This window comes from Argiope bruennichi, chromosome 3, assembly GCF_947563725.1.
Source record: "Argiope bruennichi chromosome 3, qqArgBrue1.1, whole genome shotgun sequence".
Lineage (NCBI taxonomy): Eukaryota > Metazoa > Arthropoda > Arachnida > Araneae > Araneidae > Argiope > Argiope bruennichi.
The window spans coordinates 71,844,976-71,905,923 of record NC_079153.1 but is presented as its reverse complement, the minus strand read 5'-3'; the positions used below and the strand labels follow the sequence as shown (position 1 = coordinate 71,905,923).

Below are 60,948 nucleotides of genomic sequence, written 5' to 3'. Positions count from 1 at the left end.
TTTTATAAAGGCTGTAGCTATTTAATCAAAATACACCTAGATTTCTCTACAAAACATAGATTTTTTTCAAAGTAACCAATGAAATTGAGTGTTTAGTTTGCCAATAAATTAATATCTTGGTATGAATAGGATTCCTCGATAGGATCTTTCGTTACATTGCTTGCTGTTTCGCGTTAATTTCCGTTTTCTTCTTTGTGATTCTTTGAGCGATAATTACTTTCGATACATACCCTTTATTTTCTGCCTGTGCATTTCGATTCTTCAAAAAAACTCAAAACCAAAGCGACATCATGTTCTCACATGATAAAAGTCCATACAATGACGCCCATTGATGATGGGGCGCATTATGCTGTTTAATTTGTCGTTTTGGGAAAAATATAATTTTTATTTGAAACAGTAATAAAAATTTCCGTTTATACTACAGATTTTTATAGCACTATGCTCGCTAGCAACAATTCGTGGATTTCTTTTATTCTTTTAAAAAAAATCCGCTCTTTTCATTACGTCATCTACAATCCTGACCTTCTTCGTAAGCAAGGTTATGGATGTAGGACATTTCGAACATCAAAATTTCAAATACAATCATTCTTTACTTTTGCAAATTAAAGCATTTCAATTATTATTTGTTCAACTTTTCTGCGTCCTTTCGAATATAAATCTGTTGAATTCCATGAAATTTTGTAAAAGTTATAAATTTTAAATTATGTCAACCCATTACATCCCCGATGATTACGTCATCTACAATCCTGACCTTCTTCGTAAGCAAGGTTATGGATGTAGGACATTTCGAACATCAAAATTTCAAATACAATCATTCTTTACTTTTGCAAATTAAAGCATTTCAATTATTATTTGTTCAACTTTTCTGCGTCCTTTCGAATATAAATCTGTTGAATTCCATGAAATTTTGTAAAAGTTATAAATTTTAAATTATGTCAACCCATTACATCCCCGATGATCTGAGGCAGCCATAAAAATATACTCTCTGTTTTGGTGCATAAAAGCATTTCAGATTTATGATGAAACTCAGTCTTGCTGTTCCATTTAAGGCCGTTTACGCAATATGGCAAGATGCATTTTGAATATTCTGTTTCCAACAGACAGCCTAGAATGCACTTGAGGAAAATTTACTCTGAGAAATTTGTGATTTATCTCATGAATAATGGAAACCGAAATGGTTTTTAGGAGGTAATGCTTTCTTGGACTGGGAAGAATTCAGAATGTATGTGTTTACTTATCATTTGGGCTTTTATATGAAATGGAAACTGTTTCTGGCAATTTCAGTAGCGCAGATTTCTAGTTAGGGAAATATTAAATCATAAGCCTGATGTCTTTATTGCTGGGGAAGATGACGATCTTCTGTTAAGATCTGTACTCCAGATTATAAAATGAAATGCTAGTGAATAAATGCAAATTATAAGCTTAAAAATAGGTATAGTTTCGCATGTCAAAGATCGTAAATTTCTTTTAAATTAAAAAAACTTATAAATTTTTCGAGAATACCCAGCACATGTCAGAACGAAACATATATTTTATCATCTTTGCTTAACAGAAAACAATTAAGGGGAATTTAGTAAAATAATCGAATAGAACAGAGAAATGTGTTTTTTTTTTCCATGAAAGTAAGAAACTGAAACTTTTGAGTGCATAACAGAGAAACAGAGTGTAAATTCGCTCCTTCAGAGCTCTTGTATACTTTCAGGAATACAGTGTGAAGAATAAATTATACATTTAAGATCTCTTCCAAATAGTGGTGGATGGAAAGATTAGCTGACCAAACATGATTAAAGAGAAAGATTAGCTGTCAAACATCAATCAAATGTGCAAGCCTGACTTCAGAATTAAATCTTTGATCATTTTTTGCAACAGTTAAAGTATGTGGCTGCGTTAGGAGTGAATCTTTTGAACATCGCTCAAAATTAGTTACATTTTTTTTTTTTTTTTGCATAAAAATAAATTGAAAAAAAATATCCATGAAACCAAAATATACTAGTTAAATGCCAAGACATTTTTAAAAATTGAGAAAAATAATTTTTTTATTAAGAAAAGTATTAAACAAAAATCTTCTAGTTTAAATGTTTATCAAATGATTTGCTTAAAATATCGCAGATAAAATTTTGAAGATAAAAAATATATTGCCTACTTTTTGAACTAAAAATTAGCTTATCTCAATCGACTCTTTAAATATTGAGTTGCGACTGCTAAATAACTTGAAATTTTCTATTTATTCGTTTCATGAAGAGTTAAAACAACTATAGAATATTTCTAAATAAATCGATTGCCTATTCACCAGTTCAGAAGCTCTAAAATATACTGAGAAATTATTATACCAAATTTGAACAAAAAATATGCGTTAGATTTTAATTTATGAGGCCTTCCGTAAGAAAATTTTTTCAAAGATAAGAATTTGAGAAAATGGCATTTCAAAATGTAAAAAAGGATTAAAACTTATATAAATGCAATTATACAAATTAATGTCATTTCCAAAAAGATAAGCTTAGAAACAAAATTCAAACGTTTGCATGAAGAAAATCGAGTTTTTAATACAGTCATATAATTTATTTTAGATATTCTAATTCATTTCCAATCAAAACAAAATACAAATTTTTAATTCAAATAAAAATGGTCCGATACTTACTCAGCTAGTATGAATCCCAGTTGAATAACCGCTGGACCATCTGAGCTTGTAGGTAAGATGAAATTTCCGGTTTGGAGAAAATTAAAATCCAATAAAATTATAATTAGGCTGAATAAAGTTTTTTTATTGCCAAATACTTCGTTATTCTTTAGTGATAATAGAAATGTCCAGTCAATAAAAATATTCAATTTCGAAACAGTCATAATTCTTTTACAGCTATTTCAGATAATTGCATACTTGAATCCATTTCCTCTTCATATATTAGTTAATCAATTATTGGCCCAATTACACACATATATATCACAGTATTGTATGATATTAAAAAATGTCTGAAATACTTTATAATATTGTTGAATGTTGATTAATATAATAGCCCACATTATTCTACCATATTATGCAACGTACTGTGCACAACGTACTGCGCACACATCCCAACACATGTCATTAGTGACAACGTAGTCTGTAATGCTAAATAATCGGAGAGAAGTTGGATAATGCAGGCATTAATTTCCCAATTATCAACTGTACATTCTTTTCCTTCTACCTTCCGTTAGGTTGCCGAATTTAATTACGATGGCTGCTGAGGACACTTAAGGTAATATATATAATCTACGGTATATATATATGACACGTATATATTACCTTACTGGAATTGGTATAATTTCATAACAAACGTATATTCTGTAGTTATTAGACAGACGTAGCGAAATACGATTCTGATTAGAAAACTGTATAATTAGATGTCAAGTCAAGATTACCCCAAATAAAGACGTAATACAGAAGTGAATATGTTTACTTGAACTATCATACTGAGAACAGAATGTTTTTCAGACATATGGAACGCACGCAACAACATATGGTAAAGTATTAGAAATAATGCAAATTATAAAATGAATTTCTTAAAATTGAAGCGTGTGTTACCCATTTAATAAATATATGTGAGAAAAGGTAATATATCATTATTTGAACAAAACAATTTTAGATGGGAAGTATTTTGTCAATTTTTATAATGCTTTCGTGGGAGGAGGACAAATTCTTTAGATAAATAAATTTGTTTGTCTGAAAAAAAAGGATGTTGTTTTAATCACTAATTAGAATTTTATTTTATGGTATAATTTTTATGTTACTTTATATTTCATAATACGGCACCCTGATTTAATAAGTTTATTGAGCAGTAAGAAAAATATAAAATAATTTGTACGTTATCAAATATCAATACTTCCAGATACCCAAATGGGGCGAAAATTAAATATAATGAAGACTATGAAGCTCTATTTTTGTATTTTGTAGAATTTTAATCTCACTATATTCATTTAAATTGAACAAATAATTTTAAAATATTAAAAATTTATTTTTTAATTTCAAATCCTATTGCAAAATGCAAAATAAAAAAAAGAGCACAAGTTTTTTGCAAAGATTATGAATTTTTGATATTAAATTATATCCACTGATTTAATTCGATAAGAAGAAAGTGTTCCAGAGGTAAGGTGAACCTCTATGCACACCAATTAATATACTCAAAATATGTTAAGTAACAAACATCAATTTATAAGTTATAAAAGACTGTATGTATTTTAAGGATGATTTATATTGAAATAAATTTTATTTCAAATATATGCTTTACAATGAGTTTTCTCTATTTATTAAATCTTCGAGTTTTCATTATTGGCGCGGAAAACACTTAAATTACTTTTTTTTTATTATGACAGCAATAACAAAAATTGGAGTCTTTAAATGTCCGAAGATAAATAGCTTAATAGAATTGAACATAATAAGAAAAACTTAAAGGAAATTGATGATAAGAATCTGTTAATTATATATTTGTCTTCTTTTGAATGAAAAGTAAGAATAAATTATATTGATTCGAATAATATTGCCACAAGTTTGCATTCATGTTTTATAAATATTGTAATCTAAATCCTTCACTTAACTCACTTATGAACTCACTTATGTCCAGTTACAAGTTACGAAGAAAATAGTAATTGCTAGTTGTGTTGCTTTGGAATTAATTTGTATTTCCTGGATTATAATTAGTTTGGTACAATTTTTATTGATTATATTGTTGGATGTTCATAATTTTCCCTCAAGATATATTTTAAACAAATTTTTCCAACATTCGAAAACAGTTTCACAGGAACTAAATTGGTGTCATAAAAAATATGTTTTTAAATTGAATTTTAAAAATAAAATCAGTCACAAATCATAATTGTATTTTTGGAAGTCAGCCAAATTTCGCTCAGTTTTAATAAATTCAAATTTAGAATATTACTTTGAATGTCACATTGTTCACCAAAATGAACAGTTGTGTAAAATGTGATAATACTTGGTAAAACGGCATTTCCTATAGAGCCCCAACACATGCAGACGTTTACCTTTACTATTATTCTATATTTACTCATTACTAATATCCATAGTAATTTTGCTAAAAAGATTTATTAAGATTTCTATTATATAATAAGTAAAGAGGTTCCTTTGATAATTCATATATTATAATGAAATAATTATATCATTTCAAAGCATCTATTAATTATCAAAAAATATACAAACAGACTTTAATAAGATATCGATGTTATATGATAAATAATTTTAAAACATAATTAATAGTTCTATTAACTTGAGAGAGTTTATTGGATTAAACGAACAAACAGCTATAATTTGCAAAAGAAAATCTGTTGCTACATTAAGTATCATTCATCTGCGTGTTTAAATAGTGACACATCAAAATGTACGCTTTATGTTTATGCTTTATATATGATATGATATGCTTTATGTTTTTAGGAGATCTCCCAATTATTTATCAACAGTTGCTCTCATTAAATGCACATTCTTCTTCGCTTTCATTAATATAATAATACAAAAACTATTAAAACAACAAAACTTTTACAGATAATTAACTTTTTTAAAAAACTTTTCCTTCATTGCTTTGTCGAGCGTAATTGTACACAGTAGAATAAAATACTATCGCAATCAATATCTAATGTGATGTTCAGTTCCATTTTAACAAAACTTTCGCTTTAATTTCATCACAAAATGTCATTTTTCTATGTGAAATTAAAGAAATGCCTTCCAGAGAATAAGAAAGAATTATGTAAGATTCCTTGCGATCTACTACGAAAATATGTTTGCTTTTGATTTTATATATTATCCGAATTACACGCTGATAGAACATGGAAGCAAATATTATTCTTAAAATATGCTGAACTTTTGCTGCTGAAATAATATGATGAAAATAATATCCGTAATAATTTCCTGCTGAATAACATGCTTAAAATATGCTGAACTTGTTGTAATCCGATCCACATGTAATGTGAAAAAGTTTAATCTCTTAATCCGCAACAATATCCATAAACCATGCATTGTATTTCACTATTCTCTTTCGACCAAATACCGTCAAACGTTAAGATAACGGTGAATGTTATGCAAGATGCTGCATCTTGAGATTAGTGCGTTTATCTGTTATTTAATCATAATTCTTTTAGTCAGTGTAGCAGTGAAGATTTGTATTGTTTTCGTTAAGTATGTCAATTGGAGCTGGAAAATTTTCCATACTCTACCAGGCACTCATGTTCCTTTTTTTAATATCCTTTCTTGCTTGCCACGCACTAAAAATTCTGAAAATGGATCGTCTCTTCTCGTCCGTAAGTTATCTGTTTATTAATACCTAAAATAGAGGTTCTTGTATATAATGTCTATTGATGCCAATACTAAACCTGAAAATGTATTAATCTTTAAGATATAAATATATTGTTATACCCTGTGCTTGTTTCCGTATTAATAGATTGTAAGTTATATTAGTTAAATGAGAGAATATAGTTTCAATTAAGTTAAATAAAAAGCATGGAAAGCTTAATTATTTTTATGATATGCATCTACTTTATGAATTCTCAATTTCAATTTTATTATATCTCACGACGACTATTTTAAATTGATATCAAACTCTAATTTTCGATTTTTTTTTTACTTTGTTTTTACATATTTTCCGCCAAAATCGTGTGTTTCTGTATTTCCATTATTTCAGTTTGAATGTTATTTAAAAACAATAGACATTATTTTCTGGAAATATACGCAGTTATTTAGCTTAGGCGGATACTATACATATTTTTTAAGCATAGGCAGATATCAAGATGATGAAGGCCCTAGATTTAGGTAGATATACACAGTTATCAAGTTGAGGCAGATACTATACCAAGTTATCAAGTATAGGCAGATATCAAGTTGATGAAGGTCCTGTGTAAGTAGGTATAGGTAGATATCCAGCTGAGTCAGATACCAAATTGAGTATTATTATTTTTTTTTTGTGTGAAATTGGAGATTGAGACCCCATGTGAAGCAATTCCATATATCCGGTGTAGGACAAGATGAATATGCAAGATGATGTATATCGGCCTTGATATTTTCAAGGTTATTTCGGAAATTTGACCCACTTCCTTTCGAAAAATTAATTATATTGTTCGTTGAAACTATTTAATGTGTTTTAGAGCATTATAAACTATTTGAACCCTTACATATATCTTTGAAATCATGAGATAAAATTTGTCATTTTAACAAAATATGTCAAAAAAATTTTATTTTACCTTGGTATCGTTTTATTCATTTCTTTAAAAGGATTTTAAACAATTTTACTTTTCCTCTACCTAATAGCATTGTACATATTTTAAGACAAAGTTTAAGATTTTTTCCCCTTTTATTCAGTATTCAGTAAATGATTTTCTTAAAAGTTTTTGGAAAAAATTATTAAATTAATAAAAATAGTTGATATAAATTGGCTTAAAGAGCTAAATATTCTCTAATATGATATTTAGTAGACAATATTATCTATAAATTAATTATATATAAATTATGTTATAAATATTATCTATTAAATTGAATTATTATTTATCTGGAGTATAAATAATAAATAATTGTAATAGATAATATTTATAATAAATGGCATTTATTCACATCTGTAAAAAAGAACTTTGTTTCTTCTTATTGAAGAAAATTGACAAATGTGTTTTTCCTGAGAATTCTTTTTTCTCAATTTTTACATTTTTACCTCTCTCTTATCCTGTGATATCTACTTATATTTTCTGTAATGCACTGTGATTACAATAATGACTTCTGGTCTGAAGTTTATTGAAAAAAAGTTGGATTGAAAAAAAAAACATTTTAAGCCATTCTCCCTCCGCAAAATAAAAACCATTATTAATAAAATATTTGTCATTTTTCAAAGTACGAGAAATATGGAGTTTTCATTTAAAATTTGGTTTTGAGATCAATGGCATTTGTTTGCAAATTAATGATTGATTTCTCTAAAAAATCAATTTTTAAACATTTAATATGTCTCTCTGTTACATGTTATAAAACTAGTCGCTTTTAGCAATCCTCTCGCACACCAGGGATATTGGTTATATTTAATTTCAGCTCAAACATTTATAAATAACTCCATGGACACATTTCAGTGAAATTGGCAAACATTAAAGCCATATCATTTTAATTATCTTACATATATTCTGTTTATTAAGTACATGAGCCTTTCAAATGCAGTTGATTGCTCTATTAGAAATGTATTCTAAATTTCACGGTGTTGTAACTTCACTTTATTTTTCGTCTTCTAAACTATACACGTACTAAACTTAGTTCTCCTTCTTAAGCTTTAAAGAATAGAAAAAAATTACTCAGTCAATTATTTTCTGAAGCAATGAAAAAAAATTTTAATTTCAGGGCAATTTTAAATTTAAATGAAATTAAAATAATTAATGAAATTTTAATCGACTAATTAATTAATTAATTAATACAAATTTATTCAAACATTAAATTTATGCCATCAAAAAAAGACAACTTTTTGAATTTCAAAATGGGGCAAAATTCAAAATTGTGTCAAAATATTTCCGAAAGTTCTGGCTCCAGTTTAGTTTTTAATTAATTAAAATTCTAGTTAAAATATCACAAAAACTCGTTCTGAAGTGCATATTCCTACTCTCCAAAATATATACCGGGTGCGGCATAAATTCGTGCAAACTTCAAAAAATCATAATAAAAAAAGTGATGCTCGAAAAAAATTGCAGTTTGCGGGAATATGTTCAGAAAGCTTTTGGATTTCGTTATTTCCATTAAAAAATGCATTTAAAAATGTCCGATAATGGCACGGTCATACCGAAACGGTTTATGTAAATCAAGAAATCAGAGCACAGTAACATTATAGAACATTTTATTTTAAAGTAAAAGATGCTCAACATGACCGCCACCACAAGGTATTAAGCAAGTCAGGCGCATAACTACGTCTATTACAGCTGAGTGTAACATGTCGGCATCGATACCACTAACGTCCAATTGAATGGCATCTTTCAGTTCCATCAAAGTGGCAGGAGAGCCCCGGTAGACATGAGACTGCAGGTATCCCCACAACCAAAAGTCCGCTGGAGAAAGATCTGGCGATCGTGAGGGCCACTCATTCTTACATCCTCTGCTTATCACTCTGTCCTCATTGAATGCGTCTAGGAGGAACGTCTTAACGGAACTAGCAACGTGGGGCGGGGCACCATCCTGCATGAAGGTAACGGAAGATATGCAAAACAGGTATAAGGTGATCTCTCAAAAGCATAAGATAGCATTCTGCAGTGACGGAACAGTTTTTTCAACCGGATACAGGACAACGCTCTTCCAAAAAGAAAGGTCCTAGATTGAAGGACGCAGTGAAACAGTCACATGTGGAGAATGTAGTGGTTTGGTCGTGTACGCACGAGAGTTTGATGCTGCCCAGATACGACTGTTTTGCGTATTGACGTCACCATGCAATGAAAAGTGGGCTTCATCTGTCCACTTGATGTTCAGTAACCATTGTGGGTCACGTTCCATTTGTACGAGCACCCATGTTGCAAAGGCTTGCTTTTCTCGCAATCTGCTGGCAACAACTGGTGAAATGTCTCTATCTTGTACGGATGCAGTATCAAGATTTCGTGCAGAATGCGTCGCATAGGCCTTTCCGGAATTCCTGTTATTTTACCTGCTTCACGTGCACTGAAACTCCCCGTTAAAGTCTCGGCTGCCGCATTTCTCATGAACCTTTGGACAACAGGGACGTTTTCAACGCTGATGGATGGTCTGCCATCCATGGCAGATCCCCTAATCTTCCCGTTTCCTCAAAACGGCGAACTAAATTCAATATCTCATTCAATGAAATTGGGTTTTTCTTCGCCTTAATTCTTTTCACCGTCCGCAACTGTCGCAATGTTTTAGTCGCGGATTCACCTTTCTTATAGAACAGTTTAACCACTAATGCTCGATACGGTAGCGATACCATGCTACTGGTGTCGAATGACAGATCCATTTCCAGCCTTCTGTTTTATGGCTATGCTGATTTGCATAAACAGTCTCGATATGACGTGTGAGCGCCATCTATCGGTCATTTTTTAAATACATTTTTTAATGGAAGTAACAAAATCCAAAGGCTCTCTGAACATATTCCCGCAAACTGCAATTTATTTTCAAGCATTACTTTTTTTACTATGTTTTTTTGAAGTTTGTACGAATTTATGCCACACCCGGTATGTGTCTAATTTTGCGCTTGTAAGTCAAATGGTCGAAACTGTTGAGCACCAACACACACGTACATATTGATCTTTATTATGAATAAAAATCAATGATCTGAAGGTCCAAGCAGTGCCAGCCATCTAGGGGGTGCGGTGGAGGCGATGCACCGGGGCCCGCTGTGATCAAGATTAAAATAGTGTCCTGAACAATAATAGCGTTTGCACATACTGAAAGTATGCATTTATTTCCACGTGACTGGCTGAGCTTCGACTTACGCTGTTATTGGGCAATGATGGTAGTGATACCTATAAAAGAGGGAGGGGTTCATTTATGAATAAGGAGATTCCATTCAGACATGTTAGGACAGAGTGGCGCCACTTCTGGGTGCATGTGGCTCTCAGAAGTCAAGGATGAGGCTGGGTTCAAATGGACTTGTAAATCATCAACTATCTACTTTATCCTGCATCTAATGTAATATATTTTATGTGTGCATCTGCGCATATTTGTTTATATTAAGTTGTTGGAACAAAAAGTAAAACGAAGATAAATTAAACGGTCAACTCTTAGCAATGCACACAGCATTACTTCTTCGCCGGCCACAACCGGAATAAGAATAATTAAGGAAAAAATTTAATGGAGCAGTTGGCGGATTTGGAAATATACGAAGTTTACAGTATTTATTATAATCTAGTGCAAGTGTGCAAATATTTTTAATATAAGGTAAGTGGATTTGTAGGATTTACAGTCACTTATCTCATGTACTAGGAAATAACGTATATTATAGCATATATTAATTTGATAATTCATTCTATAAACTGTTTAATACTGTTAGATATAACCACGTCCATACCAGTGAAATATCGCTCTGGATGTCAAAATAGAAAATTATTAGAAAAGAAAAAAGAAGAAAAGCTGAACTTCACAAGAAGTCACAAGCAGATCACGTTTCCTGGCTTCGAAGTAATTCTGGAAAAGAAATTGCTTCGACTTCAGAAATTACAATTCAAACCCCAACTGGGGAAGAAATTTCTACTTCAACTACACAGTCTTGCAATGAAAATGTTGAAGAACCGTGAGTTTATACAAATATGACCGAATCAGAAAATAATGACGGAAATAACAATAGCAAATACGATCAGGAGAGAATAAATGATCCTGGTTTATGACCAAGTATTACAACCGATAAATTTAGAATGCTTTGTGTTAAAGCAGATCTGTACAATACGAGGGATTTTTTGCTAAAAATGCAGGTAGATCATTTTCCACTACGTACTACTTTAAAAAATGCCAAATGGTGACACTCAACTTCTCAGATCGTTAGTTTATTCAAAAATGCAAAACTCCGTGTTTTGTTTTTGTTGCATACTGTTTTCCAAAAGAGAAAGAGATGACCAAACTACACAATTTATAGGTAGCTATAATAACTGGAGAAAGCTGTCAATTGTAATCCATGATCAGGAGGGTTCTAGTTGTCATTTTAATTCGTTTATTACTTGGGAAGAATTACTAAAACGAATAAATTTATCTTCAACTACTGGTAAAACAAATCAAGTTAAATGATTCTATTTGTCTAATCTTCCACTTCGTGTAAATCGCGAAATAAAAGGATAGCCTAAGAATGGGATTTTTTTATGTTTGATTGAATTATTAACTAAATACAATCCTATGCTAATTAATCATATAAACAAAATAATAAATTCGGAAATAGAATTGGGCATCATTTATCACATATTTCAAAAGAACAAATGATTTCTGCATTAGGAAATGAAGTTCTTAACAAAATTAAGCATGATATAAAAGCAGCCATGTATTATAGTATTGAAAGGGATTGTACTCTTGATATTTCCCATAAGGAACAAACTTCAATCCTTATTAGATATGTAAAATTTGAAAAGGAAAGGTTAACTATAAACGAGTCATTTATAGAGTTTATTGAAGTAACTGAAGTGACTGCAGAAGGACTAAAAAAACTAATGAAAAGATTTACTGAACTTGATTTAGATATTATGAATTGTAAAGGACAAGCATATGACAACGGTAGTAACATGAAAGGTAAATATAAAGGAGAGCAATCTAGAACATTTTCTCTAATTCCGCATGAAATTTACGTTTCTTGCCTATCACATTCCTTTAATTTATTAATTTGTGATGCCGCTTTCAACAGCATATATAGTAAAAAAAACTTTTTTCGGATATTACAACTTTTATATTGCTTATTTTCTGCAATGGAAAAAATATGGGAAATTCTTAAAAGCATTTAAACGTTACTTTTAAACCATAAATGACACTCGCTGGGAAGCCAAAATGGATTAGATGAAAACAGTCTATACGCAACAAACATTAACAGAGAATTTATTGATGTTTAAATGATGTAAGTAACGATAATTCAGCGGTATCCGAAGCTAAAAGTTTATTAGGTGTAAGAAATGTCATTTATTTTATGTTTATTAGTATTGTTTGCAATATTTTCCAATTAATACTATCAATTAATTATTTCAAGCAGAAACAATTGTTTTTTAACTCGGCTTTCAGTTTAGTCAATTCAGTTTAGTTTTTTTTTTTTACATTGTAATTTATAATGTTATTGTACAAATAGAAGATTGGTTTAAAAGTATTCAAAATAGCATTTCTGATTTCAAATTAATCACTGATATAACAACTTTAGAAAAATATGAATTAGGGAAATGTTCCAAAAACTTTGTAAAGTTTTATAACAGAGATGTAGATGAAAATCTAATCCAAGAAATTTGTTTTTTACGGGATTTGATTTTGAATGAAAGAGATGTAAATAACGCACAAGACATATTGCAATACATGCTAATAATAATTATAATGAGTTATTTCTACATGTATTAACTGTATTAAAACTTTTCTTTACGTTGCCAGTTACTACAACAAATGCTGAGCGCTCTTTCAGCAAATTAAAATTAATAAAGAATTATCTTCGGTCAAGCATGTGTTCAGAACGTTTAAATGCATTTGCAGTATTATGCATCAAAAACGAAATTGCAAAAAATTGTAATTTTTCTGAAGTAATTGATGTATTAGCTAAAAAAAGAAAAAAAAATCATGCATTAATAATACGAGATATATCCCGTATATGTTCAGATTTTAATTAATTTATTTTTTGGTTTACAAAAAATTAGGGTGACATTTCACTTTTTTCACTCAGGCCCCTTGAAAGAGAAGGTCGTCTCTGACCATAAGGTCTTTAATCAACTTTGTAATAAGCTATCAATATATAGCGACGAATTATGTTATGAATTTGTAAACTTTTGTCTCTATAATTTTTCAAATTCAAGTCATTATAAAATTCCTCCATCACATTTTTATGATTGTCAATGCTACTGATTTTCTGTATGGGTGAGTTCGACAACCATTCGTTGTCAAATACATATTTTAAGTTCTTTTTTATTTTTTGTGATAAAAAATTTATAGTTCTTACATATATCAAAACATTGCAGTTGTTGTTACCATAAATACACGTTCTGCATGTTCTGAGCTTAATACTTGTAATGAAATTGTGTGGCATTAAAACTCAAAATCAAAAATCAGGTGTTCAGTTTTGTCAAAATAAATAATTAGGTGTTTATTTATTTGTTTTCACTCTTAAGTAGCCTCTTAGCCGATGCAATTCCTGAGAACTGCACCGTTTCTCAGGGAACAACACCACGTGGAGGTAGGCTACTTTCGTTCTCCGACCACCCACCCTCCATCACTGCATCCGATGACAGTTCTGATCTAAAAACTGCATCGGGCAGCTGACGGCAGTTTTGATGTTAAACTGCGTCCTTCTGCCACCGGTATCTCACTGGAATATCTAAGGCTAAGCAGAACTGGTAGATCGCATAGGATTCTACCACTGGCACACCGACAGGAGCCATCCATGCAGGCAAACCCAGAGCAGAACACAGCTTGTAGACCATATAGGATTCTACAACTGGGATATCAGTCTTCTGAATTGCAAATGGAGCCAGTTTAGCTGGAAGTTCTAAAGCCTGGTAAATCCTAAATACCGTGTAGGAGTGAACCACTGGAACGGATTCCACTCTAGTCGCAGGTGGATCAGATGGTGTATAAACATCGTGATCCAAATTGGGATCGAAAAACCGATCTCCAGTTGATGGTAAGTGAGGGAACATGTAATGTTTCAACAGTTCCCAGATCGTCCAAAAAACGATCCATCCAATGATGGCCGTAGCCTCATTGAAATGTTTAAAAAACGTACTAAGCATGGATTCATTATTTCATTTATTATATTGTTTGTATTTTGCGCGTTTGTTTAACATTAAACAGTAATATTTTTGTTAACAACAATAATAAGAGTGATTCTTGAAACCTTCTACATCCAATAACAATTGAATTTTTACCAATGATTAATATTAAATTAACAACGGAATAAATCTAATAATCAAGAATAGATTACTAGAGAGGGTCAATGAAGGGAGTTAATATTTAATCAAATTATGTGGGTTTAATTTACATATTTTTTGAATATTAACTAGTTTTTTTCCTGAGAGATTTAAAACGAATACTGTCGATCGAGATTGAAATTGATTAAAATTTGTAAAAAATGTGTTGAGTAAAATTTGAGAACAAATTTCCTTTTTACTTAATATGCTAAGAAATAAGTTTCTGTCCTGTGTTGTATTTGTGGTAAATTATCATCTCATATTAGTGTAGTATTAGTTAAACAAGGAAAGTGGAAGGTAAAAGGAAAGTAGAAGAAAAGCGTAAAAATACGCTGGAAGATAAAATTCACGCGAAACTAATGCAGAAAAAAACATCAATTCAAGAAGCACCAATTTTCAAAATCCCTTACGTGAACTTTTAGTTCTTCGTAGAATAATGAAGAAAACTAAATATGCATTTAGGACGCTCACTTGTCAACCAAATGAAACTCAAAACTCCATGCCAAACTATTTTAATGATAAGATAAATTATCAGATTAAGTTGCTGTTGCTACGTTTACACGCTTGTGAACGAGCAGATCGACAGACGGTCAATCCAAATTTGAAATACATTAGATGCTAAATTGTCGGCGTCCAGGTTTAGGGGTAGCGCGTCTTCCCCGTGATCTAAACTCCCGTGTTCGGGCATGGTTGTCCTTTTCCTTGTGTTCTGTCTGTTAGGTGTGTGAAAAAGCACCCCTGTAAAAAGGGGCTGTGCAAGCAAGTGTATGAGTGTCATCTTCATATGAGCTGGAAGTCAGACTACTGCCCTCGGGTGTTCAGAGGTCTTTACCCTCAGAAGCTACCGGACCTTTCTTTCTGTTGTAATGCTGACACGACATCGTCAGATGTTAAATCTGTATATCAAATATTACTCATTTTGCGTTCTTCGTATTGTTGCGATAGTGTTAAATTACTTTCGGACCATCGAAAAATGATTATATAAATAATTTATATACCTTCTTCCTACCTTTATCCTTTAAGCTTTATACATGATTTTAGTCTTAAACTCTTAGAAACCGCAAAGACGCCAAAAAAATTAAAATATATTCTAAGTGAGAGATTAAGAGCTATTGAAAGTGTTTGCGTAGCTGTCGTCTGGCTTTGTCACAAGACAGAAAATATGAATTAGAGAAATGTTCCAAAAACTTTCTAAAGCTTTATAACACAGATGTAGATGAAAACCTAATTCAAGAAATTTGTTTGTTACTAAATAATAATTATAATGACTTATTTCTAAATGTATTAACTGTGTTAAAACTATTCTTTATGTTGCCAGTTACTACAGCAAGTGCTGAGCGCTCTTTCAGCAAATTCAAATTAATAAAGAGTTATTTTCAGTCAAGCATTTGTTCAGAGCGCTTAAACGCACTTGCTGTATTAAGCATCGAAAAAGAAATGGCAAAAAAATGCAATTTTTCTGAAGTAACTGATATATTAGCCAAAAAAGAAAAAGAAAAAATGACGCATTAAATAAATATGCATTAATAATATATGTTCAAATTATTATTAATATTATTATTATTATTTTTTTTGCTTTACAAAAAATTGGAGCCAGAAAGGACTACTTGTACCCAGGCTCCTTTGAAGAGAAGGCCGGCTCTGGTTCCAAGTGAATTGAACCCCGGTGATAATTGAATTTGTGTTGGAATTTATTACAACTCTCTATTTTTTTTTATTTAGAAAGAACAAAAACAAAGTGTTATAGTAAATAAAATTGAAAAATCATAGTATTTACATCTGATCTCGAAGCAAATAAAGTAATTATATCTGGAAACTATATGGATTATAATTAATATGAAGATAGATATTAATGTGAAGCTATATTGATTATAATTAATGTGAATCTATATGGATTGTAATTAATGTGAAGCTATATAGATTGTAATTAATATGAATCGTTTTATTCCATTTGACTGTATATGCTTATTTCATGAATAATTGTAAAGAAAGCTTGCTTTTTAATATAATCTTAAATTTTTTTGTTCAACTAGATATAAATCAAGCCGTATTAGGATTGTCTAAGTTATTTAATCAAGAAAAATTGTACCACCTTCAGATATTTATTTATCCAGTAGTTGTTCTAGGAAAAGCTGAGGCTCTCGAGGTAAAATCATTCTTTTCTCTCATACATATTTTAGTTTAAAATTCCTTCAATTCATATACATTTGATTTGTTAGTTTTCTTTGATTGAAATTTAGCTTTAAGTCAAATAAGAATGTAAATACATTTTTACACGAAAAGAAGCCCGTTGATAAATTAAATAGTTAAAATTATATCCATTTATACGAAATATTATGCATTTGATATTTTCTGACATTTAAAGAGATAAGGAAAACTGTAAATTAGCATAAATATTCTTTTATTTTCATGAATCCAAGTCTCAGAAATTTATTTATTAATTTAAGTATGATGAAGTTCAAAATGTCAATATAAATGTTAAACCCAAATAACATTTTGACTGAAATAAAAACTTCAGCTCTTAAAAGTAATTATTGCTTTTTTTTGTATTTTAGGCAGTTTTCAACAATTCTAGATTAATCGAAAAACCTTGGTTTGTTAAATGGCTTCAAATAATTTTTGGAACCAGTCTTATAAACAGGTAAACCCTTCTTAAATAAAGGATATGTTCATTTTCAAAGAATACAGTTAAATATAAAAAAATAATGTAAGTCTAAAGAACATAATCTTGTTGCTTTTTCCTTTTTTATAATTTTTTTTTTTATGAAGCGTTCCATTTAAAGAATGTAGACTTTATGTACTCCATAGTAGGAAAAATGCTTACATTTCCAGCGCGCTTGTTTTGAGAAATAGTACTCCGATTCAATGCAGGAAACAATTTTTATATCTTGAATTAAACAATCGGTTTTTAATTCTTTAACCACAAAACCACTTTTTCTCGAAATGAGATCATAAAATAAAAGATAAAGTTATAGATTTACTAAGCTGCAATAAAAATGAAACAATATAAAGATCCCACGTATTGAAGCAATTTACCATTAATATCCATTTTGTAATTTTTCATGCTTTTGAAATATTGTTATGTGAAATATAGTTCACTGTGCATAAAAAACATTTTTGGAACACTTTAGAATTTAAAAAAAAATTATCCTTAATAGATTCTTATACTTTTCTTATATCCTTATACATTTTTAAGTATTTTCGAGTGTAATTTACATTATGCTTGTTATAGATTTAGTTACAATTGTTTTACATACTCGCGATATATATCGATATTGAATATGATGTTTCCATTTCTTCGTTCTTTTTAATATATTTAAAAATAATTATTTAAAATAGCAAACCGCCTTCCGCGACAAGCTTTTCCCCACCATATTAATAATAAAAATCTTTATATATCAACCAATATTAATGAACTATATCTTATCATAACAAAATAATTTTAAATTATACTTTGACAATTACCATAACGTATTTTGAAAATTTAACCTTACTTGCAACATATTTAAATTAATTGATGAAACCGAGTCAGTTGTGTGACTTCAAATAAAGTTTTATTTTGTGATATAACTTGGATATGATGGTTTTAATTGTTAGACTATGATTAATGATGTATTTAAAGATCACAAGATTTCATCTGCTATAAAAAGTGATATTGGTACAGTGACTGTTGTTGGAGTGGGGCATTTCAAAGCTTTCACCATAGGAGATATAAGACTTCATTATTTTAAATCGCAATGCACTATGGGATGCGTATCTAATCAGGCATTGCCATCTATTATCCAAAAGAGAAGATAGAGTAAGGCAACTGCTACAAATTAATTTTAATTACTTTTTGAAGAATTTTTCTTTTTTCTTCCAGTGGTGGAGACTTGTGGAGATGCCGACGAAGATTTCTGAAAGCATGTTTTCGCAAAGATATTCTGAATGAATTCATGCCCATCATGAATGAACAATCTCGCATTCTGGTCGAGAGTTTGAAAACCGAAACGCGCGAAGACTTTACAAAGATTAGTAGACCCATGTCAGAATGCACTTTAAATATAACAAAAGGTAATATTACAAAACTAATTAAAATCGTTCGAACATTTAAATATAAAATAAAACCTCTAATTTCCGTTGAAATAATTACTTTCTTACTAATTGAATTTACTATTCTTGTTTGAATGAAATTCTAAACGCTCCGAGTTCTAAGTTCAAAAGTTTAATGATGCTGAATCAAGTTTAAAGGCTCCGAGATATCAGCCTAGGCAATGCAAGTCTGGGCCTTTAACCTAGAAAAATCATTTCCTTTTAAATTAATTATGCTGCAATGAGCGCTCCGCTTTTTTATTATGATTCAATACCTTAAATATGTATTCAAAGACGCTTAAAGGTAACTATTTTAATTTTAAGCTTATCCAGTTTCTGACTGAGCATTGAAACTTTAAAGCATATTTAAAACGCTTCAATTTGTCGCCGACTGATAGGTGTTCGTTCTACAATGGTGCAGCCCAAGATGCCAAGCATTTGATATTTCAAAGCACCAAATTTATTCTCGAAAGACATAAACTCAAGAACTGCTTTCTAAAGAACAATATAACTCATTTATCTGCCTTCTCATTCATCTGCCTTTGTACAGTGTAAATCCTCTTTCACTTCCTTTTGTACACATATTAATAATATTTTCCCCCGTATTATTTAGACTTTATTTCTGTGTTTACCTACATATATTTGCATATAAACTTTCATGCTTTTGTATCTGTATTTTGAATATTTTATTTTTATTTAATCATGTTTCTTCAATTCTATTATATCATTTACTGTATGTTTCCATTAGTATATGAGCAATTTTGCTTTATTTTTTGCTTGTACTTTTCTTGTTTCCCCCCATTTTTCTTTGCATTTATGTCTTTATATTTGAAATTTATTCTACTGTCAGTTATGTACTTACCTACGTTCGCAAGCTTTGTGGTATACTTGTTGGCACACAAGGAATTTATACATCGTATATATATGTATGTATATATATATATATATATATATATATATATATATATATATATATATATATATATATATATATATATATATATATATATATATATATATATATGCCGATATATATACAATGCCGATAAAATGCTGTCACTATAACTTTAAAATTCATTATTTCTTTCGATTTGATGATAATAAAGAATACAATTCAAAATCGTACATGGTGTTAAAAAAATGTTAAAAAAATATTGAATGGAATTTTCCATAATATACAATTCATCTGTTCTTTGAACGAGAAAAGCATCCTTTGAATGCGAACCGAATAGAATTAAAACGCAGAAAATTGCTATATCGTTAAATAAACATTCTGGTATAAACTAATAGGTAATTTGGAATAGATTAATTTAGTCAAATGGCACTGCAGCGGATGAAATTCGGTGTATTTAGTGCTGGAATTGACTCATCGAAATGCAATTCACAAAAAGGAAAAAAAAATTCCATAACCGTTACCAATTAATCTTTAATGAAATGAGTAATTCTGAAATGCTTTAATGAAATAATTTTTGTTTCATTATTCCATTGTGTTTTTAGAAATTGTTTGCGGAATACGTGGAGCCGAGAATTCATATAAATTAAGAGGATTTTACCATGCCGTTAAATGGTAAGAATTATCTGTTTTATACAAACTTAAATACATTTCAATGAAATAATTATTGTTATTTAGGTTAAGCGCATTCATTAAATATATATAAAAATAAAGGATGTTTCTGTTTTAAATATTTTTTGTTACAATATATATTCATATTTTATTTCTGTTTATTTATTAATTTAATTTACTTCACAAAATAAAATGCTGAAATTTATGAATATTTTAAAATAGATGGATTGTATCATTTCGGTTTGTCAGCCTAAAGCATTTTTCCCAAGAAGTTATTTGAGTTAATTAACTATTCAGTCACTCGCTTGCTTTCTTTCCTCCTCTGCTAAAAATAATAACTTAGCAAAGTATTTCTGAGCTGTCTAAAGAAACATTTCATTTATCGGATAACTGAGATTTGCTGGAATTTGAACTCGAAGTAATATTTAAATACAGCAAAAGCATATTTTCTCAATAGTATTTCCATATTTGTTTTATAATTAGGCTTTATAGTTCTAAAGGATACAGATATCCAGAAATAAACAGAAAAAAATCAATTCATTCCCTAAATCAAAGCAAATTCAGGATGTATTTTAGTCAATTTATTCCTTTTTATCATCATTTTTGCGGGAATTATAAAATCTTTTAGCACCATTTTAATATCTTTATTGAGCAACAGTAGTGTTCAAATGATTATTGATTAATTATGAATATTGGATATTTAATGCAAATTTTAAAGACGTGCCAAATTAATAAAAAAGTAGAATTGTAAATCCCAGACATCTAGTTAAAATTTAAATTTCAAATTTTAGTTATATCTCAACATATTTAAAACAGTAAAATACCACTTACTTTTTTCTATATATTACCATATATCCTTAATTTTATAATAAAAATAATTACTTTATTCAAAAATACTCTCACTACTGAGTTGCATAAATTTTCTATACATGCCGAATTGTAGTAACTATAAGGTTAAAGCAGTTAAAGCTGCCTTTAACTTGTGCCTAATCTTTATGTTTCGTCAAGATTTTTGTGTTAAAGCCATGATAGGCACCGTGCATAAAATCCCTAGGATGGCTGAAAACGGGAAAATGATAGACCTTGAGAAAAGCTTTTGAACTTATACAATTTCGGAAAGGAATTTATCTTCACAGAGTTTTAGTCCTGAGACAAAATCAAAGTTCACGAAATTTAGAATAAAAGTTATTCTGAAGCCGTATTTCGAGTGATTAGGAAATTATTTTCAGAATGTAGATAATTTAGGCTGATTGCAGCATATACGCGCTCGAGAGCTTGCAGACACGTACATATAAAAATTTAAAAATAGCTTATTTTTTATATCTCTTTATCCTAAAAAGTATAGCTTCGAATGATCAGATACTCTTCATTTAAAGGAGAAGGGAGCGGCTGCGTTGCTAAGCAATAAATGTGATTTGTAACTTGTATTAAATACAGAGTTCCTTTTTCATTATTCTGAAGTTCCCGAATTACATCAATTTAAAATGTTAACGTATAAATATATTTTGCAGGGGAATGAGATTTTTTGTGGAAAGGTTGATGAACGTCTTCCTTTGGTTAGATTTTATTTATTTTTCAACCAAGAAAGGAAAGGAATTTCAGAAGCATGTTAAAACTGTAAAAGATGTCACAGGATCGGTGAGAGTTTAGCTTTTTCTTAATTTCTGAAAGGTATTTATCTTTTACTCAGTATATGGCAGAAATTACAAAAAAAAAAAAAAAAAAAAAAAAAAAAAAAAAAAAAAAATGACTTCAGATAAGTTTCAGGAAACAATTATAATTTATTAAAATATTTTTTTAAAAATTAAAATGTAAAATTCTAGAGATGCATGCGAAATTCGAGAGATGGTCTTATAAGATTTTAATTTTTCTTCCAAAAAACTTATTAAAATATAAATTTCGATCAATTTTCACAAAGAAAAATCCATTAATCTTAGAGAGCAGTTGTTTTAATTGTGTATGTTATCTTATAATTTATTCGGCGTTTTCACTTTACACTCTTTGTTGGGGCATTACAGTTTTTTGTTGTTTCCTTTAACTTATGCCAGCTATACTTTGAAGTTACACTCTTTTGAATTTCCGTCCAATAATTAACTATTTAATAGTTAATCGGCTGACAATATTATAAATTATTAATAATAAGTGATCAGTGCATTTGATCGATTAATTATTTTTATCCGTTATCATCGATAACTATTCAATCAGATTAATTGTAATACATATGTTTAGAATGCAGTATGCATTGTAATATCTTGGCCAAGACGGACCAAGTAAGAGAGTAGCTTAACAAAATAATTCTTTTATTTACAGCCCGATATATTTACAAAGAACATCTTGTTCTCATGTAGGTTAATATTATTTACAAAAATCAAAAGTTTAATCAAAAAATAGTTCCTCAATCAAATCGGAGATTAAGTCACAAAAAAAATCTTCTAGCTGTTCACCTAACCGGCTACTTCAAAGCAGCTCCAGAAATCCATCTTTATCAGGTGAGCCTTAACACAGAAACCCGAATCATACGGAGCTTTTCAAAAAACCAGAAACAATTTTCAGCATTCCCAAGTCTCTCCGAACTCCCCTTCGACCCTTTCTCTTCTTTATCTCTGGAAAAAAACTGCTGTTTATTTTCATCAGATACCCGCCTCCGGTATTTTTATTGGTGAATCTAAGCTCCCTATCGTCCAATAGTTGCTCCGCAACGCTTCCTCAATGGCCAAAACCCGACCGAGGGAGTTTCAATTAAGTAGCCATCTTTGTGGCCGACAACCTCTTGAGCACATGCCAACTACAATCAATTCGCTGATAACGTCAGCTGAAATGCATTTGGGCTCGACGCTTAATGATAATGGTTGCTGGTGATTCATAGGTTCTTCATGTCTTGGGAAATCTCTTCATAAAGGGAAAAAAAGTTTAGCATTTTGATGTTTCGACGTTTCTATTTCTTAAAATCATGATGTATCTATTTGAAACGACCGGATACACATCTGTTTTCTCACACCAAGGTATAATAACAATTGACCAAATAAAATGACTCTCCTAGTGAAAAGGATCTACCTCTAGAGGTCCGTATGCACTTAACTATGTGTGAGAAAACGGGAGACGTTACATCTTGTCTGAATGCTCTTAACCATGTGAGGGAAAAGTGGAAACGTTACAATACGTATATAATTACTTTTATGAACTTGGTAAACACTAATACTCAACTTTTTTAACATTAATAAATTATTTATATTCAAATTTATAGAAAAGATTTTTTTTTCTTTTGAGATTGTGGATTAAGTTAAATAAAGTTTACTGAATTGTTATTATTTATAAGAATGTGCACTTTCTAAAAATATATTGTGAAATTTTTCACAATCTTTTAGCCACTTTGAAAATTGTCCTTTTCCATAACAAAACAAGGATTTTCATTTGAATTATAGATCAAATTTAATTATTTCCTATATTCTTGCATATATACTTTAGGGAACGGAATTTTTTTTAATACTCCCTTTGTGACTCAATCATATAGTTTGATTGTTTATCTTTAATTTAACTTTTCAAAAAATATAACATTAAGATTTTTCTTTTATTTCTAAAACAACACTTAAGATTGATATTTATCCTATTGCATAATATTCCAAAATTTCTAGTATATACTCTAATAAATGTACTTGTCTATTAGAAATTAGCGCTGCTGTCTCATTCGTGTAGTCAACGTATTCGTGTGTGTGCATCACTTTTTTATACTCAATAAACTTGATAATAGCATTTAATAACATGTCTTTACACACTTTTTTTCCCGACAAATTTCCATTATATGTAATAATTAACTTGGTGTACTGCATTTGGCTATTATTGCGTTATAGTTTTTTAGAGTATCTGACACATATATTATTCATAACTCTTCTAACGAAATACGACAAATAACTAAAGATGAAAAATTTCCAAAAAAATTAATTCGTAGAATTGCTGCTGATTCAAAACAAACAATAATCGGTACCTCTTAATAAATAAGAAATATCTAACCGAACATCGAACAGTTTTTGATTGCTTAAAAAAGTTTCATAATGGATCCTTGTCCCAAACCATTCCACTTTTTTCTTTCCTCCACAATAAGTAATACTTTATCTCTCGAATGTTATCCCATCTAAAGGAATGTATCAATCCTGTTATCGAAAGAAAGCCATCACATTTGATTTAGAGTTCCGACCTTAGGAAGATGGTGCGTTTCTGGAAACAACTTTTCTATTAGTCAGATGTTCTACAGTAAGACGTACATAGGATGAGTGCAAATGACGGACTTGATTTAAAAAAATAATATTTTCGAAACTACTGCACATATTACAATAAGCGATGCATGAAATTAAAGAGAAAAATATCAAGTATTTTTCCATCACTGATCATGAGATGGCAGCACATTCATTGACAGTTTGGATTTGAATCCAAAAATGGCGTTAATGACAGAGAAGAATTCTTGAGGCTGAAAGAGATCCCCAGACCTAACACCATATGATTTCTTTTTGTGGGGTTACGTCAAAGACATTATTAATGTACCACCAATGCCGAAAACACTACCAGAAATTAAACAACTCATTTGTGCAACATTCAGAACCATTCACAGAGTGTTGCTACAAAATGTTTGGAGCGAACAGGATCATAGATTGGACGTATGCCGTGTAACAGGAGGGTCACCCATTTGTAACTGAGAAAAAAACTTTCTAATATTTCTCTTTAAATTCATGTATCACTTATATATGTGAAGTAGTTTCGAAAATATTATTTTTTTAAAATCGGGTCCATAATTTGCACTCATTCTGTGTTTTAAGTTTTAATTTCTTTTCTTAATTTAGATAATAAAGGAACGAAAGCAAAAATATTTGCAAAAAGAAGGCAGCATAAAAGAAGCAAAGCGAAAGCCTCTACTGGATTTATTAATCGATTATCATCTTGAAAGAAACGACTTCTCAGAAAATGATGTCTCAGATGAACTTGTGTCTTTCATGACAGCGGTAAGAAACATCTAGAATTTTATGACATATATATATATATATATATATATATATATATATATATATATATATATATATATATATATATATATATATATATATATATATATATATATATATATATTTATATATATATATATAACCAATGGTGGTTTCATCGGAATTTTCTTCCAAATTTGCATATAATCTAATAAATGTACTTGTGTATGTTAAATGCATACCTTGGCGAACAATAGCTATGACGGCTCCCTAAATTTGAAAAATTTCTACAAAGAGGTCGAATCTATATAACAAGTCTTATCTATTTAGTTCTCTTCGTTTGGTTGTCAGCGTTAGCTTATTTTCGGACAGCCGAATGGATTTTGTTTCAAATTTGATATAAATCTACAAATTCTGAGTAAATAATATGTATTAAGTTTCATTCGTCTAACTCAGAAAGTTTTTGAGTTAGTTTATCGTTTTCAGATACGGACATAAAAAAGTATTTTCAAAAATTTAGATATTCATCCCGTCCAATTAAAAAAAGCATTCAACAAGAAAAAAAACTGGATTGAATTTTAAAAAATTATTAAATAAAATTTGTTTAAATAATAAAGGCTTTTCCTCTTTTTTTAATATTTTTTTTTTCAAAAATAATGATGTAAAATATTTTATTGCTATTGCACCTAGAGTCATGGAACTAAAATCAAGCAATTTCATACAAACTGTGTTCTACTAAGAAACCCATGATAAACAAGGATTTAAAATTTCAATTACTACATAATGTTATAAGTAAAATTATGTACTTTATTTCAAAGAAAAATTATTTGGCTTTCTGAAACATTAGGAGAAATGAGTTGTAGAATTTTTCTTCGTGCCATCGTGCCATCTAAGACCCGTGTTCACTTATAACTTGGTCACAATTTTCTCCTTCAAGATTTCTAAATGGTTGGCAAAGTAGCAATTAGTGTTTCCAGCAATACAATTCAATACTAAAACTAAAAACTAAATATTATTCTTTTAAAAACTGGTAACCCTAGGAACATAGATTCCCTTATTTATTAATAACTGAAAAATGAATTTAACAGTTTTCCATATTCGATAAGGATTCGACAATTAACTGGAAGTTTTCACTGAATTTGATACTTGATCCGCTTCACAGGCTTGTAAAATTCAAGCAGTTTATTGGGTACTTATTGCATTGAAAGGATTCATGTAAACAGCAGAATATATTCATATTATACAAGTCGTCAAGTAAGAATACTATGAAGGGAATATACAGGGTGTTATAATTAAACTTTCCCTATATACAACATCCTACAACGGATGTCCACCGGAGGGCACCTTTTTCGAAAAAAAACATTAAATTTAACACAACGACCAAAAGGCAATACATAAACAATATTAATATTTATTGACTAGCGTCTGATAACATAGTCATCGAACCACATTAAGTAATGGTAAGGAAAAAAAATAATAGTGGGCTGCCTAAGAAGAAAAAAAAGATATGTTTATTTAAAAGTATGGTTTATCGTGGAGTTGTTGCGATGTTGAATGACTTTAAGAACTGTATAACGCTTCATGTGCGAAGCATCACAACTGATCAGTTACGATCTGCTGTTGTACACACTGTCCATCGATTTGAAATTTTGCAGGCGAATGAGGGTGGTCACATGGAGCACAATTCTCTACATCGTCCGAGACAACTGTAGCAACTGCTCCTCTTATCAAATTTCGTTCTAATCTGTTCTTTTTTCCGCAAAGTGACATGTTTTTTTTTCTTCAAATATCGTACTGTTATTTTTTGTTATTCGATGACAAGGTGATCGAATTGTGTTAAATTTAACGAGTATCCGAAAAAGGCACCCTCTGGTGAACATTTTGTAACTAATTTTTTTTTTTCGAAATTCCGTGAGCGCATTTTATGTATAGTCTATATACCAAATTTCGTTACAATCCGTTCATCCGTTTGCGTTGTAGGATGCTGTTTATACGGGAAGTTTAATCATAACCACCCTGTACATAATTTTTATTATGATAAATTATTCAAAAATTGATTAAAATTAAAGGAAATGCCTCAAGATTTTATTGAGGGGAGATGGTATCTAATATTGCATATACGTAAAAAGAAATTCATTTATAGATAAGCGACGCGATGGTACTAAAATAAAATAATGTTCGTTCAAGAATAATGGTTTTCTTAGTACCTTAATAATTTATTAATTCGAGAAATAGAAAAATAAGCCTCTATAAAATTTACTTCATTTACAAGCAACTTTGTAATTTACTTTTGTTTCGTGAGATATATTTTGGTGCAGAATATTCGTAGTAACGAAAGAAAAGGCATTTTTAATTTATTAAAATTAATTACTTATTAAACATTTTTGCTGTAGCTGTCATCATCTGCTTTTTCTCAGAATTACATTTCTCGTGTACCTTTGAGAGTTGTCAGAAAATGTGGTATTATTAACGAAAATGTAAGATGATGAAGGCTGTATTTGTAAGTATTGTCAGAATATAAAGAGTTAAATTCGAATTTGAAACTATCCAAGTGAAGTTTTGTGTCAAAACAAACAAAGTGAAAGCCTATTTTTTGCTTTGTCATATAAGCAGTTTAGAGAAAAAAATATATAAGATGATGAATCTCCACGTTTCAGATCTTTTTGAATGCGAAAAACATAATTTTTGAAAATATCTGCCTGTGGTAAAAACGATTTGAGATAGACGGTTGAAATTTGGTATGCAGTCTTTATACCTAGTTTGCGGATTTTTGTCAAATTTTGAGTAAAAGCCGATCAAGGGAAGTACATATTTCCGGTTGTTTGAATATAAGTTGGCATGATAACAACAAAATAAAGAGAGCTAGATAGATAAAATTTTGCACACAGATTTAAGATCTAAAGAGTAGAAACCTGTCAAATTTTGAGACAAATCTAACCATAGATTGACGGTCTGTCGATTTCTACTTTCAAAAAAAATAAATAAATAAACACGATAATTCAAAATGTAATGACTAAAATATAACAAATTTTGTACAGGAGTTTGTAACTACAAGTGCAGTTTTGTACCAAAATTTTGTTTCATTCGCTTGAGAAAAACGTGTTTAAAACATAGATTCCATTTCTGATACTATTAACGCAAGCCAGGGATTAATCGCCAAATAACTCGCCAAGGATGACACGATAAATCCAGTAAAAATGTTAAATTCCCGCTAAGTTAATATTAATAATTAATTAAGTTAATATTTCATAACTATTGTACGCCAATGCAATTCTCTGGCATGACAAGTATAGCGAGTTGGAGAGTATGTTAGAAAATATTGGGGTTAAAGATGGGTTAATAATTTAAAAAACAATTGTTACAACAACTTGTTAAACAATTTAAGAAAGAGCGATGGAATAAATGAGAAAAAAATGTTTAATTAGCCAAATAATAAATGAAAGATGCATTTTTATGAAAACAAAAACATTAACTTATTCCTATAACAGCGTCTTTGTACCAAACGAATCAACATGAAATTCTCAGTCGCTTAGAGATGAGATAAAAATCTCAAGTCGTATCTCTCAATTTATACAGAGATTTTATAATTTGAGCACATCCTCCCATCGCAGCATTTAATATAAGTTTTAAGAACAAATTATTATTAATAATATTCATTATAGTCATTAAAAATTTAGCAAAGGAAATAAACAAATCTATTAAAAATAGCGCCAGGAAAAAATGCCAGAAATCAATCACATGCCTCAGCATTTTGTGAGATTTTCGGAAGGATTGAAATAAATGACGCTTTCACACAATCGCCAACAGCTGCAACAGCACGAGCAGAGCAATATTTTTTCTTCATGCTTCTCAGCTTACTAAAGCTTTACAAGTGTCCCAATAATAATCCTTTAGCAAATAGTTATTTCAAATATAAGACTAGTACTCCTAAGAGGAAGGTGAAATAAATGGAAAATCAAGCAATGCAATTTCAGAATGGAAACAATGCGCTTATGCTTAAATATAATTGATTTTTTTTTTTGAAATGGAAAAAAATTGTGTACATTCTCTTTCAATGTTTTTCTTCAAAAATATTCATGTATCAGCATTTATTGCTATGATATAAAAGTGGACTTACAGCCAGCCAGTTATAAGATCGCCAGTAAGAGAACGCATGCGCGGTAAGGGACTGATTTATGTTTGCCACATTTTCATAACATAGATTCAGGCATGCCACACTTGGCTATAAATTGCCTTTCTGGCATCCCTGAATGCTTCTTTTTATCTGTGTATCGTATTAAAATGATGAATATTTAAAAAGAGACATGGTAAAATGAAAAAAAAGGTCAACATTCCTAAATTTGTAAAATTATAGAAAAAAGATTGGCAAATAAAATGAAAAACACACGCACACACACAACCTTGCATCAGAAAGAACAAAGAGCAAATAATATCGGAGTTAATTTATGATAAGTGATCAATTTTTTCATGCCAAAAAAATTCTGAAAACGCAGGCCAAGTAAAAGAATATACAATACAGAGGCATGTTATTGTCCCGTCGGGACAAATACTTGCCATGGACCGAACAGCCCTTTTCATTCTTTCAAAACTCGCTTCCTACAGGTCTTCTTTAAACTGGCCGAGTGTAAAACCACCTTAAGACCTAATATTTGGACATTACTACAAAATTAAAGAAATTTCTTAAATTTATAACGAAAAAACTTTCACTCCCAAATTTTCTTAATTTCTTTTCTACACGATATAAGCAGGGTCAAGATGCGACTGCAGCAGCACTTTCTTGGACTTTATACATGCTCGGCTTGTATCAAGATATACAAGCACAAGTTCACAATGAGCTGGATTTGATATTTGGTGATGATCCTGAAAGATATGTGACTCAGACAGATCTGAACAGAATGAAATATCTGAAATGTGTCATCAAGGTAAGATATGTTTCTGTAAGTACATTTTTTTGAAAAAAAAAATCCTAATGAAACATTTTTGAGCAATAACGAATATACACAATAAGCAAGTATACGATAATGAAATTAAATTATCTATTTACTAGATAAAGTTCCTTTTTATCATAAAGGTGAGTTTACACTCTGCCAGTTGTAAGATTCCAGTAAACACGCATGTACCAAAAAAAGTTTGCGCATGCGCTGAGAGAACGGACAATAGAAAGTTCTTGTCTCGAAGGGACAAGTACTTGCTATTGAACAGTTTCTGTGCATGCGTAGTCTTAGTGGGTGTTTTTGTAGCTGGCTGATTGTAAATCCACCCTAATTCTCTTTTTAATTAAAACGTTAATAAATATTAAAACTTCTATCATAAAACAGCGAAATATAATAATGCCATGTTAAAAACTATTTATATGATTTTTTTTTTATTTATATGAATGAAAGCAATTCATAATAATAAACAAAACATTATTTTTTATCTGAACTTTCCTAATAACATTTCGTCGTTATTACTAAGTCAAATTTATTGTTTGTTTGTTTGTTTCTTATGGCACTTGCCACTCACAAGCCCGCTGTTACGAAGACAGCGATTTAAGCCTGAGGGGGAACGTCTCTTATTTTTTATAGCAGCGCCAACTAGGGCCAAGAGTATGACTTTGCCACTCACGCATCATTCATTCGCTTGCACAACCCCTTTTTACAGGAGGGCACATTCACACATCTCACAGATAGAACAACAGAAGAACAACCATGCCCAAACCGGGGCTCGAACCCGGGACGCCCAGATCACGGGGAAGACGCGCTACCCCTATGCCAGGACGCCGGCAGTCAAATTTATAAAATTACAATGTATCATCATATCGCGAGATATTTCTGTAAAATTCCAAACACAAATATGCTTTTTTTTTTGTTCTGAGAATATTTTTAAGAGAAAATTTATTAATTTTGTGAATTATAGTCTATATTGTGATAATTTCCTGCAGAGATATATAAGCATTGAGAATATAATGTTTTTATTTTAATCCGTTGAAAATGGCTTTAATATATTAATATTTTTTGGATTAATGTTGCAAGTTGACGCTAAACACAAATCGCATATTTTATGCAAACCAAAAACACACACACACACACACCCCTTTTGTTTTTACTGCTTTGACCCTCTTGACTGCTTATAATTTTTCTATGACTGTGTTCGCTGCCCTAGGATTTGACAATAAAACTTTTTGCTTTTATTTCATTTAAATAATTACTTTTGCTAATATCTTTTAATAATTACTGCAAGACAGTTTTAAATTTTAATAGATACTTCAACTTCCATATGTAGTAAAACCTTAGGAAAATTGAATCTAATATATGATTACGGCATAATTTACGGCATGATATTTAATTATTTTCCACTCTTGTGCGCATTGTTCTGAATAGGTATTAATATAGTATCAAATATGATTATTCCAAATGTAAAAAAATAGCCCAATGGAAAGGAAAAGATTGTTCAAATTATATCGCTTAAAGTAAGTCAATGTGAACAAAGATTAGAGGCAAAATATGCACGAAGAGCAGATTTCAAATAAGTGAAGCTGCTGTGCACGTTTCATCGTGTCCTTCGGATTTGAAACTTACATAAAATGATAAAATAGAAAAAGGAAAATTTCGATTTGATTTGATTTAGTGGAGTTTTTTAGCGCAAAAAAACAATTCTTGATTATGCTGCGCCAAACGTATAGTATTAATTAAAACCTTGTTTAAAAACTCTTATATAATTATAAACTAATCATAAAAATAATATATAATCATAAACTTCCTATCATTTGTCATAATTTGTCAATGTTTATGTAAACGGGAAAAAAAATTGAACCATTTTTAATTAGATCAAATGGTAAAAACCGATCATTTTTTTTAAAAAATGAAAAGATTTGAATGATTAATTTTGTGAAGAATGTCTTTCAAAATGATAGAGGAAGACTGAAAGCAACGGGTGCTTTGTGAATGAATTGTGGGCAATCAATTAGAATGTGTTGAACTGACAATTGGCAATGGCATTCTGTACACTCAGGGGTGGGTTCTCCCAGCAACAAATGCATGTGTGTGAGTCGAGTGTGACCTATTCTTAAACGAGTGAGAGTTGTATCATTCTTTCTATTAGAAAGGCTGGGCCAGTGATCATTAATGTGTTTCATTGAATGGAGCTTATTTGTATTCTCGAGGTCCCATTCACTTTGCCATTTTGAGTGGAGGTTGATTTCAACATATTTTTTTTATATCATTGAAAGGGACAGGACAGTTTAAAATAGTAGTGGCAGATTTTACCAAATTGTCAGCTAGTTCATTGCTAATTATCCCGAAAAGAGAGGGAACCCAGCAAAGGAGAATAGAGAATCCTTTATGTGTAAGATGTTCGTGGAATTCCAGAATATTAAAGGCCAAAGGGTGACTTAAATGATGTAGCAATGTCAATGACTCAAGGAGGAAAATTACGATTTTCATATATATTCCCACAGAAAGAATAAATTATTTACATCTCATTACAACTTTCTGTTAATTTGCTACAGTCTTAACTTAACTGCTAGCATTTTTTTTTTGAATTACCAAAAGTGCTATATGATAATGAAACATTTATTCTATACATATTATACATTAAACAATCATTCATTATTCGTGGATTGGTAGAAGCAAATATTTCATAATTTGTAAAAATATAAACTAAGATATGGCCTACATTTATGGTCATGGATTCATTACAAATAGGTTTGAGTATAAATATTAGGAAGAAAAGATAAGGAGTAATTATTCCGATTATTCTTTCTCGGTTATCTTTCATGCAATTAAAAGTTCAATTGGCAGAAATATATTTTTACTAATTGTAGTAAATATCTAGAAGCAACATTTATGTGGCACTGAATCATTTTCTCATTCACAAAAATTAGGTGATTTTAAATTGTGAACACATATTGCATCATATTCTTTCGTTTGAGTCTAAGTATCCTTCAATTAGATAAAAAGAATTTTTGATATTTTTGCTGAATGTTTATAGCATAAATTTTAATAATTTTTGACAGTGTGAAAAATGTACTACTTTTCTCACCATCTTGTTACTTCTAGAAAAAAAGCAAGGCATTATTATAGAAGCACATTAGAAAATAAGATTCATTTTTTTTTGTTTAAAAAAATTAAGCGTATAATAAAGAAAATATATCACATGAAAATATGAAGATAAATATTTACATTATTTTTTCACGTAAAGAAACCCGTTTGTTGAGGTTTTTATAACGCCAATAAATCAATAAATCGAAGTATTGGTACTAGAAAGATGTACTCTGAAAGCGAAACTAGTTATTGATAATTTGATTCAATACTACCCATTTTTGTTGACCAGCTGGTTCACCGGGATGAATGGTCACTAAAATGCTCTACTAAATCATTAATGTAACTTGGTCTTAATAGTTTCTTTAGCAAAATATTTAAAATTTTGATTATAATTTTGATAGATATATAATTCATAGTATCTCAGTAAATAATCATAGCTTCAAATAATACTTCAGGAAAAATATTATTAATTAAAATATTTTTAATTATATGTCAGTTTTTTAATTTTATGCCTAGTTTTTAACCAAAAGAATATAAAATTCGGCAATTTTCTTCTATTTAATAGTATATTTTAAACAAAATCTCAATAATTTATAAATTCTTCTCGGAATTAAGTATATGACGCTTGCTTTATTGAAAACTGCTTTGTCACAAATGATTTGTGTTAAGAACAGACATTAAATTTAATAAATTTACAAGCTTCATTATTTATTATTATTATTATTTTGTATAAATAATTCAAATTGGAAAACAAAAAAAAAGGCTAGAGTCGTATTTTCATGTCTACGCAATCATCACTTTGTTTGCTTCGCGAAAAAAAATGATTATTCCATTATAAAGCAATGCAATTGATTCCTTTTGTGCTTTGCAACAGTTGAATGAATTCAATGAGTCAATGTATATCATAAGAAGACATCTAAAAAACATATTAAATTAATAATGCGATAACTAAGTAAGCAAGATGAGGTAAAATGGATTATAAGGCATAAGCCAGAAATTAATCTCCGTTACTAAAGCGCACATGATAGAGCCTGTCTTAATCAATAGGTTGCCGGATGCTTCCTATAAAATGCATCATCCCTTCCATTAATTTTCAAATATAATTATTCAACTAAAGTAATAGCATCGGAATAACTGCCGAGAAAACGAATTTTTAATGCTTCTGCATAAATAACATCAGCGAGTTCAACCTTTTCTTTGTGACAACAGTTGTGTTTAGGTCTGGCATATTCTGCAAAAAATGGAAGAATACAATAATCCGTACATTTTTCACTGAGTGTACCAATTAATAAAGAAGGTACATCGTCTGATAATCTTCAAGGTACATCGCCTCTCCAAAATACTTATTTTCATTCAGACATGTCGACTGCTCAATTCTTCTGCGAGCATTTCTTCGCCATGTGTTAATTACATCTCGGTTATTTTGCCGATAAATACGGCCAGCTTCAGAAAATTGAGCTAGATGTCGTTGTAGATAGCTTTTATAATAATCGCATTAATTATTCAGATTACAGCCAATTTTAAACAAAATTAATACTCACAAACAACATGAACAAATTCTTTAGAATTAGAATTTAGAAGCGATGTTACGGTGAGTTGAGTTGTAACTTTTCAGCAGATATGTGTTCTCGCTTCTGATTGGCTGTTTGATGTAACTGATTGTAATGTCTTCTGTCATTGGATGTGTTTTATCGTTTCATTAGCTTTTCATATTAAATGAAAAATAAAATAGCAACTCTTACATTCTGATATACTCTTATAACTCTGAATTACTTTATTTCGTTTTATTGTGCTATAGATTTGTTTTTTAATTTATTTCATATAGGAAACCTTACGACTGTATCCACCAGTATATTTGTTTGCAAGAGAACTCTTCAAGGATATAAACATATGTATGTTGATAATTTTCATTATTTATTTTTCGTTTTCATGAAAACAACACATACTGAATAATAATAATAAACATATAATAAATAATTTCAGATGTATGAATGAAAGTGAACTTTTCCAGACATTTTAGAATTCATAGCATTGGAATAACAATATATAAAATTTTAAAATGCATTGTTGGAAAAAAGCTTTTTAAATAAATGTTAAAATTCAAACCATAATTAATTAATAAAAAAGTATATGCTCAATCTAGCGTCCATTTTTTTTGTTTGTTATTATTAAATATAGTTCTGATCAATGTTTTTAAGAAATCAAGAACTTACATATTTTGGAATAACATTATGGCAACTACACTATATTAAGTGCTTATAAGACATTTTTCTTTTTCAGTAAAAATATAAGTTAGAGTTCCTTCAATGGAATTTTTGTCTACATAAGTGTATTTTTTTAAAAGAAAAATTTGAAGCCCGAAGGAGTACAGAAAAAATTAGTTCTCTGAATCCTATAGATGATGAAAATATAAACTTTTTTAAGATGAGGGTTTAAAAAAATACCAAAGAAAAGGTAAGCAGAAAATTTAACTTAACATATCGATATAAATAAATAAGGTATTGGGAACTATTTTTAAAAAATTCTTTTAAATCAATGTGGCAAGTGAAACTATGAATGCATTACTGAAAGCTCTAATTCTATCACTTTTATGCACTGAATTTTCTATTATTTTCTATTATTTCTATTATTATCATTCTAATAATTTAAAATATCATACAAATAATTTCCAAAGCAAAAATTGCGGTGAGATAGATCGGACCTGAAATCCGATTGTATCTGGGACAGATACCATAGGTTGCTTTCTGTTTGGTCCTCTAAGGATGAATTATGACAGTACATAATTATGGTAATAGGTGCAGATAGTAAAGATGATAGATGAACTAGGAAAAAAGCTTGAAGCTTATCTCAAGTTGATGTCACACAATAGGTAATAGTATCTTGAATAATGCTTTCAGGTCATAGAGACAATTTTGAGCTATAGATCGAAGAGTCAATTCTTTTGCAGACAAGTCAGTAACTAAATTACAATTCACACAAATCTAACTACAATATACCTATCACTTGGTTACAGTTAGTTAGTTATTAACAGTTACAATTAATATAATCATTTCAACACAAATTATGTCCAGAAGGCTAGTTGAAAAAATTTTTATGCCCAGTGAGCATATATTTAGCTCAATGCTTCGAACAAAAAGGGTTAAAGTCAGAAGCCTTATTCTTATAAGCAAGAACACAGGCATATACTTTTTGCTGATCAATTCACTACTCAAAATAATTCCCCCAAAATCATCATCTGGTGTGGGTTAAGTATCCCTCCAACCCATTGAAAATTGATAACTTCAGCGGAAGTGAAGACTTGTGTAGGAAGGACTCGTTTTAAATAGCCATAATCTGCAAATTTTTATGCGTATGATGAGATAGTGGAAAAGATTATACTTAAATTATCGCCGGCTACACTCTACTTCTGTTAGTATTTTAGTTAGTCACAAGCTAATTATACAATCTTGTGTGGTTCAGCATTGCCGCAGATAAACAGTGGGACCAAGGTATTATAGACTTGAATCGAATGAATATGCATGCGTTATTGACTGGGAAACAAAGAATAAAAAATTGATAGAATCGGCAAATCTTATTGGACAGTTACAAAGCTGAATGTTTAGTATTGATTTTACAGTAGACGATATTTCACGGCAAAGAAATGTGGTGAATAACTAAGCAGTTATAATAAAGTGTCTCAAAATTAATGAAAGCTTTGAATTTTCCAGTCATTTGTGCATTTGGAAATCCCATTAAAAAAACACTTGACAGCTGATAGCTTAGGGTGAGTAAAAATGGAGTGTTACACGATAGAACAACGTGTTAACGAAAGATTTGAATTAAATAAAAAAACACAATTTTTTCCTTTAAATTGTTATAGTTTTATTGAATTGTAAAGTACACAGGATAGAGTTATGTATAGAATAAAACATAAGGCAAATGAATTTCAAAACTAATCTGGCACAAACGCACTCTTTTGTCGAAATTTTCCATGACCGTTTTACATAAATGTGCCTGAATTTCGTTGATGCTATGTTGAATTTCCTCCTTCAATGGAGGCCTGCTTGTGGACTTGTTGGTATAGAACTTTGACTTAAAATAACCCCATAAAATGAAATTCAATGGTGTTAAATCACAAGATCTAGTGGGCTAATTCTTAAATTTCCAAACTGTGGCCGCCAGAGATTCATTATTTTTGAAATATCCTTCAACAATGAAAATATTGTTCTATTGTATGACTCTCAATTTTTTCTAACTATCAGTTGTCAAATGGTTTTTTAATAAGGTTGCCACCCCTTTACTGTACAAATGGTGGCAAATTCAAGTCTTGCTTTAATTTTGGGACACCCTTTAGATTATCTAGAGCCTTTCTTAGCTAAGTATTCCAAATATTGTATTCTACTGAAGATTGAATAAATTTTTTAGCAACTTGAATCATTATAATTTTTACTTTATTTTATAGGTGGCTATCAGATACCTAGAGGAACAACCTGTGTGGTGTTGCCACATGCTCTCCATCGAGACGAGGAAGTATTCCCAGATTCAGAAAGGTTTATTCCAGACAGGTTTTCACAAGAGAATTCTCAAAGTCGTAACTCATATGCTTACGTCCCGTTTTCAGTTGGACCTAGGAAATGCATAGGTCAGTTCTGAAATCTACAAACATCTATCCTCTCGATAATTGCAATAATAACAAATACTGAATAAATTAGGCTTGAATAATCGATAAACGACAAAAAAAATTAAATAGATTAACAATAAATATCCATATCGTTTTAAAATCTTTAGATTTTTAAACGACAACATTTTTTAATGATGTTATTAATAACGATAACGTTAATTAACATTAACTTTACGATGATATTAATTAACATTAACTTAACGATGATATTAATTAACATTTATTTAATGATATTAATTTTTAACGATAATATTATTTAACATGTCCATATCGTTTAAAAATTATTTAGATTGCGATAGAGATTTGTAATGTACTAAGGACTAACCCATTGCTCACTCTGCTCAGAAATTCCCAATAATCATATTGTGATTCTTTTGGAATCACTGGGTGATAACAATAAATATAAACACATTCATTAATAAAGGTAAATTATTGCAAATTTATCATCATCATCAGTTTCTAAAAAAATTTTTAAGAGACATATCTGTAATGGTAGAAATTGAAAAAATATAATTCTAAAATCTTTAAAAATTAAAACGGAATTTACTTCTTTTTGTATGTTTTGATAAGATATATTTCATCGACAAAGTAAAAACATTGAAATATTCGCCGAAGATGGTAAGTAGTAATAATTCAGTCATTATCACGAAAATACAATATATTATTTTTGTCATATTTTCTTTTTAAATTTTACTTGAGGAGTTATGATAGAGTATTCCGATTATCTAAAAGAAAGGAAACTACACTCATGTCCAAAATTAAGGTCACAAAAATGTTTTTCAAAGTAATTCTAAATGGCTACCACTAAAATTTAAACAAATTATATTTTATATATTGTGAAGGACCGGCAACACGATATTAACCTTTGTTGTGGGAAAAAAAATGTTGTTTAGCATTAGTTTTTGAGGAACTACTGAAATTAGACCGCTTAGGCATCGGGGCTTTTTGTCTGCAATTTTGTGATATTTAATTAAAACAAAAAATTTAACATGTTTCCAGTGAGAATGAGTTCTCATAATCGATTCATTGAAATGGAGAGCCGTTGGCAGGCTTGAAGCTGGACAAGCGGAGGTGGCTCGATGATTACAAGTAGCACCAAAAGTGGTATAGAGGTTGTGGAATCAATTCCAAACAAGTGGTACTGTAACCAAGAAGGCCGGCCAAGGCCGTCACAGAACAAAGACGCCTGCACAGGATCGCTATTCGGCATTAAGCGCACGACGGCATAAGCTGACAACGGCTCCTTAACTTGCTCTTGACCTTGCTTCTGCGTCTGGAATAAGAATTTCCAGGCAAACAGTATACAGACGTCTAGCAGAGAGGGCCATTTATGAACGGCGACCAGTTGAGTGCGTCCCTTTGAATGCATCCAACAGAAAAGCCCGGTTCTTATGGTGCCTAACACAGCAGTCTTGAGCACAGCAAGAATGGGGGCGTGTTCTTTTCAGTGATGAGTTGAGATTTACCATATAGAGTGACACCCGTCGAATCTTCATCTGGAGAGAGCGAGGAGGTCGCTATCATCCCTCCTACGTAAAAGAAATCGACAGATTTGATGGCAGAGGAATACTTGTCTGGGTTGGCATAATGTTGGGCAGTCGTACACCACTGCAGGTCTTCGACGCGGGTACTGTCGATGCACATCTCTATACAGATGAGATCCTTGAAGCCTGTGCGAGGTTGTTCCGGGGTGCTTTTGGCCTTCCTATTTATAGGCAATAAAGCGCGTCCACACAGAGCCCAAATCGTTGATGATTTTCCTGAGGAAGAGGATATTCGACGTATGAACTGGCCCTCGTGGTCTCCGAATCACAATCCTATTGAAAATGTTTGGGATGGTCTCGGAAGAGCCATTACACAGCGTAACCCTTCTCCTAATACCCTCCAAGAGTTAAAAGTCGCGCTTTTGGAAGAATGGGCTTTGTTGCCCCAAGCATTTATTGACACCCACATAAACAGTATGAAAGCTCGTTGTGAAGCCTGTATAGCAGTGCACGGTTCTCACACTCCATATTAGACAGTCTTTTCCCGAGATAAATGCTTTATCTCTGATTCACAATGTAACACTTTTTGATATACCCTGTTTCTTAATTCCCAATTAAAATCTTTTCCATGTTGTTATGTGTCTATGTTCTTTCTTCCATTGTAGTGTACCTCTGTGCCAAATTTCGTGGCAAGACAGTGATTGGTTTTTCATTTTTCTCAGATTTTATGTTTGTGACCTTAATTTTGGACATGAGTGTAATTGGCGACAAAAATTGACGCCATTTCTGTAGGTCTGAAATTTTTTTCTGTAAATTAAAACATAGACACCTTTGGTTTTTTTTTAAAATTCCAATTGGATGATTCTTATTCTTAACCATTCATAAATCTTCCCCTTATGAATAATTTTTCAATGCTTCCATTTTTTTCTAACTTTTCGTTTCCGACGATTCCGTTTTTTAAAACGGAACTACACTATTTATGCTAATTTTTTTCTTACCACCCAACTTTAAAAAAATAACTACTGTTCGTTTCAGTATTCTGAGACGACCACTTTTCGATGATTTCTATCTCATTAAGGGAGATACGTGGAATGATGAGAGCATTTCCGGAATTCTTTGTCATTCTTTGACCTTTATTTTCTCCCTATTAGACCTTTTTTTTTTTTTTAATTTTTTCACGTGTATGGGAGTATAGTGTCGTTTCTGACGGTATTATTTTAATTCAGTCCACGAGTAATCTGAGTTTGTTTTATTGTCAAATGTAAACATCTCCTCTTTTTATCTTTCCTCTCACTCCTAAAAATAGTCTCACATTTTTTTTTTTAATTTTTTTTTACAGTTAGAACATAAACAATCCAATCGAGCAAGCTCTACAAAATGATGATTATCAAATTCTGCCTAATTTTGAGGCCACTTAAGTGTTTTATATTTATGCAATTATGTAGGGTATCAAAATTTCCTTAACTTCAAAATTATCTTAATAATAACTTTACGAAATGAATCGTATTCAAATTTGTTTTCACCATGTCTATGTCTGTCCATATTGCTTCAAAAGACATGAAATGCCAAATTGCACAGCTGGAAGTATAATATAGAACATTTCATTATGAATGCCTGAATATTATACTAAGCGCATTTGCATTATGAATTCCACATTATGTAGCACGTCTGCACATTGTAATACGGTGCAAGTACATTCACGCACCATAACGGTTTTAGAGGACAGAATTCCACCAGGCATGGATAGAAAGGCATTAATCCTTCTAAATTAGAGAGAAAGTCATGACTGCGATGATCTTAGTTGAAAGTCAATAAAAGTGTTCTTCTCATTCAAAATTTCCCTTCCCTTTTCTTACTTTATATCCGAATTGATTCCTCTTATAATCACTTGAATTTTTTGCATTATAATTTTAAATATTTTAATACTCAGAAAACACGATATTTATTGTGCTTTCGATTGCAGTAGAGAAGACAGTTTCAAATATTCTTCAAACGCATTAACCATTTTTATTTCCTCTTATATGTTATATAAAAAGAGAAAGTGTTATAATTGTCGGAAAATTCGACTTCTAGATTTTGATGCCGAATTTTTGATTTTGATGCTAGACTTTCGAAGCTTCAAACCCTCTCAGTCCGAAGAATACATTTTTGGAATTATTTCTCACTGTCTGACTTGACTTTTCTTTTTTTTTTTCATAAAATGAAATAGTTCAAAAACGCATTAAGGTAGAGAAGCGAAATTTAATATGTAGTTCACACCTGCCGAATTTAAAGACAACATTTATCTAAACGAAACTGTATGTTTTTCTATATGCATGTAAACTCCTCAACTTAAAAACACAAAGAGCTGGATTTATTGAATTTGATGCATTGTTTAATCGTCAGAAAGGATGAATATTATAATTTTTACTTAATCTGTCAAAGAGTGCCAATCTATCAAAGAGTCGATTTGAAAATAAACGTATATGGAACTTGAAAGGTAATAATAAATAATTTCGTATGCCACATTATGCCAAAATAATACATATATATTAATTCTAATAATATTGAAATACCCTAAACTGGGAATCACTGCGAAATCTCCCTTCCCCTTTGCCACCTTTCTTTAGGGGTGATTGATTAAATATTCGTTGCTCATACTTAATTCATTAGAAATGTTTGTTCAGTTGGATTAGTGCAGATTTTTTGACAACTCTGAAGTGATGTCCAAGTATACATTTTCTCAGTGGCTATCAAGTAAAGGAAGTTCTCTTTTGTATAGTAACTCCCTAAGATCACGGGATCCTTTGAGGGGACAGGACATTTTTTTAATCTTTGAAAGAGAGACTCAGGGGGACGTTTCAATGTTCTAAGATACTTGAACTCGAATAGTTTAGGAATGAAAATTGCTGCCAGTTGGCTATCAACGTTATAATAAGTCACACGAAATTACACGAGGAAGCAGGAGGAGGGGCGTCACCATGTGGACATTGTTATTTTTGAAAACTTTGTCGTCTACCTCCCTAAGTGATATTTTCAGGGAATGCAGAACCTTGTAAGGAAAAATGAAAAGAACGTGTCCATATAATCTAAGTATACGAAAATGTAAAGGGGAAATCATTCCCTTTGTTCAATTAAAAATCTTAAATATTATTTCATTTATAAAAATTAATCTTTAAATTCATTTGGGTAGATTTATTCAACCAGCAGTTAAAACACAAGTACCAGAAGATCGAACACATATATTGATATTTTTATTTCGATCGATTTAAATTGAAACTTGACATGTAGCTACAATTGTAACCGCAAGATAATATTTTAAATTTCTTTATTTAAGTTGCTGCATTTTTAAGTTAACATGTTTAAAAAAGCGAAAATATAAAACGAGAGATGGTTAACCCATAAACAGATTAAGTTCAAAATTTGAGAAACATCTATATTGAAGATGGTAAAACGGTGCACTAAATTTTCGATATCTAGCTCTTGTTTTGTTGTTACTATTTTCACTTTTGCTCGTACAGCCAGAAAGCAAGCATCATGTTAATGGATTTCTTTAGTACAAAATTTAACAAATATGTATAAATTTTACGTGAAGACCACATACTTAATTTCCTGCATTTAAATGAAAGCGTTTATGAACAGGTGAACAGACATAGCGATGTACAAACATAACTCCAAAAATGGTTTTTCGAACCAAAAAAAGGTCCAAATTTGAGAACATGTCAAAAATTTTGATTTCAATTTTTTTTATTGCAATGCTTTATTTTTATTTCGTATAGAAAAAAGTAAAAATAATGTATAATAGTAATCATTGCCAGATGCAATGCACTGCAATTTTGGTAATTTTGTTAGGCAATTGACTCATTATGAAGCCAAAATTGAGATATATATTTTTTTTGGGGACAGACGATATCAGTAAGAATGGACGTCAGCTAAGAAGGAAGACATTTGAAATCTGTTTACTTCTCATTTTGGCGAGCTATTTTTTAGCCTCATTATGAGTCAATTGGCTAAAAAATTACAAAATCACTGTGTAATTGGTAATCATCATCTTTGGTGTTTGGTGCAATATATATCTCATTTATAAATTTGGTGTGAAGACAATATGCCTGATTTCATGTGTCGAATGAAAGCATTTTTGGTTTGTTGTTTTCATAGACACACGGATAGACAAAGGCGACATATAAAAGTAATTTCAAAATTGCTAAAAGAGGTCTAAATATGGGGACGCGTCAAAATCTCGAATTCGGATTTTTTTATGATTACAATGCTTTCTTTTTCTATATATATTTCGTTTAGAAACTAAAAATAATAGGAATCATTTCCGGATGAATTTCATTTTCGTACAGCTTTTCTCAGAATTTACAATTTTTTGTTTTGATTCATAAAAATTGAAATAATTCTACAAAGTTTCTTTCAAACATAAATACATAATAAAATAAATATTCTTTTTCTGTCATTTGATATTTGGCTTTGGGTTTTTATTTCAATAAAAATTACTCTCATTTTCAATGGAAATAAGAATCAAAATCATACAAATACAGGTGTTCTTTTTTTTTCAACAGATCATTAGCAATTGAAGAAATTAATAAATGCTTTATGGTGCTATATTGTCTAATTAAATATGCTTTTTTTCTTTACCTCTTAGGGCAAAATTTGGCCATGATGAAACTAATGGTTATTATTTCCACCATACTTCGAAACTATACACTGGAATCATTGGATCAAAGAGACAAAATTCTCCCAACCGCAACAATCACCATTACTCCTTCTAAGCCCATTAGAATTAGAATAAGAGAAAGACATTCGAAGGTCATCTTAGAAACATATGAGTGCTGAATTCTGTAGAGGGAGCGAAACATCCAGAAGCACCTTTATTAAAAGATGAAAAGGTTGTCGGTGTTATATGACACATATTAAAAAAGGTCATGTAAGGAAGGAAATTCTTCATCATGAACCAAATTATTTTCTAAAATATTTTTTTATGCTGATGGTTTTTAAATTTATATAAATTGAAATTAAATCTCAAGTATAAATCATAATGCTTATTATATGATGAAATGAAGAAAAAATAAATTTTATTAAATGCCATGTTTCATTTATTAGCATGTCTGGGTGAACGTCATAAGCGTTTGAATTATTTTGTAATTTGGCAATAAATATTACCAAGTAATCCAATTAGCTACCATATTATCTATAAATTTAATGAAAAAATTACACTAGAAACCTTAGCTCAAAATTGGGCATTTATAGGCAATTCCGCTCATCCATTCAAAAGAAGGAGACATAGAATGTACCCATGATTAACTTTACTAATAAAAAATGTGGTGTATTATTTAATAAATACTAGAGTTTCGAAGGGAGAATATTTACTTTGATTTTAGTATCGTTGTCCACATGCAATATACGATCGAAACTCTCAAGCCTGGGTTTATTCCAAAATATTCGTTTAGTCCTTTGTGCTTTTGAGTTACTATGTTCAGACAAGCATGTGATGTAATTTCATTGAATAAGCAATAGAAAATCGCTTTTAAATAAACAAAATTCGTCTTTCTTACATAAAGCAGAAAGATTGACTTTTAGAGGCCAATGAATACTCTTTGTGATAATTATGGACAATATTCAAGAGCTAACACTCACTACGTTAATGTAGAAGAAGAAAATGAAAATAGCGGAAAAGCATTCAGACCTTACAGACATTCAGATGAGAATTTTTCCCAAATCTCTCTGTACAAGGAGTTATTATAAATGTGTGCTAACTCAATATTGAAGTTGGATAATTAATGTTACAAAAACTAGAATCTAAAAATCTCAGAACAGATAAAAATACACGCAAGTTAGAAAAAAGTGAAGGTTGAGTTTAAAAGGTTATGAAAAAAATTAAACCTAAAATTGCGAATAAATTGAATGCATTACATTCATATAAATAAATATATCTAATTTTAAAATTGATATTTAGAAAACAGAAATTATTCAAAATACACATCAAAATATCGAAACAAAATTTTATTTTGATTTTATAACGTTCACTTCAATGTTTTAGGTGTTCCAAAAACAAAAGTATGTTTTATAAAATTTTGGTACTCAGTGGATTTTAATTCCTAACGTTCATTGTATGATAGTAAGATCCAACAAATAATATTAATAAAACAGTTTTTAAATAATGTTGTATTAAAATTACAGGAAAACATTGCAATATTTTTATTTTAATTCAATGGAAAAGACCTATTAAGAATATAGCATATGCAATGGATTTTGTATTTCCCTATTACAATAAGAAATCTGAGTAAAAATGATAAAATATATACATTCACGGAAAAAACTTTTTTCTCAAATTTAATACAGTATGTTGTTGCGAATATTTAAAACATTAAACTGTAGTTCTTTCGTTTTTATATATTTCTTTAGCTGTAATACCCTCCAATTTTAAAATATTGATCAAAATTTTTTTTCAAAATTAACAAAATATTGTATTCATCCGAAATTAGAAATCGAACTGCTAATTATTTGATTACTCAATAATCTGAATATTCAAAAGATTTTTAATAATGTTTCCATCATAAATCATATATTACCACTTTGATATGATCCTATCATAAATATTCTTTAAAAAATGTTAAAACAGCATTTGTTTAAATTGCTTATCTTTTCTTATTATCAATCTCATCAATCATCAGTGGTTCGCAATGACATTAGTGAAAGTGATTACAGAGTCAATACATCCATTCAAAGTAAATTAAGATTGCAAGATTTTTTAAAAAAAATCACTTTGCTTTAAATATTAAATATGCTCTATTCCATTACTTTTCAAAATCTAATGAGCGATATATGTTTTATTTTGCCATTAAATGAGTCTAAAAACAACAATATTTTTGATTTAAAATGAGATATATATTTAAAGACAAAGATATAAACAATAATCCAAACTGTGATTAGAATATTTAATTAAAACTTTTAAAATACAGAATGGACATAAACCGACTGATATGATAAACCATCTTTTTTCACCGAAGATCAAAGCCAATAAATGAGATGTCAACTGCCATGTGATGAAAAATAAATTATTCCCAGGAAGGAGGTATTTTCGATAAAAATATAAAATGTTTCAATCATATGTGTTCACTGTTTTCGTTTTTATTTCTTTTGTGTCCTTTTAAGCTGAAATGAGGATTTAAAAATATTATTTTTGTAGGAAGAATTTCAAAACTCATGTTTTGAAGAAGCATGTTCAATTCAGAAAGAAACATGCTTCTTCGAAATTCTTATTTTCATTCATCGATTTCAGGATTCAGAGGTCAGACTTATCAATGGGTATAAATTAGTTTTGCATTGATTGCCACAAGCAGAGCATATTTTCTGAAAAGAAAAACAATATTTCATTGAAAGTCAGAAATAAAAAAAAAGATTGTAATGTAATTGGTTCATTGGTCAATAAGGAGACCCATAAAAGTGTTAATAATGTTAAAAAAAGAAAATATTATAAAAAGGATAAATAATGTATAATGCAATTATAACGAAGTATATTTTCAATTAATACGAAAGATGAAAGCAATTTAAACATATAGTAAATTTTAAAATTACAGCATCCATTTTAAAATAGTAACATCCAACAGCATTTAAAATGACAATATTTTTTAAATAATATTTTTAATAATAATAATAATAATAATATAATATTTTTCAGGCTAGTAAAAGATATTCAAAAATGCGAGGAAAACTGAAAATTTCAAGTGATATTTTTTGCTACCATAAAAACACAACTGAATTATAAGAAATTATAGCTGTTTAAAACAAGTCGAATTTTTGAAAAAGTTGTGATAACTGTTTGTGATAATTTTTATTATATCCACACAAGTTTTAAAGTACCAATTTTTTTATGCTAAAACGATTCTCAAATATAAATCATTATTTACAATCAAAAGTATAATAAGCATTTTGTATAAAAATTTATCAATAATTGCATACTGAATACTTATTCGTTCACACTTGTCTTTCTATAAACATATTATCAAAGCATATACAATAAACAATTAATATTTAAAGAATTTAATTTTCAATTAATCTTCTAAATTAAAATTTGCCTTCATGAGAATAATCGTGAATTTTGAAGAAAAAAAACATTTCAACATTCCATAACATTAAAAAAATTAATTATTAATTAAAAATACAATTAACAGGAAAATTAAAAAGCAATTAACATGATTTGTTTGTAGATGAAAAAAAGAAGTTGGAGGATAATTTTTTCACTCACATTTTAATGCACAATAATTTGAAATTTAAGAATTTGTTTATTGTTGTTAATAAAATGTTATTCAATAACAATTAATAATTAACAATATAATATTAATATATATTCATTTAATTTTTAACCTAATTAAACTTCTATTTTATGTGGGTGATAACGAAATTGAATGTTTATTTGTGTAAATTTTAATATTCACATTTAAGAAAATTAATTATTAATCATAAATCATTAATCATAATTATTAATCATAAATTAAAAAGCATTAAACATATTTATCAAGACTATCAAATTTTAATACATTGATTAAAGTGTGATTTTTGCAAGTGTTTTTTTTAATCTATTGACAATTATATCAAACTGCTTAATGTGCAAAATATCCCTCATTTTTTTAAAAAAAATTATCCTAAAATCTGTTTCCAGAAAAGATTCATATTGTTCTTCTCATCACTTCTCTATGCTTTTTTACAAAATATATCGCAAAATAAATCAAGAATTTTCTTTTATATTAAAATAAGCAAGCTTCAAGGGACAAAAAAAAGGAAATGAAAAGAAATTAGTGATAAAGATTGGTATTAGTTTCTCATAAATAAGAACGCTTTACAACAATCTTCATAAAATGTGAAACTTAACCTTTCCACTTTGATAAAGAATTGCACAATGTTTAAACTGAAAATAAGAGAACTAATTTTTTTAACTAGAGAATTTTTTTAAAAATGATTATTAGCGTTGGAAAGAAAAAAAAGCAGTATTTCTTTTTTTTTTCTGTTAATTTATGAGTTTTTTTTTTCTTTTTTTCCATTCTAAATTTCTGTTGGAAAACCATGGAGAAGTTCATTAATGCAGAAAAGCACTAACAAAGATTGCAAAGAATTTTGAGAAAGGAATTGTTCTGTAAGAAATAAAAAAATTACTTTTGATTACAAAGTGCATAAAAGCGGAATCTTGAGAGAATCAAGCTTTGATTTTCTTTTCTTTTTCTTCTTTGATTTCTTAAAATGGAAATTTTTTGAATTTAATGGATTTGACGAAAATGGGAAAAAATAATAATAATTCTTTCTCAGAATTTTATTCACTATAAACAAAAATAAATGAATACTGTTTGAACGAAAACATTCGAATATTATTGATGTTTTATAATATGATATTTAATCTTTAAAAATTGTAAGAGTTATTTTTTCATTAATAATAATTTACACTTGGCACAAAGTAACTCGTGTTTTAAAACTTACTTTAATTCGACTAGGAATCTCCGTGATTCTGGAATTATAATCAAATTTTTAAAAGCATTTTGTGCGTTATATTTCCTTTAAAGAATTGTTCTGTATTCGGTCTTTTATCTACCTGAAACTCGTCATTTCAACTGAATATGGGTGGTGACTTAATTAAAACTCACAATATTAATGTCTCCAATAGATTTTATTATATTTAGATGAACTTATTGAACTTATTTTCAATAAGTTCGCTAAATTATTGCATTTATCATCTAAAAAACATTAATCTAATTTATTGTCACACATTTTAAAAATAGATCAATTATTTTCACTTGACTCATTTGTTGAAATACTGTTCTTTTATTTATTTATTTATTTTGGTAATAATAAACGTTTAGTAGATATAAAGTTAGATGTGTTTCTTAAACAATATGTTTTGACATATATAACCTTTAATCTTATTCCTCAGATCATTCAGATTCAGGTACTCAAGTACTAGAATGCCTGGGTCTTTCCCTTAAGCATAAGAAAAATATATTACCCTTTCATAACTCACACTTGCAGCCCGTGTTTTCAAAGAATTAACATTCAAAAAAATACTCCAATCAACTTATAGCTATTGAGCAAATTTACACTCGGATATCCGTTGAGTGTTCACAGGAAATATCCCAGTCATCCAAACCCATATGAGAGTGCATTTCAAACGAACAAAGCACGCGCCTTGGGTATTCAATCAATCACACACTAAAAGGAGAAGAATTTATTTGGATCAGTGATTCGTCTGTAGTATCGTCGAGCGGGCGTTTAGGTGCATTCCAAAAGTTATAAAAAAAAGAAAAAGTTAATATGTAGTGAAGAGAAACATATATAACTAATTTAAATATTCATCTCTAAACACTCAGCCATATTTTGAATCGTTATAATTTCTTCTATTAAAAGCTAGCATTCCCTGACTGTACTATGGTATCAGGATGGTAAGGGAGATAGCAAACCTTCCCAGGGCACGACAAATCCACAAGAACGAGTTATTCTCTAGTCCATCAGATTTTTGCGTGTCGTAACTGAATATATAATGTCTTAAGTTTCGTAACATGATAAAAAAATTAATATATTTTCAGCTAATAAGATCCCTGGAGTTTAGGCCATTCATTGCGTTTTTGATTTATAGTGTACAAAAAACAATCAAATAAGTAGATATTTAAGCTATCTTCGATGATGTATTTAATCTCAAATTTAACATGTATTAACATCTCTGATGACCATATCATGTATTATATTTCATTAATCTAAAGGGTTGTATTTTTTTTTCGCGTTTTTGAATCATTGCCTTCACATGTACAGAGACAGACAGACTGATTTCTCTTCAACGAAATTCATTCAAAATTCGATGCAAATCGCCACATTTGGGACAAGGATCACATATCAGATGTCATCTCATCATGTGTTTATAGACTGGGCCGACAGATGGACAAAGGACTGAATTAACATCCGAGGTTTGATTTCAAAACAGAGTAAATTAAAATAGAATTTTTCAAAATGATGAATGTAGGTTTACACTGTTGGGATTGCAAAAAAGTTAGTTACAGTGACAATTACAAAGTTAATTTACACTGATAAGATCAGATTGCAAAAGAAATACTTTATTTATTGCTTCTCATTTACATATTTTTCTTATTTTTTTTAATCTAATCAATGATCAAGATAAAATAACGAGAAAGATGTACAACATATATTGTTCATGTTTCTTTGCTAATCAATTGAAAAAAGATAACACGAGATAAATCCCTTATTAAGAAATGTTCTCAATTCTATATAATAACACAATAAAACACACATAAACACGAGTTTTTTTACTACCCAGATTTAGTGAATTCTAGAATTTAATTTAATTTTATATTTTTTTTTAAAAATTCACTGATAAAGAAAAGGCTGTCATGTATTATTCTTTGGTAAGAAAAATTAAAATTAAAATTATACTTTAATTCTAAAATATTTAATTCTACTTAATATTAACCTTTACGCCTAAAATATTTAAAGACAATAATAGCGACTTAATTAAAGACAATTATAAAAACTTAAATTTGAAGACAATGATAAAATAATGAAAAGGCGTTTTGTGAATCTTTTTTAAAAATAATTTTTTAGAAAGAACTTTTTGTCATTGGTAAAGTCATATTTTACTTTTCTCAGGGAAGATAGCTATAAAAAAAGATTAATAAAAAGTTAATCCTATATATAGAAGCTTTAAATTACGATTTATGAAATATTTTATTGAAAGTTTATGAGTTCTGAATTTTTTATGATTAAGGTTTTCGTGAAAATATTTTTTTTATTCACTGACTGATCGATTACTTTTAGTGCCACAAACGCCAATGATGGTAAAATGCAAACATTAATTTATTAAAACACTATGGTGTTTAATGAAATATTACTAAATAAAATATGATAATGATATGGTTACAAACATGTAATGGTGCTTCCCAGCATGGATATCAATAACTGGAATGATCGTTTTACGATCAGCTCTGTTGGGGGCTGATCGGATGCCACGTTAGTGATATCAGAGTTTGGCGACTATTTGGCGACAAAATAGATATTACTGGAAACTTCGAGAATTTTAGTGATCCAGCCAATAGGAACTGAGATACGCCTGCTTGGTCCTGTGCATTCTCCACCCATCTTCCGGAAACTATAAAAGACCGAAACTCTCAAGCTGGAAGGAATTGTAGTAGTCGAAGGCGCACACAAGTAATGAGTCGTCGAGAGGATAACGAAGCAACGGCGGAATAATCCAGCTTTGTGTATAGTTCAAGCGAGTGCTGAACTGCTGTGTACCGAATTCTGGCATTTATTGTAGAAGCAGCATCGTGTCGTGTGTGGAGTAGCCAGTCGTAAGTCGGCAGATACAGCTAAAGCGGAGAGGCAGTGGAGAATTTCAGCCACAATGCCTAACCTTTGTAGAACTGATTTTGCCCCGAACTATAAAAAAGTAATTTCTGTAATTTCTTATTTAAATTTTAACTAAAACACCTACCTTGTATTCTATAGAACTTTAACATGCTGAAAGAATGGAAATATTTTTTGATAGAAAAAATGAGGATTCATTAGACATTTTAATTGATTTTGATTGTAATTATTATTTTGAAACTGTGATTAGAATTTATTAATTCTAAAAAAAAAAAAAAAACTGATTTTTCAACTGTCAGATTTTTTATTCCATTTTCATAAACTGAAAATATAAATTTCAGTTCCGAAGTTTGACATCTATTTTCTCAAAACTGAAGCAGTTTCCATTAGTTCTAAATATTGTTACTAAGTAGATAAGTGACGAGAACCATGGGAATTTGTTAAAAGGATTCACTGTAGAATACCCCAAACAATATTTTTCTTCAAAATTTCATTAATATACTCAATTAAAATATGCTTTGGGAACTAAATCACATAAAAGAAACTGTGAAACCGACTTAATTGAGACAGTTACATATTAAAGAGAGTACTGAGCAAAGCTAAAGCTTCTTTGGAAATTATATCTTACCGAAGAGGCTCCACTCGTGCACGACATTTTATTGACGTTCTTTTGGTAAACAGAATCCATTTAAGTAATTTTTCGCAAGCCGGCATCGTGATCTCTTTGAAAACTGATTAAACACGAATAAGTCTGCAATGAGACAATGTTCCCGCCGTTGCACGTACAAGAATGAAATAAAGGAGCTTATGATTTCAAGTTGTGTGCTATGATTACTATTTGGAGCATCCTTTTGAGAACCCCTGATTTTCAAAGGTTAGTCATACATCATAAGCCGATTAGAGTAATATTTACAAATTTAATAAATATATATGTATATCAGCAAGTACTCATATATTATTATTAAATATAATAATTTTAAAGATTAAAGATAATCAAAAATGAGGAAGGATATATTTGAAGGTGTTTAAATAACTGATTATAAACTTCTCTCTTGTGCTTTTAAATAAAATGAAAAAAAGGATAATATTAAGTTAAAATTTCTGTTTACTTCATATGAAAATATAGGAGAGAAATTATTTAATTCTTGAAACCCTTTAAGAGTATGCACTACCCTAAAATGGGTCAAAATATCAATTTTATCTATATTTCTACTCATTGTGTTAAAATATTTGCATAGCATCTTGGATAAAATAATTTTAATTTTTAATTAAATAAATTAATAATTTCTTTCAGAAATTAGTTACATTTTTAATAATGAAAATATATAAGCAAATTAGAATTTCAAAGAACTTTTTCACAAGGTTTATAATAACCCTCATTTTTTAAAAAAAATATTAATGCATTTCCGGTTCAAGGTTCCCTGAATTTAAATTTATTTGTGACTATTTATTAATATATATAAAATATTCAATTATTGTGAATATAATAAGTTCATGGTTTCATTATACCGTGTATGATTATGTTTAAAAAAAGCACACTGTGATTTGTGTTTATAAAATGCCAGGTACAAAGAAGATCGTCTTAATTTTGAATTTTTTCTTTATGCTTAACAATAAAAATATTATATTAATTTCAGTTTTAGTTATTTTTTCAAATCCATACACAATTCTGTGTAATATATTTTAATGACTCTATAAATTCAGTTTGAAGCAAAAGTATTCATATTTGAAAAAATAATAAAATTTTTTGACTTCAAAATCAATTTGAAGAAATGGATAAAATGATTTTATTTTTTTTTTCTCTTTTTGAGATGACATTATTTGAATATTAAAATACGATATTGAATATTAAAATACGATATATATATTTTCATTAATAATTAAAATAAAAATATGTTGGGAATATAATGCATTTTCTAACATTTTCTGGACAAAAGAACAAAGAAATAAATTCAGGTTGAAACTCCAGTACAGTAAATTTACGAATAATTATTAGAGACATAATGAATATCAAATGCTTTATATTTCTCAGAAAAATGCAGGATCATTTGCTCTTATGATTAAAGTTTTAACGAGAACAGCGTATTCCTTTGATACATTGTAATATATTTCGTTTGAATAACAATTCATAGTCTATGAACATGAAGCTACCTTCATTAATCTTATTTCTGATTGTACATTTGCCATCTGATTTGTCTTCCTTTGAGCGTTATCAGATAATTAATTCAATTATTATTACAATTAGATTGGGACGCCTCAAAGAGGCCGGTACTTTTCTTCTTTGTTAATTATTTCATGCTTTAGTCGCAAAGCATTGTTATAATTTTATAAACAACCATCTAACAGATCCAGAATGTTTAGTAGGAAAATATTTTCATGTCTATTTTGAATATAAAAGTTTCTTTTACAAAAAAAATATTATAATAATGTTCATTCAATATGTAGCAAGAATATTGCTGAACAGCTGTAAAATTATATTATTCAAATTTTTAATGACCTCTAAAATTGATGCAAATTTAGCAGAGCTTCAAATATGAAAATGTTTGACGTAATTGTTAATTAAATAGTTTTAGGAAAATTAATGCACTAATTCATATTAAAAATTAAATTAATATGTTTTACATATTTTAAAGTTTTTAATTATCAATTAATATATTAATTTAACTAAACATTGATTTCACCGAAGTGGCGCCATCTGGAATTAGTCTGAGAAACATACATTTAAAGATTCAATAATAACAATATTTACGAGTCACGAAAACATTAAAGATTTAAAGATAGAAAGTAATAAAAATAAAATAATAACATGCTTTTCTAAAAGCAGTAAAAATTACACTTCTATAAATGCTCACATTTAAGATTTGTATCGAAAATCCTCAACATTATATAGAAACTCGATGAAAACACGAGAAAAAAATCCCAACATTCAATAAAGATTCAAAAATATTATTAATGTCAGCAAAATTCCAATTATTCAGAATGCTTTGTTATGAATTCAAAAAAAAAAATTACAATTTCGATTTCGCATTCAATTTTTGAAAAGAAGAATTAAAAGTAATAAGGTATGCATATTAAAAAAAATTAATTACAATATGCATTATTAGACTAAGAAGATTACTAATTCTAACAAATATATTTCAAATTGTAGTAAAGTATTAAATATATAGATGAAATGCAAGTTAGAACATTTGCGCTTAGAAATCTAAAATATTAATATAATTTTCTTTGCGTTGAAATTTAATATGTTTGTTTAAAATATGAGTGTAAACTTAATGAAGATTGATTCCTTTAGTGTAGCGGTTCGTGTCTGGAGTTTTAGTTCCAGTATAACTGTGTTTGATTCGTGGTTAAGCTTTGGGGAGTTTCATGTTATTTATAAACATATTATAAATATCATAAGAAAAAAGACTAAGTCTAAGAAAATATTGAATATAAAAAGTTGTTAAAAATACTATTAATAGTATGAAACTAAAAAGACAAATAAAAAAAAATCACTACAGTGGAAAAATAATTTTTTATGAAATATCTAGAAGGTAAAAGAAAAATCGTAAAAAGCATATAGAAGAGTACAGAACGTACAGAAGGGGAGTCTATAAGAGCACATTGATTATCATAAGAAATAAAAAAAAATCCTTAATATTCACGTAAAAATTAAAATAGAGCACAGAAGTGATAAGATTCCAATTTATGTAAGGTGCTCTTTATGCCTCCCTCTTTCATAATTTTCATTTCATCAGATCTTTGGAGAAAAATTAGTTTTTCTTTTAATATATTGATAAAAGCTATTTTTATTATTATTTTTTTTATTTTAGTATTCTTACTTTGGTTCTTTTGTTAGTATTTTGTAAATACTTCTTTAAATTAATGCAACGATTTAAAAAAGTGAAATAATGAAGAATTTCTTTTATTTTTATCTAAAAAGCATTTTATTTAGTAATTTTTTTAAACGACTATTATTGAAAATATATATATAAAATTTTATAACATATGAAATTAAGAAATCATTTAAAATCATTTGTATTATTAATTCATGTAAAAATTATTAAATATAAATTTATGGAATTATGTTATATGATTCAGATTTTTTTACTTCATTTATTAAATTATTGATTTTTTTAAGGTATCCGAACACGTTCGGAGCATTCTTTTAGAAAACATAGTGTAGGCAGGCTTTAACCATATTTCTGGGTTTAAGACTTTTAAAAAGTAGCAATAGAATGTTAATATTTAATAAGTTTTGATACATTAATAACTCAATATATTATTAAATTTTGAAAATTGGTATTTAATAGCATAAATTTAAGCAAATTCTTAAAAAAAACTTCAAATTGATTAAACCAAAAACTATTACTCTTATTCGAATAAAGCTTATACCAAAATAACTGCAGTATTTTCTCTAGGGAATGAACTACAAGCGTACGGTTATAATAATAAATAGAAATTTTAGAGCCAGTCGAAGTTTTATCATGAACTTTTTAGTAAATTTATGAACGCTATTATTCAAACAGTAGACTATAAATTAAGAAATATTCAATCTAAATTCGTTTAGATCATTCCCTAGAAAATAGTATAAAGACAACGTCCACCGAATTTCATAGTAATATTATAATTTTATTTTGATTTGCAGTGAACAAAAAATAAGTAAAATCAGTTTTGAGAAAAATGTGTTTAAAGTATACAGTAAGATGTTTTAATAATAAATTAAGTGTGTGCATATTTAAAATTTACCACATTTATAGGTTATACCATGTTTCTCCTCAGCTTTTAATAATTTTCCTTTTTTAATCATTTTATTTTTTTTCTGGCAGTTTCTGCATTTAGCAGTGAATGCCGCCTAGATGCTTTTATTCTATTTTTGTCGAACTCAGAAAATGCTCTAATTGCACTAGGATACACTCCAGTAACCTTAAAGATATTCAGTAATCCTATAAAATCTTCGATAAGATGTATTACAGACAATCTACAAGAATTTTAAATGCTTTGAACAAAACTAACGTTATTTGACTGTCAAAAAAATAAAATAAAGAACTGATTCATCGATTTGACATATTATTTTGAAAAGCATAAATAACCGAAACATGTTTTCAATAAAACAAGCATTTTCAAAAATAATAAAAAGAATCACGTGCTTTGAAGGAACTGGCATAAAACTTTTTCTTCATTTTCCACTTGATTCTTCTTTTCTAAGTATAGAATTGACTTGAATTCTTATTGGTTTTGGCTTTGCTCCAATGCCCATTCTTGCGTTTATGTTCTATTCGTTCATAGCTTTAAAACGAAGTTACAAAAAGAATTCCGCCGTAATCCTCGAGATAGTAATGTTTGAAAAGTGAAGGACTTCATTTTTATAATAAATGTATCTCTCTTTAGTAAATTATAAATTATAAATCATTTGTCGATCAAAAGTTGAAATCATTAAATCGTATATCAATAGAATAAATCGGTAAGTAGTTCAGCACCACTGAGTAAGAATTCCCGAAATGTTTGCGAATAAGTAGTTGGAAAATTCTCGAAGAAATAACACTTTTTTATTGAAACATTTAACTGTCATTTAGATGCAATTAATTCAAAATATTTCAATTAAATGCAAATAATTTTTAGAGAATTTATGTACATGAGTTGTGTTATTTTAAAATAAATTTAATTTGTGAAGAACTCACTGAATATTGTGAAATTAAGTTTATTAAGTCATTTTATTTAAATTTACCTGGTTTTTCCTTTATTTGTAAATGCGCTACAGCAACTAAAAGGATCTCAGGAATAATTTGTCAAAAACTAGATTTTTGAAGATTAGAACTTTATATGTGAAGATAACAATCTCCTTGTAGACAAACACAATTCCCCACAAATTTGTATGAGCAAAATTGACATGTACTAGGTCAAGTGACGTAAGAACATTTATTTTTCTTATATTGTCTTTCTTATATATATTATAAGAACATTTCTTTCTTATATTATATTTTCTTATATTGTTTTATGTCTTTATTTATTATAAATTTTTATAACAGCGTTTAGATTTTTACATGGATTTTTGTACTTTTTTATGTTTGTACTTTACATGACTTTAAATTTTAAAATTATATCTGGTATCAGATATATTGCATTTTTTTTATAAATAGACAAAATTCACTGTCATCCATAGCAAAACCGGCTAATTTAACGTTTTGCAACGACAATGGATGTGGTTCTATTTGATGTTCATATTTGAAAGGTATGTTGTTGACAAGTGTTTAGAATTCACTCTTGTTATAATTTCTGATTTTATGATATTTTGTTTTAGGTGTTTACGACATTTGTATATAAACCGTGTTGAAGATGTGAACATTTTTTTATGTGTTACGAATAGGTGCGTCTTCCATGAAGCAATTAAAGAAACGTGAACTTTTTGCAGTACATATGCAATTCTCAACTCTGTCATATTTTAAGCGAAATTATAACAAAGCTTCCTTGTTCACAAAATACAACCTTTATGTTTATATCTAGGTGATATATACCCGCCGGCACTTTATCAGTATATACATGGGATCAACTATTGCAGTTCAATAGAAGGTTGATTATTGTTCACTTCAGGAAGATCACCTGAAAGTGATGGGCCAATGGCAAATAGCTATTCGGTAAGGACAACTATTTGTCATGGTCCCGAAAACGTTATCTCAACCATTCATATTAGGACAACAACAGAAAGGCAACTATTGTGTGAAATAGTTGGCTTTGATTGAATGCACTTTAAGCAACATCACGGGCAAGAGTCCAAATGTCTAATTGTTACCAGAAAGTAATAGCAGAATCCCTCTGGAGAGGTTTAAATGAATGTGACACTTCAGCGATATAATTATACGTGCTTGCATATTAAAGGCCTCACAACTTCAATATGTACTGAACAATAGTTATTCACAATATCGATAGGCCTCGTGTCTGACAACTTGAATAAACCCAAAGGTGATTTAGATTGCCATTGGAGTTCTGACTTGGTATCCAAAATTTCGACTATGAATGAACATCTTTGTCTATTGAATGCCAGACAAAACGTTGCTTATCCAGAATAATCGCATCCTTGTGTGACAAACCATGTTACATTTCGAAGATTTAACGTCGAAATGGCTTCGGGAAGCACGAGTTGATTTTACCATTTTCGACCATAGTAAACTCCTTTGCTTGTGTTCAAGAAAAGAAGTAAATTTGTGGACGATTGCCATTTCGTTATAATCGTCAGATTCAGAGACCGCAATTTCTGATACTGCCATCAAATTGGCCGCCTTATGTAGAGAAGTTAGGTTGTAAATTGGCCTATGAACTTGATAGGCCTAATTTGTCTTTGCGAATTCTTTTCAGGATTTTATTGAAAAACGAAACTGAGTGGAAACTGAAATGGAGTAACAGCCTAATCGCGTAATATACAACTATTGATTACCTATCATATGTGTTATATTTGCTCTCCATAGAATTTAGTTTTCTGAAATAAAATATCCTGAGGTTTAATATTACTTTGAAAATATTGCTATTATGCCCTAATCATAATCTCAGAATTGGAATAAATGTGTACACCTTAAAAATACCTAAAAAATTATAAATATCTAGAAAAAAAATTAATATAGATACTGTTCCCTCTAGACTTATTTTGTCTGGGCAGAAAATAGTAGACAGAAGATAGAAACTAATACTTGTCATAGATCAGAATTTATACATGTGAAAATTACAGCAAATATTTTGATATATCGTATTTATAAAAGTTTCATTGCTTCAAATTTTTATAATAAAACACAGAAACTTTAACAAACTATATTTCAAAATGGATAGTCAAAATACTCGAGCTTTGAACAAAAATGCAATTCTTATTGTACTTTGAAGGAAATTATTATTTATCATTACTAAATAAAAAGGATTTTAAAAATTCTCAGAAGAAATTTTGTTCTATTAATTTTTATCCAGAAAATAAGACCTGAAATACAAGCATTAATTGAATTATCATAACATACAATGATAGATGAAGAATTATACCGGAATTGAAGAAATCAATAACTTAGAAGAACTATATCCTTCATTTGGTAAGAAATATGTAAAAAGTTTCAAAAACAAAATGTTTTTTAAAGTTATAAATATTTCTGAAATTCGCTGGTCTTTCTTTAAATTCAGATCCAAGCATATTATTCGCTTATTTATGCATTTCAGAATTTCACTCCAGTTAAATATAAAACTTATCATATCCTCTCATATATATATATATATATATATTTTAAAAACTTTAAAAGTGCTCACATCGACGTGATATCACTGCTCTTTTAAGGTTTCGTCTTTTCTCTTCGTTAGAAGCAGATATTTGAATATTAACGAACCGAAGCCTTCCATTTTCAATTTCAAAAAAACTGCCTAGAAATATTTTAATAGAAGTTTGCTATTCAACCCATAGCAGGAAAATAATTTAGAATGCAAGAAAAAATAATTAAAATGTATTTTTTAAAAAAAGTGCATAGCTCTCTTATAATTAGTATTTTTTTTGTGATTAAAAATTTGTTTGGTTTCATCTTTTAGAGAATATGAGTGCAATATATGAAATATTTTTAGAAAGAAACCGTAAAAGAAACTGCTCGGTCAGATCTCAATAAAGGCATGAGAATACTGTAGATAGAAGAACAATTTTTAATTACTTGTATTCGGTGTTTTATGGAAAAAAATATTATTAAAGATAATAGTATTGACAGGAATATTTTTAATGGAAGTCATAATCAAAAGAAAAATATTTCTAAATTTCAAGTGAGTGTTAAATAAGTAAGTACAGTAAAAATTATTTGTTCTTTCTCTAGGTTAAGAACCTTCAGTTTAAGAACGCAACCTCTAAGCAAACGCAGTTGAATGGAAAAATAACTCGACAATAATCTTACTTCATAAATAGTTGTCTAAAAAAATTCAAATAATTTATAAACCTAAAAATATCTTTCTTATGTAAAAGTGAGTAAGATTTACATAAGAGTTTTATCTACAAAATTCGATGCTGATGTGGAGAACTGTTGGTTATGATGAATCACATATAAATTACGAGTTCTCTGAAGTTCTTAGGGAAATTGAGGTTGAAAGTTTTGGTTCCCTTTATTACGATGTTGTCACTTTTGTCTAGTTTATCAAAGTATCTTATGGGTAAAGTCTTATAAAATTCATTAATTGATTGACGTAAAGCCGTCAACAGATCTTTTATAGTTCGCGAATGTAAATATGAATGGTGGAATCAGCTATCCTATATTATAGATGTCATTAATAAATGATCAAAATGTATATC

General features: G+C 29.3%; 1 protein-coding gene across 1 annotated transcript; it reads left to right on the top strand.

Moving 5' to 3' along the window:
- Positions 1 to 703: 703 nt before the first annotated feature.
- Positions 704 to 44,247, top strand: LOC129962876 (cytochrome P450 4V2-like). The gene is made up of 12 exons (XM_056076876.1): positions 704 to 776; positions 6,118 to 6,276; positions 16,596 to 16,708; positions 17,118 to 17,203; positions 18,425 to 18,615; positions 20,131 to 20,200; positions 21,709 to 21,835; positions 25,030 to 25,188; positions 29,916 to 30,089; positions 35,017 to 35,083; positions 37,633 to 37,812; positions 43,963 to 44,247. Exons 1-12 carry the CDS (start codon positions 704 to 706, stop codon positions 44,151 to 44,153), a joined length of 1,590 nt encoding a protein of 529 aa, XP_055932851.1. The 3' UTR covers positions 44,154 to 44,247.
- The last annotated feature ends 16,701 nt before the right edge of the window (positions 44,248 to 60,948 follow it).

What these genes read in the sequence shown, in the direction of transcription:
- LOC129962876 (XM_056076876.1), top strand. Translation starts at nt 704, where the DNA reads ATGTCAACCCATTACATCCCCGATGATTACGTCATCTACAATCCTGAC. An exon ending in CACTTTAAATATAACAAAAG is followed by an intron (nt 18,616 to 20,130) that starts GTAATATTACAA and finishes TTGTGTTTTTAG; the next exon opens with AAATTGTTTGCGGAATACGT. An exon ending in TAAAAGATGTCACAGGATCG is followed by an intron (nt 21,836 to 25,029) that starts GTGAGAGTTTAG and finishes TTCTTAATTTAG; the next exon opens with ATAATAAAGGAACGAAAGCA.